Raw genomic sequence first — 60,948 nt, forward strand, 5'->3', positions numbered from 1 at the left:
GTATACATAAAATTGCTGTATCATGGAGGAACTTTTCTTATATCTATACACTTTTATATACATTGAAACAAATGTCATAAGGACCAAAAGTTAAGGTATCGAAGAGATTAGACAACAAATGCAGCACTGTAATACTGTTTATTAAGGGGGGGAAATAGCATGAATTATATAAGGTATTATAGTGTAGATATTTGATATTATAATTTGATAAGAATTAAAAGATAACATCAAGGATTATGTATATATTTAACAAAAATTGTTTCCCTCTTCATTTGTGGTAGAGTGTCAAAAGAAAAAAAAAGAAATAAATGCAATGCATCATTCCAATTGCACCAGAGATTGATTATTTGTTTTTTGTACAGTTGGTATGATCCTTGTATGTACAATATGTTCATACATTGAGGTCCAGGTTTTCATGTCGTGTTATAAGACAATTTGCCACAATGTCTTTCTTTTGGTTTTAGGCCTGGACAGGGCACAAGTTAAAGATTGTCCTCTTGTGTCAGTCGTGTTTCAACAGTCAATAAATCGGTAAATTATGACAATGCATCATATACAGTAATGTTGAATAATGGTGTTGGACTTTAATTGCCTGTCCTAACGACGTGCCCTCAGTTCAGAAAGCAATCGTGTAAAAATAGTAAGATAGCATTGAGCAGAGAAGTTTTAGAATAATAATTACTAGAAACTCTAAGGCTTTCCTGATAACGTTCGGCTTATACAATGGTTCTTGCCTATTTGTTTAGGTAGTTTGCTAGAACTAAGAAGAGTTGGCCGTGAACCTCGCCTGCCACTACCAAATTATAAAAAAATGCTGATTATTGTTAGTACACAGTGTTGTGGTGCTTCATTGTTGACTATGGAGTTACTATGGACATTACTGAAAGTATATTTGACCCACCTTTCAAAAATACACTAGCGAAAAGCATATATACTCAACTAATGCGTTACTTTTCAGACATGGAATTGAATGCATTGTCGTAAACATTTCACTTGAAAGGTTTGTCTTTAAAGTCTGTTCTGCAAAAATTAGAATTAAAATTTAAGACAGCTTGATTTACAGTGCAAGGTAGATTAGATAGTAAACACCTCCACACACCAACAAATTTCTTACCAATTGATATGTTCCAGAAATTGTTTCTGAAATAGCAGAGAATGTGGACTTTGATATTATTGTTATAACTTCCTTTCTCCATCTGTATTTTGTTTTTGTTGGTCTTATTGAAACCATTTAGGCCTACTGTAAAATTTCATGTCCCTGCTCAGGAAGTTTCTCAGGTTATCTTCTGGGGGGAACATGCCATACATCATATTTGATAACTGGATGGAATTTTAAAAATAGATGAATTTACAAAACTTTCATGTTTTCCAATGCATCATGGATAAACTGATCATGAATTTTGTCAATAGGAGGAAACGGCAGTGGCAAGTAGGATTTGATGAAGTCCGCATAACAGATCTGTGTGAAGGCTTAAGTTTTAAAAAGTCGGCAATGCAAGATCAGCTGATCAGTGGAAGTAAGGTAGCAGAATACAATTTCAACAGCCTCTACTTGGAGAAGCTTTAAATATATATATTGTTACGTTATGGAATCCAAGAGTTGTTTCCTCGTTGGGTATATATAAGTGCAAGGCACTATCACTGAATCACCGTAAACGTCCACACTTCACAGACTGAAGTCTCAAAGTAAACTCACTCAAGGCGGTAATACTTCAAAAGGCCCCTCAGGCTCAGTTCCATCATGTTTATATACACTAAAGGTTTCTAGAAAGTTCTATATGATTCTAGACTAGCAGGTACCTAGCTTGTTTACGTGTCTAGAAAATTCCGGAAACACCCAGGTAATTTCTAATAACCGCGCTTTCTAGATTTATAAACTTCCGGAAAGACACAGGTCATTCCAGTAACCGAGCTTTCTAGAAAAATCTGCCTAGCACTTTCTACACATATTGTGCCAAATAATTATAAAAATGTTTTTATGTAAACAATTAATATGATACAATGCATGTAAACACAGCACATCTGAATTTAGATTTATACACAACACTTAATACACACCCCTCCTTAAAGAAAAAAGAAAGTTTTTCTTTTTTGGAAAACTTTCTTTTGACCTGAACATTGTCTTTACCTTTGATATGCCGGATGTCAAGGTTGTACCCTTGGAGAGTTAAACTCCATCTCAGAATGCCCTGGTTTTTGTTTTTCATTTTGCCGATGGATGTCAATGGATTGTGGTCGGTGTAAACTAACACAGGAGAAGCAGCAGTTGACAAATAGACTTCAAATGGGTTCAGAGCCAAGATCAAAGCCAAACATTCTTTTTCAATAGTAGAATAGTTCTTTTGGTGTTTGTCAAATTTCTTTGAAAAGAAACATATAGTGTGATCAACTTGTGAATCATCTTCCTGCACGAGTACAGCACCAACCCCGACATCACTAGCATCTACATACAGTTTGAACTGTTTTCTGAAATCAAGTGCACGAAGAACTGGCGAATTTGACAGTATGGCTTTTATTTCTTCAAATGCACATTGGCATTGATCAGTCTTGTTGTTTTTCTTCAACAACCCATTAAAAGGTTCAGTGATAACAGAGAAATTTTGACAAAATTTGTGGTAATAGCCAGCCATACCAAGAAATCTCATCAGTTCTCTCCAGTTGCCGAAATAGGAAAATCTAAGATTGTTTCTACTTTGACCTTTACAGATCTTATTTGTCCCTGACCTACAGTGTGACCAAACAATTCAACAGCTGCATGGCAAAATTCACACTTTATCAAGTTAAGAGTCAGTTTCATAGTTGTGAGTCTGTTGAAGAAATCCCGAATGCGTTGAACATGTGTCGCTGTATATGATCACATCATCGATGTACCCATCACATCCATCCAGATTTCTAATGACATTGTTCAAAAGTTGCTGAAACGTTGCTGGGTCATTTTTCATGCCGAAAGCCATGACTTTGTACTGGAACAAGCCCTTTGGAGTAACAAATGCTGAAACTTCTTTCGTCTCTCTGTGAGTAGAACTTGCCAATACCCTTTCAGTAAGTAAAATTTACTGACATACTTTGCTTTGCCCACTTTATCGATACAGTCATCGATTCTGGGTATCGAGTAAGAGTCACTTTTGGTCAGCGAATTCACTTTTCTGAAGTCCGTACAAAATCTGAATGACTTGTCCGGTTTCGGTACCAGAATGCACGGAGAACTCCACTCACTGCTGCTTCGTTCAATAATGTCATTTTCTAACATGTATCTCAGTTCTTTCTCCATGTGTTCAGCTTTCAGTGGATTAACACGATATGGATGCTGCTTTGTAGGTTTTGCGTCTCCTACATCAACATCGTGATAGACAACATCAGTCCTTCACGGTACATCAGGAAACAAATGTCTATACCCCTGAAATCAACTTTCAGTTCGTTCCTCTCAGTGTCAGATAAGTGTCGTAGCTTTCCGTCCAGGTCGGAGAGCAAATCAGAATTACACATCTTAACACCTATCTCTTGTACACCATCACCTATTCCAACATCAGTATCTAAAGCTGTGCCTGCACAAGGTGCTGGTACAGAGTACAAAGTAGCAACAGGTTGAGAGTCTTTGCTCTCATTTCTATCAAAATACTCTTTGATCATATTTACATGACATAATTGAGTTTTCTTGCGCCTCCCTAGTGTTTGTACAACATGATTAACATTATTAATCTTTTTCTCAACAACATATGGCCTAAAATATCTTGCTTACAAAGGCTGACCAGGTATAGGCAGCAAGGTCAAAACTTTGTCACCAGGCTGAAAATTTCTTTCTCTAGCATCTTTATCATACCCCGTTTTCATCTTGGCTTGAGAGGCGGCCACATTTTCTTTATCAAGTTCACGAGCCCTGGTCAATCTTTGCTTAAACTAGTTTTAGGTAAAGGGCCTACACAATCTATGATAACTCTACTGAAGGGTTCCTCAAAAGCTGGTATGGACTTTAAATGCGCTACAGGTATTTTCTGATTAGGTTTCCCTACCATCTGGCATGTATGGCATGACCTACAATACTCAGCAACATCCTGCTTGAGTTTTGGCCAGAAGAAGTGGTGCAAGATCTTGTTGTAGGTCTTAGTCACACCTAAAATGTCCTGCCATAGGTAAACCATGAGCTAAACTCAACACCTCTTTCCTATAGACCTTAGGAACAAAAATCTTGGTTACAACCTTCCAGTCTTCCTCAGGGGCGACATCAGGAGGACGCCACTTCTGCATCAATACTCCAGATTTTCTAAAGTAACAAACTGGGACTTGATCAGTTTCTTCTTCAGTTGAAGCCTTATCACACAGCAGAGACAGCTCAGTATCTTTTCCCTGTTCTAATATAAGCTCTTTCCTAGACAAAGATGACGAACTATGGACATACCAGCCTCAACATCTGTAGCCATATCTTGAATTACAGAGCAACTCTGGTCATCACTTAACTCATGAGCAAGAAATGTATCACATAAGTCCACGGCTCCCGAGTCCTTCTTACTCATTGAACGAGTAACAGCACAAGAAGGATACTTAAAGACCACATCCTGGTCCACAGTCTCAGCATCTACCTTACAAGGAGTGTTGGACACTAAAGGATCTACCCTAACTTTCTCTCCAGCTTAGTCATTGCCTAAATTGAGCGACACGCCTTCTACAGGAAGTTCTGGTCTAACACCAATTGTCACAGGTCCAGTAACCAAGTCTGAGTTTAGATACACACAATGGAGAGGCACATTAATAAAACCTAACTCCACACCTTGAAGCAAAACACTAGATCTAGAAGAAGTCTTCTCAGACAAAGGTACTATGCCTTCAAACAACAAAGACTGAGAAGCTTCAGTATCAAGCAAAATCTTCACAGGTTGTGGACTAGCATCGTCACTCGTAAGCGACACAAAACCTTCAGAAATAAAGGGAGAGTACTCCTCCAGAACACTTTCAGACTGAACTTTTGACCTCAACACTGACCTTTGAACCTTCCAATATCTCACAGGGTATATGACAAGACTTTGACATTGCAAGAACTGACTGTTTCTTTCTTTCTTCTTTCCTTTGGAGAGAATAGCATTCAGACATTACATGTCCTACTTTCTTACAATAATTACAAATAGGACCAGAAGGAGACCCTGCACATGTCCTTTGACCCATTTTAGAGTCAGACTGATCTTTGTCAGTAACCTTTTGTTTATCAGAAGAAGGGACACAAAAGGTAGATTTCCTTGACTGACCTAATCTACCAGAGTTAAATGTACTCTGAGTACTTGGTTTAACAAATGAGCCTTTGTAAGTGAGAGAGTAATCATCAGCCATTACAGCTGCTTCGTTGAGTGTATCAACTTTCCTTTCATCTAAGTGAGTTTTGATATCAGAGTGGACACAAATGTTTGAATTCTTCTATCAACAATAATTGCCTAAGTTTGTCATAATCTTTGTTAATTTCTTTAGATTTACACCACCTAGCAAAAAGTTGTTCTTTGTCTCTCACAAAATTCTCCATGGGTCTGATCATCTTTCTTTTTGCTGTTTCAAAATTTCTGCCTATATGCCTCAGGAACTAATTTGTATGCCTTAAGAATAGCTTTCTTTACAATTTGGTCATTGGAAATTTGTTCTACAGATAAAGAGGAATAAATATCTCTGGCCTTGCCTATCAAAACACTTTGAAGTAAAAGTGTAAGTTTGTCTTCAGGCCATTTCAAGCTGTCAGCTATTTTCTCAAAATGTAAGAAATATTTATCAACTTCTTTTTCATGAAAAGGGGGTACTAACCTAACATTTTTGCAAACATCAAAAACTCTAATAGTTTCATTTCAATATTCTGTTTCACCTCTGTCATCCCTTTCTAATTCTCTCATCCAAATATTAGCCTGTAACCTTTCCCTTTCCATTTCCTTCAATTGCATCTCTATTTCTTTTTCTTTCATTTCTTTTTCTATTTCTTTCATTTTTTTTCTTTCATTTCTTTTAACCCGATTTCTTCAATTTTGAATTCTACAATCTTGTCTAAAGTTGCTTCTTCAAATGTTGGTTCATCAACGAAATGCTTAATAATGATATTCTTGATCTCTGCTTTTCTCATAAAACCTTTCACTCTTAAATTTTCCCTAATGTTAACAAATCTAGCTTACGAAATTCCAAAAAAATCTCTAAGGATGGCGCTTTAAGAAACTTTTCTATAGTTACAACAATATTGCCTAGCTGTTGGTTTCAAATTTAAATACAAAATAATTTGAATTTTGAATGAACCTTTTTTTTTTCTTTGTTTTTTATTGTGACTGCCTTTCAGACAAAATTTACCGATCCTGGCTTTCTCATTGGCTGAAATATCGTAAAGAGTTAGAGCCCCTAGCGGCAATTTTCTGCGTAAATAATGCTGCGATCTTTCAAATCGCTATTTTAAAAGCATCCACAATTAGTTTATTTTTTAATAGCAATACAATTACTATATATTTCAAAAAAAGTGCAGTGTGGTTGAACTATTGTTAAAATTTTGAACAATATATTTTACGGAATTTGCTCACGGACATCCCCGACCTCTGCTACTGAAGAAGATCAAGCTGAGTTGATTCTTATCGCCTGCTGTGAATATTCCTAGAAAACAACCATATTTACCGTTAGTAAGCAAATAAAATGTTTCTTGTATCTTCAAAGTTTATTTTAACTACATGACTTGATTAACTGTATGGCGGAGCTTATGAATCCTTCTCGACATGACGTAAGCATACAGAACACTGTACATGCGAGTTGGCGCCATGGTAAGAAGTTAGTCTGAGGGCTTGGTTTGAATTATCAACTAACAGAACTTATAAACAAACAAAACTTACAAACAGGACATCAATTTTGCTTTAATCCTTGTCGTTGTGGCAAGATCGTCTTAATATATAATATCACTTTACCTCATTAGACGTCACAAAATTGGACTGTTCGCCCCACGTGCACACCCGCCAATATGACACTTTTTCAGGTTTTTCACACCCACTGCCATGACACTTTTTTAAGTTTTTGAAGATAAAAAGTTTGTGCTTCGTAGGCAAGGTCCATTTGGTGCTCATGATTTATGAATAATATATTTTTAATACTGTATTGATCATGATGTTGACTTTTAGTTTTATTTGATGAAGGTTGATTGTGCTGATTTCTCAAGGTTTTTTAATGTGTATGAAAGTTACTTGAAATGAAAATATTCCTTCAAACAAAGTTCGTATAAAAAAACCCAAAAATATCAATGTTTATAATTATCAATTAACTAGAACGAAATGTTTCCATAACATATATGTTCATTTTGCATGTCATGGCGACATTATCTAATGCATTGGACATCAGAAATAGTAGTAGCTATAGTAAAAATATTGTAAATTTTGTATATATGGGAGTCTGGTTTAATCTCATAGAACTATGTCTTTATAGATGTAATTACTGGAAGACACTTCAAGGAAGATAGGCATGTAAATACATTTAATGTAATTACTTACACTTTTTTCTATCTGAAATGCTGTGTACACCTTATCTACTTTCCTCAACTACAAATATAATTATAATAAGCAAGGACTATTACTTTGCAATACATTTGAAATAAAGAAGTAGGTATAAAGTCATTTCGTTTTGTTCACATTATTGTCATCAAATTTGAAATAAGAATCAAAGAAGATATAAAATCGCTTAAAATTAAGAAAAATAGCCTCTGGTTCTCTTATTTTAGTAATTTTTGCATTCCAAAGTGTAGGAGTATGGGGAAAGTAATATAGCTTAGCGGTTATTTGTGAACATTTTTCAATACGTTTAGCCTCTCAGGACTTTCAGTACTTTGATTTTTTTTTTTAATTTAAATCTTCAAAGAGATAGCATAATTCGATCCCGGACGAACCCCCAATCTGTTACGTTACGGAATTAACGTACAGCGAACAAAAACCAACAGCTAGGTTAAAATTCAACACTTTATTAACAACAAATAAATGCTATGCAGTAAAGTTACAAATAGTGTGATGGTGTACAGAGCTAGCTACTAATTAATCAAAAGTCAGAACTTATCTTTCCGCGGAAGTCCTCCAAATCCAGAAGAATTCACAAAAGATTGTCCTCAAAAACCGTGTAACCGAAGAGTAATCCAAGAATTGTTTCCTAGTTGGGTATATATATAAGTGCAAGACCACAAGGCACTATCACTGAATCACCGTAAAAGTCCACACTTCACAGACTGAAGTCTCAAAGTAAACTCACTCGAGGCGTGAATACTTCAAAAGGCTCCTCAGGCTCAGTTCCATCATGTTTATATACACTAAAGGTTTCTAGAAAGTTCTTCTCTAGATTGTTTACATGCGTCTCTAGAAACTTCCGGAAACACCCAGATAATTCTAATATCCGCGCTTTCTAGATTCAGAAACTTCCGGAAACACACAGGTCATTCTAGTAACCAAACTTTCTCGAAAAATCTGCTTAGCACTTTCTACACATATTGTGCCAAACAATTATAAACAGGTTTTTATGTAAACAATCAATATAACACAATGCATGTAAACACAGCACATCTGAATTTAGATTAATACACAACATTTATACATGACAATATATATATACATCAGATACAGGTAAGAGTTTCATATGACTACGCTGGATTGCTTTGTAATAACGTTACTTACACTGTTGACTACGGAATCCAAGTAGTGCTGCTGTCGGTGTCGGAGCGCCGGGAGCAGACGACAAGTGAGCGTTCGCCACTTGCGGTTAAGCTGATTTCAGAAAAATGAAACTGCTCTATTTTAAGTGTGAACACTGCTAATGTAAATAATAGATCATGTACTCGAGTTAATATAAGAAGGACATCTTAAATCGGGTCTTCTTAATACCCTTGTATATATATATTCACCAATCAGAATGTAGAAAGTTTACGTGTTCTGAACCGGAAAATTAAAGAGATTTTGTCGGTCAAATTATTTTTAACCATTGAACGGGTCGGCAGTTCTCATTGCGTGCTGAGGTAAGTGTATTGTGGGAAATGAAGTTCTAGCCACACTTCCGTTTGAAGTTGATCGTATGGGAAAGTTGTTGGAGTTGAATAATCACACACACAATACATTAAAGCGCTCGTTAATATAGCCACAATGTTTTACGTTACAAGTTTGTTATTGTTATACAGATAGGCCCACTGTTTCATATACTTACAGTTTCGGGTCAAGTGATTATTTGAGTATTTTACTGAGGAGTGAGGGCTAATCTGGAAACTATTAAGTAATTTTTCGTCCTTCAAAAATAAATAAATAAATGAAAATACTAATAGAATCTTCCCCTACCCTGAGGGTGTGATAGAGAAATCTCCAACCCGAGGGGTGATTTTTGTTGTTGTCTGAACCGAGGGTTATACTACAAAAAAATCATACTGAGGGTTGGAGATTTCTCTGTCACATCCTCTGAGGGTAGGGGTTGATTATTTTTCTCCCACCCCATTATTTCCGCCACGACGTAAAAAATATCCCACGATCTGAATGGCACATGAATATCACCATTCACGTTTCCAAAATTCTACATTCTTCCGCGAGAGCAAAATGACTGACTACAAACGCAATATGAATAACCATTAGAAATATTTATTTTTTGGAAATTAAATATTTTAATTACCGACAGATACACGGAAATACTTGTATTGAACAACATTTAACTCCGTATCATTTATTAAGGTAGGGTAGGCTTGCCGCGATGTCATGGACAAAAAGGGGATTTCCCTGTTTATAATAACGTCAATTGTTTATGCGCGCGAAAAATTGCAATGGTGTGAGTGTCACGCGTGTGTTCATTCAGAATCAGAGTCATGGATGATCCTCCGGCGTTTAATTGTGTTCACTGGACAAGGATTGTTATAGTTAATGTTAACTGTGATGTTGCAGTCGCGCATTACGGAACCTGCAAACAAAGCATCCACTCGTCGGTTTGAGTCAGTTGTGATAGCCGACTGAGGTCACCGAGTGCAGTCATGTGGGATAGATTTATCCTCCATGGGTTTTCCACATGGGACATATCTATCCTACATGGGCAGAGGTGGGAGAAAGATATATCCTCAATGGGTGTTCCACATGGGACATGTTTATCCTACATGGGCAGAGGCGGGAGAAAGATTTATCCTCAATGGGTGTTCCACATGGGACATGTCTATCCTACATGGGCAGAGGCGGGAGTAAGATTTATCCTCAATGGGTGTTCCACATGGGACATATCTATCCTGCATGGGCAGAGATGGGAGACTCTCTTCTTTGGAAAGGCTGAGGAAGTCTAGGATATTCATTTTAAAATGACCTTTTCTGTGTCTACGAATAGTACGGAGAAAAACAACGAAATCCTGTCACGATTCCCAAAATACCTATTGCTCGTCTTCAGTACATGTTACACTATAATCAGTTCTTATGTGTTTGTATGTTGAAAAAATATCATCAAAATATCCGTGAATGGTATTTGGGTCGACTGTATCGTTAGCATGCAAATCCTCATATGACCGCGGCTGCTGTGAGGACGTAAAAACTCATATATCGGTCACCTAAATCATATTTGTGTATCGACTATACTACCATCTGGTAACAGTTCAATGTTTATATTTACATGTGTACCTAAGTTTTTTGCGATATGAACGAAAACAAAAAGGGGCGGGTCACAATCATATGATAAATTTGACTGACGTCATAAAGATGATAATTGGTTGACGCCATAGTATTTAGATGCCTAACGACAAGATGGCCGCTAAGGCAGCTCCGGACATAATCCATCTCCACGATAATTTCACACTTCGAGAAAAGGGAGGAATATGGAAACCGGATCGACACGAGAAAATCTCTTTGCAGTCTTACGGTTATGTGTTTGGTGAAACTATCGGCGAGGGACCCAGGTCAAAGGTTAAAAAGGCGATTCATCAGCGGATGAATAAAACCGTTGCGATCAAAATCATCAAGAAAAATCGCTACAAGAAAGAGACATTGGAAAAATTTGTCACCAGAGAGATTAGATTGAATCAGAATCTACAACATCCGGGATTGGTAAGGATGTTAATGTACTGATATAACTTGCAAAAATGCAAACATATGTTCCTCCTCCTCCTCTTCTTCTTCTTCTTCTTAAAACAACATATTCCGAGCAGTACAACGAAATGAATTAATTGCTCTGAGGATGTCGTGCGATGGTCATCCATATGTTGTTCAGTGGTGTATCGATCAGCTACTCACGTCTTGAAATAACCCTGACTGTTCACGAGACGCTAAACCCAGCGAACAAACAAAAATAGGTAAAAAAAATTGTAATTTCTTTTCACTTTATGCTTTCACTGTATTTATGATTTTACATTTTCAGCTTGACGTATATTCGGTATATAGTAGTAATGATTGTTACTACCTGGTCATGGAGTACGCCCCGAATGGAGATCTCCTTACATTCGTTAATAAACTTGGTCGTTTGTCCGAACCAGACGCCCGCCGGATCTTTAAGCAAATACTGGACACTGTCAACTATCTTCATACAAATGGCGTCTGTCATCGCGATATCAAATGCGAAAACATCCTTCTCGATCGATTTTATAATATCAAATTAACTGGTAAGTTTCCCGCCAACCCTATTATTCAAATACGCTTTCGAAGACTGATAAATCTAGTTACACATTTGTTGTAAAATGAACGAATCATAGATAAAAGCTCTATTGGAAAATATTCTCATGTTAAAAAAAAGAATATGATTAAAATTAGTATTTTATGAGCGGAGTAACTGTATACATGTACTATACATCAATCTTGTCATCGAATGTATCAACAATTGAAAATAAATCCATTTGTTAAGAGTTAACAATTCTCTTTTGTAGATTTTGGGTTTGCGCGCATGTTTCCACAAGACCACTTCGTAGGTACAAGTTGTGGTTCTTATGTGTATACTGCACCGGAAGTGCTCACAGCATCGTCGTATGATGCCGTCTTGGCTGACATATGGAGTATGGGTTAGTAGAAGTCCTGTTTACAGCAAATCAAAAATACACTTAATAGATAGTTCATTGACCCTATGCTACATATGATAAAGTTTGTTCTGTGTTTTATACTCAAGGGATGATAGCTCGTAAGCATATATATTTCCCTTTACACACAATAGTGAATTGAAGTCTCCATACTGTTTACTGAGACAAGGACCGCCCTGTGCCGTACTAGAGTGGTTGTATTCTTGAGCAAGGTACTTTAATTACTCCAATTGCTTCATATAACATTCTACGGGCCTCCCACGTGTTGTTCAGTGAGGTAGTCACCAGCTCGAAGTGAGGGAGAAGTCACTTAGAAGTTGGCGAAACTAACATTTTCTTTTACGCCAATATTGAACTAAAACTAAACTTCGCCTAAAAGTGGCGGAGTCCATTGTAATTATTTCCTTTCAAACACTGTATTAGCTATCTTCTTCACTTTCCACACCTTTTTCAACACTGCCCATTTACGTTGTAGGTGTTTGTCTGTATGCGATATTGTGTGGTCATCTGCCATTCCGGGACGATGATTTAGCAGTGATGCGCTTCGCCATGCAAGAAAGGCTCCAATTCCATAAATATGTCTCTAGAGGTAAGTATTCGGACGTACAGACATGCCGAGATGATCAGACAGATATGCAGTATTTCAAGTAGACTAGGTCACCTGTGTTATCATGTATGCATAGATGATTCTGTACATCATTAGAATAGGCTCGCTTCAGTCCGATTAAGAAAGGTGTCGTTGTAACGTAGTTTTGTAGTTGAATTACTCCTTTTTCTGGAGACTTATCTTATGTTGAAGAAGTAAAACCTTTGCAATTTTTCTGTTCAGCATCCTCCGATAAATCATAGGTCACATGTCATCCTTATGACGGAACAGTAAACTGCGCACGGATAGGTCCTTTTCGTTCATCGTATCATCACTTGATACATTGAATTCGCAAGTTGTAAGTGGCACATCAGGGGAATTTCAACATATCTCAAAAATAGACCGATCTACATTATGTTATTGCGTTGATGGAAAAAAATATCACTGTCTGAAGCACGGTACCCCATAGATTTTCCCTCGTTTTCACAGACTGTCGTGAACTACTGAGGGCGATGCTTTCTTACGTTCCAAGAGGGAGACCTTCCATCAACAAAATAATGAAGACTAATTGGATGTGTAAACCACTGAAAAATGTTGGCGAATCATCCATGTCGCACATGTCTGTGGCAGCCGGTATGTATGTATAAAACCATATATGAATCAAGCAGGCAGACACGGTGCCTTTTTTGTGTGTTTTAATTTTTCGATACAGATACTGACGGGGAAAAAGTAATTCCTTTTTATCCCGTAGTAACGGACGGCAAATTCTGGTTTTATGTTATTGTTATGTGATTGACACAGCCGTGGTGGTATGGCTAGATAAAACAAATTAATTAGATTGAACGGGTGAAATTGCATGCCATGTAGCTTACGTTATGTTAGATACATGTAATTCAGAGGCTAAATTTTGTGAGTTGGAAGACCGGGGATAATCCCGGATTCAACAGACAGTGTGAATTGTTCAGAATGCATTAGGTATGGTTTCGTTCCTCGTAATTTCCCCATAAGCAAACATATTTTAAATTAAAACATATATTTGATTCCTTTTCGTTGTTGTCCAGTCGACAATAACATCAGATGCAGTGATATTTGAAGAATATCATCGCTAATAATGCCATGACTTGCAATATTTTACGTATATGATTTGACTTTTTAATAATTTGTCAAACACTCTTTTGCCTATGATTCAGATTAACATCTGTATTATTAAATTTCGCTACCTGGCCCTATATGTGCTGAATGACTTTACCTTTAGCTATTCCTTTTTCAGTGACCGACATACATGAAAACAATATGGAGTACAATGTCTACGCTGAGCATGGGTTTTCATGTAATCTACATGACGATGTTTACAGAGGAACTCGGGTTACCGATGTTCTGCGTACCGTCGCGGAAAACCACAGGTACCGAACTAGAGAAACACATAATCTGCCTAATGTCCCACAGAATGCCCCTTTTCGGCTAAAATCAATATATATAATCCTAAAACCGAGTGATACAATCAGTTGCTTATGTTGGAAAACGTATATAGAATTCATCTAGATAATCGTAAAGTGAAACCAATAAAGATTCGAATAGCATATCACCATTATGACAAACCATATCGAAACAGTAACGCCTACAGAGTAAATTTCCAACTACATTGTAATTCATATAAAATGACTCTGTTATAGCCCTAGATATAGCATCTGTATTTACCATTTTGCTACGGAAATCACAAAGCTGATGTGATTCATTACAAGTAATTCAAGGGTTTGTTTTGTCAAATTCACATATACACATGACGTAGGCAGTTACATTCCGACGTCTAGAAATGATACTTATTAATTTTTGTCCAGTTCGGGGACCAGCTCGATTGACCTGACCAAAATAGATATTCCTAAAAATAAGGCGTCCACAACTGCTATGGTTACTGGAGTAGCAGGGCCAATCGGAAGAAAGCTGAGTCAGCAAATGGGATTAGGTGAATATATTTTAATGATATTGAACCACAAGATGGTCATTTGTCCGAACAAGTGGACCGAAATATACGTAATGGACCCTTCACTATTTTTTCTAGTTTTCATGATCCAGAAGTTCAACGATAATGATGTTGATTTTTGTTCATATAACCAAAAGTTTGCTATACATTATATAATATACCATTGGCAATCTGCCTTTATATCGATGGAGGAATTAAAAAAAGATAAATAAAAGATCAGAATACAAATTTCCGTCACGATACATTGTGAACGGTACCACATGTAAAAAATGGTGCGCGATTACACGAAAAAACATTTCTGATACCTTTTCTTTATTCGCGCAAATCGTGCAAACTATTTTTCTGCTATTATTGAATTCACAGGCGATTCAACCAAACGTTCACTAAAATCAAGTGGTAACGTGTGGTCTCCCCTAGGCAAGAAAGAAGGTAAAAGGAAAGAAGAAGGTCAAAGGAAATCTGCATTCGGCAAGGCCGCTAATGCGCTGGCGACATTCAGGCGAGCAGCGAGAGTTGTAACGGCAGTAAAACGGTTTCAACGAAAACCACTGAACACGATTCTGAACATGCCACAAGACCAAGCCATGGCGAAGATAATTCATACTCGTGAAAAATGTGCCTCATACGAAATCAAAGATCTACATTTTAGTCAAGCTGGCAAAGCGGCTACTTTGTCTGGGAGGAGAAGGAAGGAAATCGCCTTAGAAGCACGACAGTCGGAAATATTGCGGCAAAATGAATTTCGAGCAACAGAGGAGCGACGCGGGCTGTTTGGACACACATTGTCCATTCTGACTCCCGGTTCTGATGTTCAGATCCTTGAGTTTTAGACAAAAGAAAATAATTTTGTCTTTATCTTTACAACAACGCTATACATACTATTGGCTATTGTGTATTGCTCAAAACAAATAATTGTTATTGCCATTGATAGCAAAGCAAGTATATTTGTTTATCAGGATGTAAAATATACTTCGTCAATTTAGCTAATACACACTGAAAACAGATTAACATGTTCGACTGGTTATTATTATTCAAAAGTCAAAGCATAGAAAACTAGAGCTTCATATTAGTCAAATAACAGCGGTCTCAAATCATAGGTGACTCATATATTAGCCAGCTTTTCAGTTCAGCTTCAGATAGGTAAGCACGTTTGTAGTGCAAGATAATATGATTCGAGCTGTGTATACTTTGTATTGAATTCCTAACCATTTGTCAAGTAATTATGCGCCTGGATCGAAGATCAGGGGCATAGTGTTTTGTGCTCTTTGTTCGTCTGTTGTCAACTTTCACCTTGTCAATAACTATTGGACCGTAAGAAGTCTTTCATACTTGACATGCGTGTTCCTTGTGACAAGACCTTTCTGGTGGTACCAACAATTTTCACCTCAGAGGTCACCTCTGACCTCATTTGAACAAAAAATTAACATTGGCCACAACTATTACATCATAAGATCATATTTGGCATATGTGTTCGTTGTCACAAGACCTTGACCTTTGAATAGCATTTAAAGGTAAAAAAAAACAAAAAAACACACAATTATTACCACAACGAAGACATAAATGTTTCACAAAGTGTACATGCAATTAGCACATGCCTTACACAGTACATTTTTAATGTCTCACTTCCGAAGTTTGTGGCAACTGGGCAAAGTGTTTCATAGACACGTCTTTTTCATATGTATTGAATGTATTACCAACCCAAATGTTTTGTTGTTGGCATATTGTTAGGATTCAATTCAAGTTTTGATAAGGTTCTCCCATTTTTTCCATTTTTTCATAAATTTTAATCTGAAAGTGTTGCTTTTGCTCTTTGAATTATGTCTTTGTACAGAATAATGACTTTGTATAGTTTTAACTAAAGTATTGATGTATAAAGAACTCTGTAGATATCTTGTTTTGTAAATGTAATGTTTAATCATCAAAATTATTTCAATATCAACTGGAAGATTAAGGCTATTCTAGCTAGTTATTTCAAAGAGAAAGGACTGCTTTTTAACCTCATAATACTAACCATAATGGTGACAGTACACTGATCAAAAAGATGTAACTTCGGAGAAGGAAAGAAATCGTTTGTTAAGGGAGGGGGAATGACAGACGAGCCCATATGATTGTGTTGGGAGAGTGACAGGACGAACCCATATCAATGTTAAGGGGAGTGACACGACAAACTCATCTGAATGTGTGGGGAGTGACAGGACAACACATATAAATGTGTGAGGGAGTGACAGGACCAACCCATATGAATGTGTGGGATAGTGACAGGACAAACTCATATGAATGAGTGAGGGAGTGACAGGGCAATATCATATGAATAAGTGAGGGAGTGACAGGACAAAAATATATGAATGTGTGGGGGAGAGAAAGGACAAACTCATATGAATGTATGGGGGAAGGGACAGAACAAACTCATATGAATGGGGGGAGTGACAGGGCAAACTCAAGTGACAGGACAAACTCATATGAATGTGTGGAGGAATAAGAGAGCAAACTCATATGAATGTGTGAGGGAGTGAAAGGGCAAACTCATATGAATGTGTGGGGGAGTGACAGGACAAATTCATATGAATGCGTGGGGGAGTGACAGGACAAACTCATATAAATGTGTGGGGCAGTGACAGAGAGCAAACTCATATGAATGTGTGAGGGAGTGAAAGGGCAAACTCATATGAATGTGTGGGGGAGTGACAGGACAAACTCATATGAATGTGTGAGGGAGTGACAAGACCAACCCATATGAATGTGGTGGAGTGACAGGACAAACTCATATGAATATGTGGGGTATTGACAGGACAAATTCATATGAATGTGTGAGGGAGTGACAGTAAAAACTCATATGAATAATGGAGGAGTAACAGGGCAAATTCATGAATGTGTGGGGGCGTGACAGTAAAAACTCATGTGAATAATGGGGGAATATCAGGGCAAACTCATATGAATGTGTGAGGGAGTGACAGGGCAAAAATATATGAATGTGTGGGGGAGTGACAGGGCAATATCATATGAATATGTGAGGGAGTGACAGGACAAAAATATATGAATGTGTGGGGGAGAGAAAGGACAAACTCATATGAATGTATGGGGGAAGGGACAGAACAAACTAATATGAATGGGGCGAGTGACAGGGCAAACTTAAGTGACAGGACAAACTCATATGAATGTGTGGGAGAAGGGACAGGACAAACTCATATGAATGTGTGAGGGAGTGAAAGGGCAAACTCATATGAATGTGTGGGGGAGTGACAGGACAAACTCATATGAGGTGTGGGAGAAGGGACAGGACAAACTCATATGAATGTGTGAGGGAGTGAAAGGGCAAACTCATATGAATATGTGGAGGAGTGAGAGGGCAAACTCAAATTAATATGTGGGGGAGTAACTGGACAAACTCATATGAATGTGTGGGGGAGTGATAGGACCAATTCATATGAATGCTCGGGGCAGTGACAGGGCAAACTCAATTAACAGTACCAACTCATATGAATATGTGGGGGAGTGACAGGACAAACTCATATGAGTGTGTTGGGGAAGGGACAGGACAAACTCATATGAATGTTAGGGGTTAACAGGACAAACTCATCAGAATATGTGAGGAGTGACAGGGCAAACTCATATGAATATGTGGGGGAGTGACAGGACAATCTCATATGATTTTGTTGGGGAAGAGACAGGACAAACTCATATGAATGTGTTTGGGAGTGACAGGACAAACTCACATGATTGTGTGGAGGAGTGACATTGAAAACTCATATGAATGTGTGGGGGAGTGACAGGGCAAACTCGAGTGACAGTATCAACTCATATGAATATGTGGGGGAGTAACAAGACAAACTCATATGATTGCTTTGGGGAAGGGACAAGACAAACTCATATGAATGTGTGGAGGAATAAGAGAGCAAACTCATATGAATGTGTGAGGGAGTGAAAGGGCAAACTCATATGAATGTGTGGGGGAGTGACAGGACAAATTCATATGAATGCGTGGGGGAGTGACAGGACAAACTCATATAAATGTGTGGGGCAGTGACAGGGCAAACTCAAGTGACAGAACCAACTCATATGAATGTGTGAGGGAGTGAAAGGGCAAACTCATATGAATGTGTGAGGGAGTGACAAGACCAACCCATATGAATGTGGTGGAGTGACAGGACAAACTCATATGAATATGTGGGGTATTGACAGGACAAATTCATATGAATGTGTGAGGGAGTGACAGTAAAAACTCATATGAATAATGGAGGAGTAACAGGGCAAATTCAAGAATGTGTGGGGGCGTGACAGTAAAAACTCATGTGAATAATGGGGGAATATCAGGGCAAACTCATATGAATGTGTGAGGGAGTGACAGGGCAAAAATATATGAATGTGTGGGGGAGTGACAGGGCAATATCATATGAATATGTGAGGGAGTGACAGGACAAAAATATATGAATGTGTGGGGGAGAGAAAGGACAAACTCATATGAATGTATGGGGGAAGGGACAGAACAAACTAATATGAATGGGGCGAGTGACAGGGCAAACTTAAGTGACAGGACAAACTCATATGAATGTGTGGGAGAAGGGACAGGACAAACTCATATGAATGTGTGAGGGAGTGAAAGGGCAAACTCATATGAATGTGTGGGGGAGTGACAGGACAAACTCATATGAGGTGTGGGAGAAGGGACAGGACAAACTCATATGAATGTGTGAGGGAGTGAAAGGGCAAACTCATATGAATATGTGGAGGAGTGAGAGGGCAAACTCAAATTAATATGTGGGGGAGTAACTGGACAAACTCATATGAATGTGTGGGGGAGTGATAGGACCAATTCATATGAATGCTCGGGGCAGTGACAGGGCAAACTCAAGTGACAGGACAAACTCAAGTGACAGGACAAACTCAAGTGACAGGACAAACTAATAAGAATGTGTGGGGGAAGAGACAGGACAAACTCATATGATTGTGTGGGGGAGTGACAATGAAAACTCAAGTGACAGAATCAACTCATATGAATGTTTTGGGGAGTAACAAGACAAAATCATATGATTGTTTTGGGGATGGGACAAGACAAACGCATATGAATGTGTGGGGTAGTGACAGGGCAAACTCATTTTTATGTGGGGAAGTGACAGGACAAACTCATATGAATGTGTGAGGCAGTGACATTGCAATTTCAAGTGACAGAACCAAGTCATATGAGTGTGTTGGGGAAGGGACAGGAAAAACTCATATGAATGTTAGAGGGAATAACAGGGTAAACTCATATGAATGTTAGGGGTTGACATGACAAACTCATTAGAATATGTGTGGAATGACTGGGCAAACTAATATGAATATTAGGGGGAGTGACATGACATACACAGATGAATGTGTTTCGGAGTGACAGGACAAACTCACATGAATGTGTGGGGAAGTGATAGGACAAACTCATATGAATATGTGAGGCAGTGACATTGAAATTTCAAGTGACAGGACCAAGTCATATGAGTGTTTTGGGGAAGGGACAAGACAAACTCATATGAATGTTAGAGGGAATAACAGAGTAAACTCATATCAATGTGTTCGGGAAGGGACAGGACAAACTCATATGAATGTTTGAAGGAGATTGACAGTTCAAACTCATATGAATGTTGGGGAAGTGACAGGACAAACTCATATGAATGTGTGGGGGAGTGACAGGGCAATTTCAAGTGACAGGACCAAGTCATATGAATGTGAGGGAGAGTGGCAGGACAAACTCAATTAACAGTACCAACTCATATGAATATGTGGGGGAGTGACAGGACAAACTCATATGAGTGTGTTGGGGAAGGGACAGGACAAACTCATATGAATGTTAGGGGTTAACAGGACAAACTCATCAGAATATGTGAGGAGTGACAGGGCAAACTCATATGAATATGTGGGGGAGTGACAGGACAATCTCATATGATTTTGTTGGGGAAGAGACAGGACAAACTCATATGAATGTGTTTGGGAGTGACAGGACAAACTCACATGATTGTGTGGAGGAGTGACATTGAAAACTCATATGAATGTGTGGGGGAGAGAAAGGACAAACTCATATGAATGTATGGGGGAAGGGACAGAACAAACTAATATGAATATGGGGAAGTGACAGGACAAACTCATATGAATGTGTGAGGGGAATGACAAAACAAACTCATATGAATGTGTTTGGGAGTGACAGGACAATCTCACATGAATGTGTGGGGGAGTGACAGGGCAAGCTCATATGAATGTGTTGGGGAAGGGACAGGACAAACTCATATCAATTTGTGAGGGAGTGACAGTTCAAATCCATATGAATGTGTGGGAAATGACAGGACAAACTCAAATGAATATGTGGGGAGTGACATGACATACACAGATGAATGTGTTTGGGAGTGACAGGACAAACGCACATGAATGTGTGGGGGATTGACAGGGCAAACTCAAGTGACAGGATCAACTGATATGAATGTGTTGGGGAGTAACAAGACAAACTCATATGATTGTTTTTGGGAAAGGACAGGACAAACTCATATGAATGTGTGAGGGAGTGACAGTTCGAACTGATATGAATATGTGGGGGAATGATAGGACAAACTGATATGATTGTGTTGGGGAAGGGACTGGACAAACTCATATGAATGTGTGGGGAGTGACAGGGCAAACTCATATGAATATTTGGGGGAGTGACATGACATACATGGATAAATGTGTTTGGGAGTGACAGGACCAAGTCATATGAATGTGTGGGGGAGTGACAGGACAAACTCATATGAATGTTAGAGGGAATAACAGGGTAAACTCATATCAATGTGTTCGGGAAGGGACAGAACAAACTCATATGAATGTTAGGGGTTGATAGGACAAACTCATCAGAATATATGGGGAGTGACATGACATACACAGATGAATGTGTTTGGGAGTGACAGGACAAACGCACATGAATGTGTGGGGGATTGACAGGGCAAACTCATATGAACAAACTCATATGAATTTAGAAGGGGAATGACAGGACAACTCATATGATTGTGTTCACATGACAAACTCATATGAATGTGAAGGGAATTGACAGGACAAACTCATATGAATGTGTGGGGGATTGACAGGACAAACTCATATGAATGTGTGGGGAGTGACAGTGACAAACTCATATGAATGTTTTGGGAGTGACAGGAAAAACTCATATGAATGTTAGGGGTTGACAGGACAAACTCAAATGAATGTTGGGGAAGTGACAGGACAAACTCATATGAGTGTGATGGGAAAGGGACAGGAAAACTCATATGAATGTGTGGGGAGTGACAGGACAAACTCATATGACAGGACAAACTCATATATGAGTGACAGGACAAACTCATATGAATGGGAGTGACAGGACAAACTCATATGATGTGTTGGGGAAGTGACAGGACAAACTCATATGAATGTGTGAGGGGAGTGACAGGACAAACTCATATGAATGTGTGGGGAGTGACAGGACAAACTCATATGACAGGACAAACTCATATGAATGTGTGGGGGAGTGACAGGACAAACTCATATGAATGTGAATGGGGAATGACAGGACAAACTCATATGAATTGTGTTGGGGAATGACAGGACAAACTCATATGAATATGGGGAAGTGACAGGACAAACTCATATGAATGTGTGAGGGGAATGACAGGACAAACTCATATGAATATGGGGAAGGGACAGGACAAACTCATATGAATGTGTGAGGGGAATGACAGGACCAACTCATATGAATGTGTGAGGGAGTGACAGTTCAAACTTAAATGAATGTGTGAGGCATTGACAGGACAAACTCATATGAATGTGTTGGGAAGTGACAGGACAAACTCATATGAATGTGAGGGGAGTGACAGGACAAACTCATATGAATGTATGGGTGAGTGACAGGACAAACTCATATGAATGTGTGGGTGACAGGGGGAGTGACAGGACAAACTCATATGAATGTGTGGGGAGTGACAGGACAAACTCATCAATGAATGTGTGTGTGGGGGAGTGACAGGACAAACTCATATGAATGTGTGGGGGAGTGACAGGACAAACTCATAGTGAATGATATGAATGTGTTGGGGAGTAACAAGACAAACTCATATGATTGTTTTTGGGAAAGGACAGGACAAACTCATATGTATGTGTGGGGGAGTGATAGGACAAACTCATATGAATGTGTGGGGAGTATGAATATTTGGGGGACAAGACAAACTCATATAAATGTGTTTGGGAGTGACAGGACCAACTGGTATGAATGTGTTGGGGAGTGACCGGACAAACTCATATGAATATTAGGGGTTGACAGGACAAACTCATATGAATGTGTGAGGGAGTGACAGTTCAAACTCATATGAATGTGTGTGGCATTCACAGGAAAAACTATTATGAATGTGGGGGAGTGACAGGACAAACTCATATGAATGTGTGGGGAGTGACAGGACAAACTCATATGAATGTGTGGGAAGGGACAAACTCATATGGACAAAATCATATGAAATATGAAAGGGGAGTGACAGGACAAACTCATATGAATTGTGTTGGGGAAGGGACAGGACATACTCATATGAATGTGAGAGGGAATAACAGGGTAAACTCATTAAAGTGTTTGGAAAGGGACAGGACAAACTCATATGAATGTGGGGGGAGTGACAGGATAAAATCATGTGAAAGGGTGAAGGAGTGACAGTACAAAATCATATGAATGTTGGGGAGTGACAGGACAAACTCATATGAATGTTAAAGGGTTGACAGGACAAACTCATATGAATGTGTGAGGGAGTGACAGTTCAAACTCATATGAATGTGTGGGGAATGATAGGACAAACTCATATGATTGTGTTGGGGATGGAACAGGACAAACTCATATGAATGTGTGAGGGGAATGAAAGGACAAACTCATATGAATGTATGGGTTAGTTGCAAGGCAAACTCATACGAATATGGGGAAGGGACAGGACAAACTCATATGAATGTTTGAGGGGAATGACAGGACAAACTCATATGAATCTGTGAGGGAGTGACAGTTCAAACTCATATGAATGTGTAAGGGAGTGATAGGACAAAATCATATGAAATAGAAGGGGAATGACACGAACAACTCATATAATTGTGTTGGAGAAGAGACAGGACATACTCATATGAATGTGAGAGGAATGACAAAACAAACTCATATGAATGTGTGAGGGGAATGACAGGACAAACTCATATGAATATGGGGAAGGGACAGGACAAACTCATATGAATGTGTGAGGGGAATGACAAAACAAACTCATATGAATGTGTGGGCAGTGACAGGACAAACTCATATGAAATGAAGGGGAATGACAGAATAAACTCATATAATTTGTGTGGGAGTGACAGGACAAACTCATATGAATGTGAGGGGAGTGACAAAACAAACTCATATGAATGTGTGAGGGGAATGACAGGACAAACTCATATGAATATGGGGAAGGGACAGGACAAACTCATATGAATGTGTGAGGGGAATGACAAAACAAACTCATATGAATGTGTGAGGGAGTGACAGTTCAAACTTAAATGAATGTGTGAGGCATTGACAGGACAAACTCATATGAATGTGGGGGAGTGACAGGATAAAATCATATGAAAGGGTGAAGGAGTGACAGTACAAAATCATATGAATGTGTGGGGTAGTGACAGGGCAAACTCATATGAATGTGGGGGAGTGACAGGACATACACAGATTAATGTGTGGGGGAGTGACAGGACAAACTCATATGATTGTGTTGGGGAAGAGACAGGACAAACTCAAATGATTGTGTGGGGGTGTGACAGTGAAAACTCATATGAATGTGTTTGGGAGTAACAAGACAAACTCATATGAGTGTGTTGGGGAAGGGACAGGAAAAACTCATATGAATGTAGGGGAGTGACAGGACCAACTCATATGAATGTGTTTGGGAGTGAAAGGACAAATTCATATGAATGTTAGGGGTTGACGGGACAAACTCATATGAATGTGTGAGGGAGTGACAGTTCAAACTCATATGAATGTGTGAGGGAATGACAGGACAAACTCATATGAATTTGTGAGGCAGTGACATTGCAATTTCAAGTGACAGGACCAACTCGTTTGAATGTGCTGGGGAGTGACAGGACAAACTCATTTGAATGTGTGGGGTAGTGGCAGGGCAAAGTCATATGAATATGGGGAAGGTACAGGACAAACTCATATGAATCTGTGAGGGAGTGACAGTTCAAACTTATATGAATGTGTGAGGCATTGACAGGACAAACTCTTATGAATGTGGGGGAGTGACAGGATAAAATCATATGAAAGGGTGAAGGAGTGACAGTACAAATCATATGAATGTGTGGGGGATTGACAGGACAAAGTCATTAAAATATGTGGGGAGTGACGGGGCAGACTCATATTAATATGGGGGAGTGACAGAACAAATTCATACCAATTTGTGGGGGGAGTGACAGAACAAACTCATAGGAATGTGTGGGGGGGATTGACAGGACAAAGTCATCAAAATATGTGGGGAGTGACGGGGCAAACTCATATTAATGTGGGGGAGTGACAGAACAAATTCATACCAATTTGTGGGGGAGTGACAGAACAAACTCATAGGAATGTGTGAGGGAGTGACAGTTCAAACTCATATGAATATGTGAGGGAGTGACAGTTCAAACTCATATGAATGTGTGAGGGAGTGACAGGACAAAATCATATGAAGTAGAAGGGGAATGAAACGAACAACTCATATAATTGTGTTGGGGAAGGGACAGGACAAACTCATATGAATGTGAGGGGAATGACAGGACAATTTTAAGAGAATGTGTGAGGCATTGACAAGACAAACTCATATGAATGTGGTGGAGTGACAGGATAAAATTATATGAAAGGGTGAAGGAGTGACAGTACAAAATCATATGAATGTTGGGGGAGTGACAGGACAAACTCATATGAATGTGTAGGGTAGTGACAGGGCAAACTCATATGAATATGGGGGAGTGACAGGACAAACTCATATGAATGTGTAGGGTAGTGACTGGGCAAACTCGTATTAATGTGGGGGAGTGACAGAATAAATTCATACCAATTTGTGTGGGAGTGACAGACCAAACTCATAGGAATGTGTGGGGGAGTGACAGGGCAAACTCAGATGAATATGAGGGGGAGTGAGAGGACATACACAGATTAATGTGTGGGGGAATGACAGGACAAACTCATATGAATGTGTGAGGTAGTGACAGTTCAAACTCATATGAATGTGTGGGGTAGTGGCAGGGCAAACTCATATGAATATGTGGGGGAATGACAGGGCAAACTCATATGATTGTGTTGGGGAAGGGACAGGAAAAACTCATATGAATGTGAGGGGAATGACAGGACAAACTTAAATGAATGTGTGAGGCATTGACAGGACAAACTCATATGAATGTGGGGGAGTGACAGGACAAACACATATGAATGTGTGAGGTAGTGACAGTTCAAACTCATATGAATGTGTGGGGGAATGATAGGACAAACTCATATGAATGTTGGGGGAGTGACAGGACAAACTCATATGAATGTGTGGGGTAGTGGCAGGGCAAACTCATATGTATATGTGGGGGAATGACAGGGCAAACTCATATGATTGTGTTGGGGAAGGGACAGGAAAAACTCATATGAATGTGTGAGGTAGTGACAGTTCAAACTCATATGAATGTGTGGGGTATTGGCAGGGCCAACACATATGAATATGGGGAAGGGACAGGACAAACTCATATGAATGTGTGGGGTAGTGGCAGGGCAAACTCATATGAATATGGGGAAGGGACAGGACAAACTCATATGAATCTGTGAGGGAGTGACAGTACAAAATCATATGAATGTGTGGGGGATTGATAGGAAAAAGTCATCAAAATATGTGGGGAGTGACGGGACAAACTCATATTAATGTGGGGGAGTGACAGAACAAATTCATACCAATTTGTGGGGGAGTGACAGAACAAACTCATATGAATGTGTGAGGGAGTGACAGTTCAAAATCATATGAATATGTGAGGGACTGATAGGATAAAATCATATGAAATAGAAGGGGAATGACAGGAACAACTCATATAATTGTGTTGGGGAAGGGACAGGACATACTCATATGAATGTGAGAGGAATGACAGGACAAACTTAAATGAATGTTGGGGGAGTGACACTTCAAACTCATATGAATGTGTGGGGTAGTGGCAGGGCAAACTCATATGAATCTGTGGGGGAGTGACAGGACAAACACATATGAATGTGGGGGAGTGACAGGACAAACTTAAATGAATGTGTGAGGCATTGACAGGACAAACTCATATGAATGTGGGGGAGTGACAGGACAAACACATATGAATGTGTGAGGTAGTGACAGTTCAAACTCATATGAATGTATGGGGGAATGATAGAACAAACTCATATGAATGTTGGAGGAGTGACAGGACAAACTCATATGAATGTGTTGGGTAGTGACTGGGCAAACTCATATTAATGTGGGGGAGTGACAGAACAAATTCATACCAATTTTTGGGGGAGTGACAGAACAAACTCATAGGAATGTGTGGGGGATTGACAGGACAAACTCATCAGAATATGTGGGGTGTGACAGGGCAAACTCATATGAATATGAAAGGGAGTGACAGGACATACACAGATTAATGTGTGAGGGAGTGACTGGACAAACTAATATGATTGTGTTGTGGAAGAGACAGGACAAACTCATAAGATTGTGTGAGGGAGTGACAGGGCAAACTCATATGAATATGAAAGGGAGTGACAGGACATACACAGATTAATGTGTGAGGGAGTGACTGGAAAAACTAATATGATTGTGTTGTGGAAGAGACAGGACAAACTCATAAGACTGTATGAGGGAGTGACAGTTCAAACTTATATGAATGTGTGAGGGAATGACACGAACAACTCATATAATTGTGCTGGGGAAGGGACAGGACATACTCATATGAATGTGGGAGGAATGACAGGACAAACTTAAATGAATGTGTGGGGGAATGATAGTATAAAATCATATCAAAGGGTGAAGGAGTGACTGCACAAAATCATATGAATGTTGGGGGAGTGACAGGACAAACTCATATGAATATGGGGGAGTGACAGTTCAAACTCATATGAATGTTGGGGGAGTGACAGGAAAAACTCATATGAATGTGTGGGGTAGTTACAGGGCAAACTCATATGAATATGGGGGAGTGACAGGACAAACTCATATGAATGTGGTGGGTAGTGACTGGGCAAACTCATCAGAATATGTGGGGAGTGACAGGGCAAATTCATACCAATTTTTGGGGGAGTGACAGAACAAACTCATAGGAATGTGTGGGGGATTGACAGGACAAACTCATCAGAATATGTGGGGAGTGACAGGGCAAACTCATATGAATATGAAAGGGAGTGACAGGACATACACAGATTAATGTGTGAGGGAGTGACTGGACAAACTAATATGATTGTGTTGTGGAAGAGACAGGACAAACTCATAAGATTGTATGAGGGAGTGACAGTTCAAACTTATATGAATGTGTGAGGGAATGACACGAACAACTCATATAATTGTGCTGGGGAAGGGACAGGACATACTCATATGAATGTGAGAGGAATGACAGGACAAACTTAAATGAATGTGTGGGGGAATGATAGTATAAAATCATATCAAAGGGTGAAGGAGTGATTGTACAAAATCATATGAATGTTGGGGGAGTGACAGGACAATCTCATATGGATATGGGGGAGTGACAGTTCAAACTCATATGAATGTGCTGGGGAGTGACAGGACAAACTCATATGAATGTGCTGGGGAGTGACAGGACAAACTCATATGAATGTGTGGGGTAGTGGCAGGGCAAACTCATATGAATATGGGGAAGGGACAGGACACACTCATATGAATCTGTGAGGGAGTGACAGTTCAAACTTAAATGAATGTGTGAGGCATTCACAGGAAAAACTCTTATGAATGTGGGGGAGTGACAGGATAAAATCATATGAAAGGGTGAAGGAGTGACAGTACAAAATCATATGAATGTGTGGGGTAGTGACAGGGCAAACTCATATTAATGTGGGGGAGTGACAGAACAAATTCATACCAATTTGTGGGGGAGTGACAGAACAAACTCATAGGAATGTGTGGGGGATTGACAGGACAAACTCATCAGAATATGTGGGGTGTGACAGGGCAAACTCATATGAATATGAAAGGGAGTGACAGGACATACACAGATTAATGTGTGAGGGAGTGACTGGACAAACTAATATGATTGTGTTGTGGAAGAGACAGGACAAACTCATAAGATTGTGTGAGGGAGTGACAGGGCAAACTCATATGAATATGAAAGGGAGTGACAGGACATACACAGATTAATGTGTGAGGGAGTGACTGGAAAAACTAATATGATTGTGTTGTGGAAGAGACAGGACAAACTCATAAGACTGTATGAGGGAGTGACAGTTCAAACTTATATGAATGTGTGAGGGAATGACACGAACAACTCATATAATTGTGCTGGGGAAGGGACAGGACATACTCATATGAATGTGGGAGGAATGACAGGACAAACTTAAATGAATGTGTGGGGGAATGATAGTATAAAATCATATCAAAGGGTGAAGGAGTGACTGCACAAAATCATATGAATGTTGGGGGAATGACAGGACAAACTCATATGAATATGGGGGAGTGACAGTTCAAACTCATATGAATGTTGGGGGAGTGACAGGAAAAACTCATATGAATGTGTGGGGTAGTTACAGGGCAAACTCATATGAATATGGGGGAGTGACAGGACAAACTCATATGAATGTGGTGGGTAGTGACTGGGCAAACTCATCAGAATATGTGGGGAGTGACAGGGCAAATTCATACCAATTTTTGGGGGAGTGACAGAACAAACTCATAGGAATGTGTGGGGGATTGACAGGACAAACTCATCAGAATATGTGGGGAGTGACAGGGCAAACTCATATGAATATGAAAGGGAGTGACAGGACATACACAGATTAATGTGTGAGGGAGTGACTGGACAAACTAATATGATTGTGTTGTGGAAGAGACCGGACAAACTCATAAGATTGTATGAGGGAGTGACAGTTCAAACTTATATGAATGTGTGAGGGAATGACACGAACAACTCATATAATTGTGCTGGGGAAGGGACAGGACATACTCATATGAATGTGAGAGGAATGACAGGACAAACTTAAATGAATGTGTGGGGGAATGATAGCATAAAATCATATCAAAGGGTGAAGGAGTGATTGTACAAAATCATATGAATGTTGGGGGAGTGACAGGACAAACTCATATGGATATGGGGGAGTGACAGTTCAAACTCATATGAATGTGCTGGGGAGTGACAGGACAAACTCATATGAATGTGCTGGGGAGTGACAGGACAAACTCATATGAATGTGCTGGGGAGTGACAGGACAAACTCATATGAATGTGTGGGGTAGTGGCAGGGCAAACTCATATGAATATGGGGAAGGGACAGGACAAACTCATATGAATCTGTGAGGGAGTGACAGTTCAAACTTAAATGAATGTGTGAGGCATTCACAGGAAAAACTCTTATGAATGTGGGGGAGTGACAGGATAAAATCATATGAAAGGGTGAAGGAGTGACAGTACAAAATCATATGAATGTGTGGGGTAGTGACAGGGCAAACTCATATTAATGTGGGGGAGTGACAGAACAAATTCATACCAATTTGTGGGGGAGTGACAGAACAAACTCATAGGAATGTGTGGGGGATTGACAGGACAAACTCATCAAAATATGTGGGTAGTGACGGGGCAAACTCATATGAATATGAGGGGGAGTGACAGGACATACACAGATTTATGTGTGGGTGAGTGACAGTGAAAATTCATATGAATGTGTGGGGGAGTGACAGAGCAAATTCAAGTGACAGGATCAACTCATATGAATGTGTTTGGGAGTAACAAGACAAACTCATATGAGTGTGTTGGAGAAGGGACAGGAAAAACTCATATGAATGTAGGGGAGTGACAGGACCATCTCGTATGAATGTGTTGGGGATTGACAGGACAAACTCATATGAATGTTAGGGGTTGACAGGACAAACTCATATGAATGTGTGAGGGAGTGACAGGACAAACTCATTTGAATGCGGGGTGAGTGACAGGATAAAATCATATGAAAGGGTGAAGGAGTGACAGTACAAAATCATATGAATGTTGGGGGAGTGACAGGACAAACTCATATGAATATGGGGGAGTGACAGGACAAACTCATATGAATGTTAAAGGGTTGACAGGGCAAACTTATATGAATGTGTGAGGAAGTGACAGTTCAAACTCATATGAATGTGTGGGGGGAATGATAGGACAAACTCATATGATTGTGTTGGGGAAGGGACAGGACAAACTCATATGAATGTGAGGGGAATGACAGGACAATTTTAAATGAATGTGTGAGGGATTGACAGGACAAACTCATATGAATGTGGGGGGAGTGACAGGATAAAATCATGTGAAAGGGTGAAGGAGTGACAGTAAAAAATCATATGAATGTTGGGGGAGTGACAGGACTAACTCATATGAATGTGTGGGGTAGTGACAGGGCAAACTCATATGAATATGGGGGAGTGACAGGACAAACTCATATGATTGTGTTGGGGAAGAGACAGGACAAACTCATATGATTGTGTGAGGGAGTGACAGTGAAAACTCATATGAATGTGTGGGGGAGTGACAGGGCAAACTCAAGTAACAGGATCAACTCATATGAATGTGTTTGGGAGTAACAAGACAAACTCATATGATTGTTTTGGGGAAGGGACAAGACAAACTCATATGAATGTGGGGGAGTGACAGGACAAACACATATGAATGTGTGAGGTAGTGACAGTTCAAACTCATATGAATGTGTGGGGGAATGATAGGACAAACTCATATGATTGTGTTGGGGAAGGGACAGGAAAAACTCATGAATTTGTGAGGCAGTGACATTGCAATTTCAAGTGACAGGACCAACTCGTATGAATGTGTTTGGGAGAGACAGGACAAACTCATATGATTGTGTTGGGGAAGAGACAGGACAAACTCACATGATTGTGTGGGGGTGTGACAGTGAAAACTCATATGAATGTGTCGGGGAGTGACAGGGCAAACTCAAGTGACAGGATCACCTGATATGAATGTGTTTGGGAGTAACAAGACAAACTCATATGAGCGTGTTGGGGAAGGGACAGGAAAAACTCATATGAATGTAGGGGAGTGAAAGGACCAACTCGTATGAATGTGTTTGGGAGTGACAGGACAAACTCATATGAATGTTAGGGGTTGACGGGACAAACTCATATGAATGTGTGAGGGAGTGACAGTTCAAACTCATATGAATGTGTGAGGGAATGACAGGACAAACTCATATGAATGTGTGAGGCAGTGACAGTTCAAACTCATATGAATCTGTGAGGGAATGACAGAACAAAATCATATGAAATAGAAGGGGAATGATAGGACAAACTCATATGATTGTGTTGGGGAAGGGACAGGACAAACTCATATGAAAGTGAGGGGAATGACAGGATAAAATCATGTGAAAGGGTGAAGGAATGACAGGAAAAAATCATATGAATATGGGGGAGTGACAGGACAAACTCATACCAATTTGTGGGGGAGTGACAGAACAAACTCATAGGAATGTGTGGGGGATTGACAGGACAAACTCATCAGAATATGTGGGGAGTGACAGGGCAAACTCATATGAATATGAAGGGGAGTGACAGGACATACACAGATTAATGTGTGGGGGAGTGACAGTGAAAACTCAAGTAACAGGATCAACTCATATGAATGTGTTTGGGAGTAACAAGACAAACTCATATGATTGTTTTGGGGAAGGGACAAAACAAAATCACATGAATGTGTGCGGTAGTGACAGGGCAAACTCATATTAATGTGGGGGAGTGACAGGACAAACACATATGAATGTGTGAGGTAGTGACAGTTCAAACTCATATGATTGTGTTCGGGAAGGGACAGGAAAAACTCATATGAATTTGTGAGGCAGTGACATTGCAATTTCAAGTGACAGGACCAAGTCATATGAGTGTGTTGGGGAAGGGACAGGAAAAACTCAAGTGACAGGACCAACTCGTATGAATGTGCTGGGGAGTGACAGGACAAACTCATATGAATGTCAGGGGTTGACAGGAGAAACTAATATGAATGTGTGAAGGATTTACAGTTCAAACTCATATGAATGTTGGGGGAGTGACAGGGCAATTTGAAGTGACAGGACCAAGTCATATGAATGTGTGGGGGAGTGGCAGGACAAACTTAAGTAACAGGACCAACTCATATGAATATGTGGGGGAGTGACAGGACAAACTCATATGAGTGTGTTGGGGAAGGGACAGGGAAAACTCATATGAATGTTAGAGGGAGTAACAGGGTAAACTCATATGAATGTGTTCGGGAAGGGACAGGACAAACTCATTTGAATGTTAGGGGTTGACAGGACAAACTCATCAGAATATGTGGGGAGTGACAGGGCAAACTCATGTATGAGGGGAGTGACATGACATACACAGATGAATGTGTTTGGGAGTGACAGGACAAACACACATGATTGTGTGGGGGAGTGACAGGACAAACTCATATAAATGTGTAGGGGAGTGACAGGGGAAACTCAAGTGACAGGATCAACTCATATGAATGTGTTGGGGAGTAACTGGACAACCTCAAATGATTGTTTTGGGGAAGGGATAGGACAAACTCATATGTATGTGTGGCGGAGTGACAGGACCAACCCATATGAATGTGTGGGGGAGTGACAGGACAAACTCATATGTATGTGTGACGGAGTGACAGGACCAACACATATGAATGTGTGGGGGAGGGAAAGACGAATTTCATGAATAGTTTGATTTCAATTGGAAATAATTTAAAGTAGATTTGAATTATTAGCAGTATGCTGGCAGTATTATGTCGCAAGTGTATTGGGCTGACCCATAGTGCTTAATTTGCTAGGCCAAAATGTATACAAAAAAACATCTTCTCAATGGCCAAACACAGAATCAAATACTTTCTATTGATGTTAGAGCCTTATGATGCTTTCCCTGGGGAGGGAGTATGGTTAAAATTTAAAAAAAAAAAAACTTTTGATGTCATCTTACCCAAATGACCTATTGCTATCGTGCATCATTAGGTGCTGGTAATCATTTCTTAAATCCAGATCTTTCTTTCTTAATGCTTGAATGCATTTCTGATCTTCATAAAGTTGAGTCTATCCCTAGGGACCTGGGGGCTTCAAAACGGTATTCCTTTTTAATGCTTGAATGGATTGCAACCAAATGATCTAAAACTCCAAAATGGCACTGGCAGCTGTTTCTTTAATTATGTCAGTTTTGAAATAAAGTATGCAGCCTTAGACTTGCAGATATTTGTGTAAAAAGAGTGAGCAGGCAAAGTTCTTGATCTTAATGATGGTCAATCAGCTGACACAGCATGCTTCTTCAGTGTTGAAAATCTTCTCAAAAGGTTTGATTCCTGAAAAGGCACTGACACGAATAGGATTTTCATGGTCTTTCTTCTTTGCGTGAAATTTGAAAATGTCCTCCATTTCTTTTTCAGATGTACAATTTAAACAGTTGCTTAAGGACTGGCAATGAACAAAGGCTGTTTTAACAGCTTTATGAGGGCGGGCTAAATACAGTCTTCATAAAAAACAACAAATACCTTTTTAGAGTTCACAATTTTATAACTGTCAAAATTGATCTTGTGAAATTTTACGTACATATAATTTCATTCATTGTCTCTAAGTTTTAATCCAGTGATACATTAAGCAAAATCAGATTTTCTATTCACTTCAAATCTAATACATGACTGCTGCTTAAAAACTTGGAACTCAAATGTTCAGTTCTGAATAAATGTTATCTGTCTAATTACATGGTGATCTATTTTTTTTGAAAGATGCTGACCTCTTCAAGAAAAATGTCCATATAGGCCGCTTTCGTGTAACCCCATTGAAACGGTTCAGGTGGGATGGAATTATTTCATCATAAACAAATGCACCTGTACATATTGGAAATGGTATTTAAAGATCATAATGCACAATTTCCTAATTTCCTGCCAGACACAATACAATGATCCAATAATAAAATATGTTTCATTTTAACCCGTAAAGAATATTCTGAAAACTAATGATATTAAGCCATAAGTACGGCTAGACCCCTCTATCTGCACATGGTTACTATTATACAGTCCAGCCTTGATCCTGATCTGTACCTCTTGCAAGTTTAGCTTGTCCAACCATTTCAAAAGCTTACAAGAAAGCGACCATAGAAATTAATGTAAAGGGGACAATTTTGTTCTCAACTGAAATGTTCTATTTCATTTGTATTGTGTCAGATCTGATCAATCCAATAAATATTCAGATGATGTACACAACTCTGTAATGCTATTGATACACCACAACCCTGTCAAAGTTTATCCTCAAAACCAACGCTCTGCACAAATCTGTACAAAAGTACTGCAGTATGTATCAGACAAAAAGGGACATTCTCTTCAGAGTTGCTACAATAGAAGTTTATGCAATGTAAATCACAGCAGAATTCAGTCCAAGAAGAAAAAAGACTTAAATAATTATATTTACACAAACAAAATCAATTTCAGAACAATAACAGCTTCACTAGAATTATCGAGAAATACATAAACTCATTTACTCATCACACTACCAACTGCAGTTTCTTTTCACCGTTGAAATAAAAATCCATTGTCATCATTTATGGCTATTCAATGACAATAAATATCTTTCACATATGGCAACATTTCCGTTTTTCTATTATGTCGTCAATGTTGGTACACAGCACTACTGTTAACGCAGGGCATCGCCGTAGAGACACCAATTGTTAATACTATGTTGTCAATATTTTGGTATAAAAACAGCACTTATGACAATGGTGGGGATAAAGTTTACTCCACATTTTATTTCAAATCTGCCATCCTGTTGAGAGCACTGCCTGCTTTGAACCATGCGATTTGTCCCTCATTCATTGACTGATTCAGCTGTATTGTTTCCGCTGATCCATCAGAATGTTGAATTTGGCATTTTACTTGCTGTAAGAAATGAAAATAAACTTAATATAGTTGTGGTTCATCATCAACTGAAAACTGGAAACTGGAAAAAGCGTTATATATTATTGTCCTTAAGCAGGAGAATTTTACTAAAATACATCCATATGCAGAAGACAGATTTATATTCTAAATAAGGAGACAATTGAAATATCTTTGAAAGACATATAAACGAGAGAAATGGCAAACTTTCTTCTGACTTTCTAATTTGCTGGTTGCTAGTGACAAGCCAACAGCAGTCAGCATGTAATATTCAAGGTGTTTTGTCGGTCTCTCTAAATCAGTGCCCTTTTTTCAACTGGCATATGCTATCAATGCTTGTGCACCTACAATATACAATCAAGTCACTAGACTGCTGTGTTACCAGCAAACAGCAAGACTCTGCCAGTCAGAATCATGTTCCTCCTATGAGAGCACCTCCATGTAATCTTCACTAAGTAGAAAGGGTATAACAGTCTTTGAGATGTTTCCCAAGGTAATATGGGCAAGCCAAAGTATTATTATTCTCCTCTATACAATAGTCATCATGACTACCTACCTGTCCTGGTGCCAGATCTTTGAGTCCAAGAAGAGAAATTTTGTCATCTGGTTTAATTTTATCATAATCTGCTGGATCTGCGAAAGTTAGAGGAAGCATACCTTGCTTCTTCAGGTTGGTTTCTGTCATAAAAAGGAATTGATTTTGAATTCTTTCGGTACATACAAGGATGAGTACGCAAGACCTAGTCCTTCGAGAAGAACTATAAGCCACAAAACTGTTTTCACTTTTGTAAATATTCTATCAGGAAAAATATTTTGTATTCTCAAACATTAGTATAATTTACATTAGAATGAAGGCCACATATAAACAAAGCATCAATACATCCTTCAGGAACTAGTGAAAAGGTCAGACATCGAACACAATGTTGGCTAGTCAAAATATATATACAAAATATATATTACCGTGTATACGGGCAAAGCTCCTGACAATAATTGCACGACCACCAAGATGGCGCGGTTCAAGAGCTGCATGTTCTCTGCTACTGCCTTCACCATAGTTCTCATCTCCTACCACCACCCATGGGAGACCTTTTGACTGAAATGTGAAAAAGAAAAATTCACCACAAATTACTGTATACTCTTAAGAGAGGATGACCATGACTCAACAAGAAATCCCACAGGGATCTTTGCGCCCACCATTGTTTGATCTTTATTTGCACTTTGAAAGTTGGATGTTATCCCTTCCCTTCTCTACTCTGTTTGTGCTCTTCATGAAGAGACATTTGAACATTTCTTTGCAGAAATCGCAAGAAATAGCCATAACAAACTTTCAACGTCAAAATCCAAGATGGCCACCTTTTGGCGAATTTGTTCTCCTGATCAGTCCAAAGTTACATGGGCATAACAAGAGACCATGGAGACTCTACATGTGAAATTTGAGAAAGATCTATCCAGCACTTCTCAAGAAAAAGCGATAACAAAAACTGTTTACGGACAGACCACTGAGAAAGAGTGATTTGAATACAGTACAACAATAGTAGACTTTTTAAAATTTGTATATGCATAGATGGGTACTATAGTACAACAAATGCACTTTATATTTCTAAATTGCTTGAAATGTTCCCAATCACAACAATTTTTCATTCCATAACTTATAAATTTTAAATTCTGTCATTTTCAAATGATTTAGGAAGAATACAAATTTAAAGTATTTCTTTTTATTGAACTATGAGACAAAAATTTAGGTACCTTTCATTTTAAAAGTTAAGTGCAAAGTGGAAAAAAAAGAATCATTCGAAGATTATAAGCAGTTTTCCAATTTTCTTTGACATGTGAATATTTTGAAAAATTTTCCCATTACGTTATGTAGAAAGACTTATTACAAAATATCTTTATATATTCATAAAATAGGACATTCCCTAAATTTGCCCATGCATACTGACCTTATAATATCTAGCGGTGTCAGGCACACTGCCATATTCTCCAGTAACCCAGTTTTTCACGCTGTTAATTTCACCATTCTCTACATTTGTAGCACTGTGATAAATAATTCAGAAATCTTTCATCTCAAACAACAAATATCTTCAGAACAGACCCAATATGCCTACCAGGAGTGGAAAACACTAAAATACAATAAGCTGTAAAATGATCCTGGTCTATCCATGTTTTACATACAAAAGTCTGCAGGAGATTTTGTATCGTTATTTTGAAATTAACATGAATCTTTCCAAGAACTATATCTTTTACCTTTTCATGGACTTTTGTGTTGGATTATCAAAAGATGATATGCATGTTATCAACAATAGTAATGATAGCCCCCCTCTAATATACATTATTCTGTATACTATCTGTAATTCAACAGTAAATGTGAAGGCCTCCATACTACAATTATATGAATCTGTCATGATGCCTTACCCAATCAGCAAGTTGTTGGAGATATTGTCCAAATGACCTCTGTACTTAAGCCACTGACCGGCAGCACTGATATGGTCAGTTGTACATTTTCCTTTCACCTGAAATTGATTACATAGAAAGTACCATCACTAAATCATTTTGGAAAGTAAAACACATGGATTACCATTAATACACACCGTTAGAAGTGCTATCACTTAACAGATCACAATAATGCCTAAGAGAAAGAAACAGAGAAGAATAACCTCTACTTCATGAAAAAAAATTCACAAGCACTTTTGTGCTTTTATCAATAAGCATGGCAAGCTGTTGTCAGATGTACATTAAGGATAAACTTAATGTTTGTATACTTTTAATGTACTTGATATTTACACAACTACACAAATAAGCGCAGTGCTGAATTGACACATAAAAAAATAATTGACTTATAAATGACATACTAAAAGAACCGGCAATAAATGAAAACACACCAATGCCAAATACTTGCAGGATGGAGAGCTTCACTAAAATACTATAAAGTTAGTAACATCTGAAGGTGATTTAATTTCACTATATTTGCAGATATTGAAGAGAATTTGAAAGTAAATACCTGGGAATTTTTAAATCTCAGAAAACACCTGTTATGTCTGTATAGTTTGATATGAATTGATAGACAAACATGAAATTAAGTAATCCAAACTAGACTATAACACAATATATTCCTAATGAAATTAAACAACAATAGAAAAGATAACTGCAAAAATGAGTATGTTCACTGTCAATTTACAAATGATGGAAATCTCAATAAGGGGAAGTTTAATCTGTGTGATTTTTCCTGGACAGACCTATAAAAACCTCTTGATATACGTCTCAGTTACCTTAATAAGGATGGGCATATCAGTGAAATCTTGACCATTCCACTTATCAAAGGGAGACAACAACTGGAGGCGATTGCTATTTGGATCAACATCCACCTTGAGACTTGAGCCATCAGCAGGTGGAGGCTGGAATGTATCCATGCCTGGATCAAAACCTTTAGAAGGCAGTTCATCACCATAAGGGCTTTCCAACTTGAACTTTGACCCTAGAAAACAACACCCAAACTCACATGTATTGTCTTGACAAGACTAGTTTGTCCTCATTTGTTTTTTTTCTTTTATAAAAATAGTCCATTATCAGGAATAAAACTTCTTAGACAATGCAACATACTCACAACAAATCTCAGGAAACTTAGAAGCTACTTTTCAAAATTTTGATATACTGACTAAATATAATGACTTGAGGCAACTGAACCACAAATATATAAACAGTTATACAAATTGACACCTGTTGAGGCATTTTTTTTTCTTTTCTTTTCATAAGTTCTTAACTAAATAGTGATTTTACCTATCATTGGTTACATTTTACAAAAATGTATATAAAAAAAAAAAAAAAAACCGAGCTGGCTATACATGGTTTGTTAATTTGTAGACCAAACAGCAGTTTGATTTCTTGGGGTTTTTTTTTTGAGAGGATGTATTACTGCTTTCAGTATTAATACTGGTCACAGCTCACAGTGACTAATCAACAGAAATGTAGTTATTCAGTTTGACATAACTGGTACAAGTTCAAAAATATCTTTGTGTGTTTAGTGGAATTATTTCTACAGAATATTCAGCCTCTATTTCAAATCCTGTAACTATTCCCTGGTGCAGGAATTATAGAGGTTATGACAATTAAGAGTAACTAAAAACTATTATAAATAAGCTATCAATAGAAGATTAATCCCATATGCTTACCATCAGCTGCTGTTAGGCTGTCTGTTTCTGGGTTAAAGCTGAGTTCTCCAGCAATGGCCAATGCTGTTACTAACTCTGGGGAGGTAACAAATGCATGTGTAGCGGGATTGGCATCATTACGACCTGTGAAGTTTCTGTTGTAAGATGTTACAATGGTATTTTTCTCGCCCTTCTTCACATCCTGTCTGTCCCATTGTCCGATACAAGGCCCACAAGCATTGGCTAATACAACACCTCCAATCTCACTCAGTATACCAGCCTATAGAGAGAAAGTACGATAATATCTCAAAATATCCAACCAAAGATAATATGCTCATTAAGTTTGAATTGGAGCTGAAAGTAATACATTAAGTACATATATATACTATTACAGGGCTTATTACATGAACACTATTGCTCCTATGTAAACCAGAACATGACAAAGTGTAGAACCTGATGTTCGGTGAATATGAAATAATTTGTTGAAAGGTTCTGAAAATATGACACTGAATCAGAACAGGAAAAGACGTGATGGGATCTAATGACAGACATGGGTGACACCCGGCATAAAAAATGATGGTGACATGACAACATATCATACATTCAACTTTGCCTCTCTGTTAATAAGATCTAGATACGATATATCTGTGAGAAGTAATTGGTCTCAGCAGATAGCCAGGAAAGGTTTCTTAAGAGATTCATTATGATAGAACTATCACCAGTACCTTTTACATCTTACAACACTAACTTGTTTACCCTTCCAACAACACCTACCTGTCCATCTCGCTCAATGGTTGCCCTGATCTGTTCTGACCCTGGTGTGATAGTGAAGGCACTCTTAGCCTTGAGACCTTTGTCTAAAGCTTGTTTGGCAATGCTGGCTGCCCGACTCATGTCCTCATAACTACTGTTAGTACAACTGCCAATCAAACCTATAAAAACAAGGGATACAAATACATGAAAAACAAAACTTGGTTTGAGAATATGAAATCAACATAATTAGTGCATGTCTGACAAAAAAAACCTTCAACATCTATTGAAGTTTCAACAAATATGCCTACAAATGCTATATCATGCTCCTGTTGTCAGGTCATATCCCAACAGACATACTTGAAAAATACATTCGATCATGGATAGATATTTTCTTAAAACATTCCAAAATCAGTGATCATGTCTTGCCAGCTAGATATCGTAACCTGGCTTTAGAGGTATATATAAATTAAAGTGAAGGTAAAGGTAATGCTTGAGACTGGGAGAAGAATAATCCTTTATCTAAATACATTGTATGGCAAATGTTTTTTGTAAATGCAATCCAGAAACATAACCCAGTGTGTGTGTGTGTGTGTGTGTGTAAGTGCATGTGCGTGAGTGTGTATATAGTAGACTTGTACATTATGTTGTATTGGAGTAGATCATGGGCTTTGTTTCACTGTCATATTTAGGAAACTAAAATGAATATAAAAATATTTGATTATACAAGAGATACTCATATAGATTTATGTGATAAATAAAAGCTAAAGAGACAATAGAACATACAAACCAACAGATCTACATTGAATGTTTCATTTCTTCCTCTATTAAATCAAAATTTAAAACAAAAAGTGACCTCAAGTCCTACCTATACTAAAATCCTGACTAAAACCATCAAAATCTATTTTCATATCATGTGATCTGGCTTTTGAATAACTTAAAAATGAGGAGTCGACACTCACCAACTTTAATATCATTGGGCCAGTCATTCTGCTGGGCAATTTCTCCGAGCTTTGATATTGGGTGGGCCAAATCAGGGGTAAATGGACCATTGACATGTGGTTCCAACTGTAATACATATTACATAGGTTTCGATGACACATGTTCTGTGGTAATATTGTAACTATGAATAATCTAAATAGACCAAATTGTCTTTATGATGTTCTGGAAAGAGTATGTATGAAAAATACCAACAAAATAATTAAAATGGAATTTAATGAACCATAACTAAAAATATATGAAAAACAAAAAAGATGTAGTTTATAGCTTCAAACTAAGAGAAAGCCATATAAATTAATAGCATGTAGCCATATAAATTCATAGCATGTAGCCATAAAATACAAATTCAGAGCATATAGCCATATAAATTCAAAGCATGTATCAATACAAATTCATAGCATGTAGCCATATAATACAAATTCATAGCATGTAGCCATATAATACAAATTCATAGCATGTAGCCATATAATATAAATTCATAGCATGTATCAATACAAATTCATAGCATGTAGCCATATAATACAAATTCACAGCATGTAGCCATATAATACAAATTTATAGCATGTAGCCATATAATACAAATTCATAGCATGTAGCCATATAAATTCAGAGCATGTGTCAATACAAATTCATAGCATGTAGCCAGATGACTATCCTTTTTATTGCTTTCATTAAATTGAAACATTATCAGCAACTTAATAGAATTTGTTTCCAATGGTAATACTGTTGGCAGAATATACAGACACAGCTCAAGAGTAAATTGCTCGACACTGACAAAATGTAAATCTTACAAGTACATGTATATATGTGAAAATCAGTCCACATCTAAAGAACTCTGATATGGTGGATGAGAGGGAGTTTCTGAAATAAGGGCTGGAGGGTTAACTAGGAAATATTGTTCTGATGTGTGTTAAGAAAAAGCTTTCGTTGTCATTCAACATTTTTGGAGCAAACATCTTTCTGTAGTACTTTTTTAAAATTCTGAATATTGTTACTGAGTGTCATGTCTATACATCAAAGGTATTTTCATTCACAAAAATGTTTCACAACTTAAACTGTGAGTAAAGTCTATGAAGCATATGTAGCAGTAGAATATGTAGTAACCTCCAGGAATAAGTGGGGCCACAAAATCAGTTTGGATATGTGTTTTTCTTTTGTATATCAATGACAGATCTTAAATAAAACCTACTGGACTAAACATTCAGCTGTGACATAGTTCCTAATGAACAAGGCATAGAAATATTTGTCTGAATGCAAAAAATTCCTGGTCATCCTAATAGTTTTCAAATGTTTGACAAAGAAGAACAGTTTAAAAATCTCTTCAGTCTTGATGATATATTTATTTTCTTTCCATAACCCCTCCCCTCATCCCCCTCCCACAACCACACTTTTTTCCCCTTTTCTTTTTAATAATTTGAATCCTGATAGGAATTTACCGTATCCAGGTTGATTTCAATGACTTGGTCATACTGAGCATTTGGGTCTGCTGAGAGGAGTCCTTTGTAGTTATTTGCCAGGTCAGCAATATCTATGTACACAAATATAAATGGATAAAATAATTTCCTTTTGATACATTTAATAAGACAGATTCTCCATAAGATCAACGTAAAAACCAGGAGTTCTACTTCATTTAAATTCTATCTATAGTACACCATGCATTTGGCTAAACATCACTTTCCTTTATGAAATGTTTACCTAATGAAGGTCATAATTATTCAAAAATGAAATCATATGATTTCCTAGCTAAAGCTTACCAAGAACTCCACCTATTTTAATCAATTCATAGAACTTCATGCACTAGTGGATTCAGTCACATTCTATGATTACGTTTGTAGCTTCTTTGCAAGTTTAACATTCAATTCATTTCACACCATCTTTTTTTTCCAGATGCTTACCTCCCCTGTTTGTAGCTCTCAAGTAATCCTGCATGCGATGATTGTATGGGAACATTGATGTGGTGGCTCCAATTTCTGCACCCATGTTACAAATTGTTCCCATGCCTGAACGAAATACAATTTTCATTGATATCATGGAAAAGAATTTATGATAGAATAGTAGTTCTCCTTAGCAGCTCAAGTCTGTAAGGAACCACTAGGAACAGAACATTTTACATGGTAAGTCATATTTTTTGCCTACATAACAGAACAAGATAACACTGCTACTCCAATACAATATGAACATTACTTTTACAATCATTCCTAAAGGAAGTTTCTGAATGTAAATATTTGTTTGCCATTGACAATTTTTTTTTATTTCTCATCCACAATTACAACAATTAAATCCTATCTCTGAAATTTGCGTCTTCAGAGATGTTTGCCCCCAAATCAGATCTTTAAAAATATCCTAAAATTTTATCTGATAAGACATGACATATGTACTAATGGACACGACAAATTGGTTGTACAACACTGTTACAAATCTTCAAGAGTTCAACCATATATTAAAACATATGAATACTGCAGAAGGTAAGAGTATAATTACATAGAACCAACCAAGTCATTTTTGTGTACAAACCTGTACAAGAAATAGAATCAACACCAGGCCCAAAGTATTCTACAATGGCTCCAGTGCCTCCCTTGACTGTCAGGACTCCAGCGACCTTGAGAATGACATCCTTGGGTGAAGTCCATCCATTTAATTTTCCAGTCAGCTTCACACCTATCACCTGTAATGATAATCAATCTATGGTAAATCATACAAGATTCATTTGTTTCCATGGTTTTCTGAGATAAACAAACCACCATTGATAGCGAGCATCAAATCACATGGCACACACCTAAGCTTTTCAATTGAGGTTGCTTCGGACACCAATAAAACTTACTCTTTTTTGTTAGAAGTCATTTACCTTTGGACATTTAAGTTCCCATGGTAACCCAGCCATGACATCTACCGCATCTGCTCCACCAACTCCAATGCATGCTCCACCAAGGCCACCTGAATGGACAGAGATATATCCTGAACATATCACCAGTAAGTGTAGGACCACAGATATATATCCTGAACATATCCTCATTAAGTGGAGTACCACTTAGATATATCCTTAATATATCTCCTGTTAGTTCCACAGAGATATATCCTGAACATATCACCAGTAAGTGTAGGACCACAGAGATGTGTCCTGAATATATCACCAGTTAGGGTCACAGAGATATATCCTGAACATATCACCAGTTAGTGTAGGACCACAGAGATATATCCTGAATATATCACCAGTTAGTGTAGAATCACAGAGATATATCCTGAACATATCACCAGTAAGTGTAGGACCACAGAGATATATCCTGAACATGTCATCACTTAGGGTCACAGAGATATATCCTGAACATATCATCAGTAAGTATAGGACCACAGAGATATATCCTGAATATATCACCAGTTAGTGTAGGATCACAGAGATATATCCTGAACATATCACCAGTAAGTGTAGGACCACAGAGATATATCCTGAATATATCACAAGTAAGTATAGGACCACAGAGATATATCCTGAACATACCACCAGTAAGTGTAGGCTCACAGAGATATATCCTGAACATATCACTAGTAAGTATAGGACCACAGAGATATATCCTGAACATGTCATCACTTAGGGTCACAGAGATATATCCTGAACATATCATCAGTAAGTATAGGACCACAGAGATATATCCTTAATATATCACCAGTAAGTGTAAGACCACAGAGATATATCCTGAACATATCACCAGTAAGTATAGGACCACAGAAAACCACAGAGATATATCCTGAACATATCACCAGTTAGTGTAGGACCACAGAGATATATCCTGAACATATCACCAGTAAGTGTAGGACCACAGAGATATATCCTGAACATATCACCAGTAAGTGTAGGACCACAGAGATATATCCTGAACATATCACCAGTAAGTGTAGGACCACAGAGATATATCCTGAGAATATATCACGAGATATATCCTGAACATATCACCAGTAAGTGTAGGCTCACATAGATATATCCTGAACATATCACCAGTTAGGCTCACAGAGATATATCCTGAACATATCACCAGTAACTGTAGGACCAGAGAGACATATCCTGAACATATCACCAGTAAGTGTAGGCTTACAGAGATATATCCTGACATTTCACAAGTAAGTGTAGGCTTACAGAGATATATCCTGAACATATCACCAGTAAGTGTAAGGCTTACAGAGATATATCCCCAGAACATGTCACAGAGATATATCCTGAGTGTAGTGTAGCCCACAGAGATATATCCTGAACATATCACCAGTAAGTGTAGGACCACAGAGATATATCCTGAACATATCACCAGTAACTGTAGGACCACAGAGATATATCCTGAACATATCACCAGTAAGTGTAGGACCACAGAGATATATCCTGAAAATATCACCAGTAAGTGTAGGCTCACAGAGATATATCCTGAACATATCACCAGTAACTGTAGGACCACAGAGATATATCCTGAACATATCATCAGTAAGTATAGGACCACAGAGATATATCCTGAACATATCATCAGTAAGTATAGGACCACAGAGATATATCCTGAATATATCACCAGTTAGGGTCACAGAGATATATCCTGAATGTATCACCAGTAAGTGTAGGACCACAGAGATATATCCTGAACATATCACCAGTAAGTGTAAGGCTTACAGAGATATATCCTGAACATATCACCAGTAAGTGCAGGACCACAGAGATATATCCTGAACATATCATCAGTAAGTGTAGCTCACAGAGATATATCCTGAATATATCACCAGTTAGGGTCACAGAGATATATCCTGAACATATCACCAGTTAGTGTAGGACCACAGAGATATATCCTGAACATATCACCAGTAAGTGTAGGACCACAGAGATATATCCTGAATATATCACCAGTACGTGTAGGCTCACAGAGTTATATCCTGAACATATCACCAGTTAGTGTAGGACCACAGAGATATATCCTGAACATATCACCAGTAAGTGTAGGACCACAGAGATATATCCTGAACATATCACCAGTAAGTGTAGGACCACAGAGATATATCCTGAACATATCACCAGTAAGTGTAGGACCACAGAGATATATCCTGAACATATCACCAGTTAGGCTCACAGAGATATATCCTGAACATATAGGATATACCACAGATAGATATATCCTGTCACAGAGATATATCCTGAACATATCACTAGTAAGTATAGGACCACAGAGATATATCCTGAACATACCACCAGAAGGTATAGGACCACAGAGATATATCCTGAACATATCACTAGTAAATTTAGAACAAACAGAGATATATCCTTAATATATCACCAGTAAGTGTAGAACAACAAAGATATATCCTGAACATATCACCAGTTAGTGTAGAACCACAGAGATATATCCTGAACATATCACCAGTAAGTGTAGGACCACAGAGATATATCCTGAACATATCACCAGTAAGTGTAGGACCACAGAGATATATCCTGAACATATCACCAGTAAGTGTAGGACCACAGAGATATATCCTGAACATATCACCAGTAAGTGTAGGACCACAGAGATATATCCTGAACATATCACCAGTAAGTAGGACCACAGAGATATATAGAACATACCACAGAGATATATCCTGAACATATCACCAGTAGGACCACAGAGATATAGTAGGACCACAGAGATATATCCTGAACATATCACCAGTAAGTGTAGGACCACAGATTTTATATCCTGAACATATCACCAGTAAGTGTAGGACCAGAGATAAATACTGAACATATCACCAGTAAGTATAGGCTCAGAGAGATATATCCTGAACATATCACCAGTAAGTGTAGGACCACAGAGATATATCCTGAACATATCACCAGTAAGTGTAGGACCACAGAGATATATCCTGAACATATCACCAGTTAGTGTAGGACCACAGAGATATATCCTGAACATATCACCAGTTAGTGTAGAACCACAGAGATATATCCTGAACATATCACCAGTAAGTGTAGGACCACAGAGATATATCCTGAACATATCACCAGTTAGTGTAGGACCACAGAGATATATCCTGAACATATCACCAGTAAGTGTAGGACCACAGAGATATATCCTGAACATATCACCAGTAAGTGTAGGACCACAGAGATATATCCTGAACATATCACCAGTAAGTGTAGGACCACAGAGATATATCCTGAACATATCACCAGTAAGTGTAGGACCACAGAGATATATCCTGAACATATCACCAGTAAGTGTAGGACCACAGAGATATATCCTGAACATATCATCAGTAAGTGTAGGACCACAGAGATATATCCTGAATATATCACCAGTTAGGGTCACAGAGATATATCCTGAACATATCACCAGTTAGTGTAGAACCACAGAGATATATCCTGAATATATCACCAGTTAGTGTAGAACCACAGAGATATATCCTGAACATATCACCAGTAAGTGTAGGACCACAGAGATATATCCTGAACATATCACCAGTTAGTGTAGAACCACAGAGATATATCCTGAACATATCTAGTAAGTGTAGGCTCACAAAGATATATCCTGAACATATCACCAGTAAGTGTAGGACCACAGAGATATATCCTGAACATATCACCAGTAAGTGTAGGACCACAGAGATATATCCTGAACATATCACCAGTAAGTGTAGGCTCACATAGATATATCCTGAACATATCACCAGTAAGTGTAGGCTCACAGAGATATATCCTGAACATATCACCAGTTAGTGTAGAACCACAGAGATATATCCTGAACATATCACCAGTAAGTGTAGGACCACAGAGATATATCCTGAACATATCACCAGTAAGTGTAGGACCACAGAGATATATCCTGAACATATCACCAGTAAGTATAGGACCACAGAGATATATCCTGAACATATCACCAGAAAGAGTAGGACCAGAGAGATATATACCGAACATATTACCAGTAAGTATAGGCTCACAGAGATATATCCTGAACATATCACCAGTAACTGTAGAACCACATAGATATATCCTGAACATGTCATCAGTTAGGGTCACAGAGATATATCCTGAACATATCACCAGTAAGTATAGGACCACAGAGATATATCCTGAACATATCACCAGTAAGTGTAGGACCACAGAGATATATCCTGAACATATCACCAGTAAGTGTAGGACCACAGAGATATATCCTGAACATATCACCAGTAAGTGTAGGACCACAGAGATATGTCCTGAATATATCACCAGTTAGGGTCACAGAGATATATCCTGAACATATCACTAGTAAATTTAGAGATTCTTTTACAGAGAATATGAAATCACCAGTTTAATAAGATTTGCGAACATATCAGTACGTATATAATCATGTCATAAACAGATATAGAACAAATCACCAGTAAAATTTAGGACATAACAGAGATATATCCTGAACATATCAGTTAGTGGACTGATAATCTGAAAACTTTACACAGAAAAAGATATATCTAATGTGTAAATGTAACATATCATGAACATGATTAACTATTTTCAGTTACAACCAGACAGATGGATGGACAGACACATGCATGGACAAACCAATCACTGGAATATACCAACAATTTCATAAAAATGACCCACCTCCATTTGGTGTGTGACTATCAGTCCCAATTAACAGCAGACCAGGAAAGGCATAGTTTTCCAGCACAATCTGAGTGAAATAATAAGATTTGCAAACAATCATGTCATATCTATTGAAACACAAACAAATATATCAGGCTGAACAATACCACATGGACCATAGTAACAGAGACAAAAAATTGGATTATCCTGTAACATATACATGGAAAAACCAGCCCACACCTTGAAACTGCAGAATTCTTTAGGTCTAACCAGTAGTGGACATCTGTCTGGGGCAGGGAGCTGCAAAACATACAGCCCTTCCACTGGTCAGTACCAACATCATCGTAACTTACACTGGTCAGTACCAACATCATCATAACTTACACTGGTCAGTTCCAACATCATCATTACTTACACTGGTCAGTACCAACATCATCGAAACTTACACTGGTCAGTACCAACATCATCGTAACTTACACTGGTCAGTACCAACATCATCGTAACTAACACTGGTCAGTACCAACATCATCATAACTTACACTGGTCAGTGCCAACATCATCATAACTTACACTGGTCAGTGCAAACATCTCTAGGCATCAATAGATACATTCCATTGTTGGTTCTTTTTAATTCAAAACTATATATCAAACATAAGATTTAATGAATTGAACTTTTCACTACCTAATCAATGGTTTTCAAAATGACACAACTACCCTTCATAAATATAAAAATTTATCCTGCTACTGGCAAAGCCATTGTTGGAATATGCCTCCACATTTAGCTTTGCTGTATTTGGCAGACAGAAAATAGAGTTGTATTTTAGCACATGCATGAACTTGATGGAATGAGCTGATGAATTTACATTAAAGTTCTGTTTAATGACACAATAACAGTTGAAATAAGTGACTTTATATGTTGAAATGAACAAGTTTATTTACAAAAATTCCTAAAATCCCTGTTATATCCATTGAAGTTTGGAACAGTATTTCTGCCCAGAACAATTATTTTAACGTACACCATCAGGCAAAATTCAGCATGTCAATGTCTGGTAAACAAAAAATGAAAAAAAAAAAAGTTGAAGTTTTGCTGATTTGCAGTCAATGTTACAGGATAAATAGAATACATGGTCAGTCTCCTAAAATATATGCTGCATTTTGGCTCAGGACAGAAAGACAAAAGTGGCTCGCCACACATCACATATTATGTACACATCATTACTGTTGGTTTAAATATGTTTGATGGATATAATCAGTCTTGTAAAATTTTCTTAAAAAATCTTATCAAACCATTACGAAAATATAATTGAAGGTTCAAAGTAAAATAAAAATATGAAAATTGGCTGATAAAACATTCACCGCCTAATATCCAAGTTGTTTTGAACATAACCACTTAAGCTGAAGATTATGTATGTTTGCCAAGACTACATACTAATGTGTATATATAAACTTTATGTTCAAAAATGTATATTTATTTAATTGTATCCTAATCTCTCACTTCCAGTATGTTTATATAACTTCAGGAATTATTATTTGCAGAATGAGTGTATTCACCTTCATTCCCCAATCTTTGATTATGTAAACTATGATATCACAAACACTGCTATGGTCTTTCATGTGTATTAGCTAGGCAGAAGCATCAACACTACTATAAAAATTGTATGATTTTGAATTGTTCGGATGATCGCATACCTAGCATGCCGAATCAAGTCACTTAAAAATTCTGCTGATATCTTCCGACGGATGTTGTCTAGACATCTCTACCTTCATCCAAGACCATGATACAATCAGTGCTTCTAAAGATACAACACATATAGGCATAATTGAAACCACAAAAAATATGTAGGTCAGTGATCCAGTTTGAATGTAGATTCCTAGCCATTGCAGTTGCTTGTAAAAGCAAACAACAAAAGGAAAATTACAAACAATATTTAGCATCTGTGTATAGCATAATACATATATATGGCAACTTCAGCCAGCCCACATCTTGAAACTGCAGAATTCTTTAGGTATGACCAGCGATAGACATCTGTCTGGGGCAGGGAACTGCAAAAGAGACAGCCCTTCCACTGGTCAGTACCAACATTATCATAACTTACATGATGATTCCTAATGACAGTGTATCATGTCTTAATATATGTGGATTATGTGGCTATAATTGAACCACAAGAAGGTAAAGGCACTGAGACCAATCCATACTGCTATTTTAGTGAAACTTATTGATTTTTGATAAACAAGAGACAACAGTGAAATTTTGGAGGCCGCCTTGTATAATCTTGTACGACGAGCATGACCTCTAGTATTTCATCCCTGACTATGACCAGTACTGACCTCTAGTATTTCATCCCTGACTATGACCAGTACTGACCTCTAGTATTTCATCCCTGACTATGACCAGTACTGACCTCTAGTATTTCATCCCTGACTATGACCAGTACTGACCTCTAGTATTTCATCCCTGACTATGGCCAGTACTGACCCTTCACGCTTCAATATTTTACCTGATGGATGATTCCACTTCCAGGTTTCCAAAAGCCCACACCATACTTGGCCCCAGCAGAAGAAAGGAAGTTGTAGACTTCCTTATTGATATCCTGAAGCAAAGAAGAACAAAATTAAATATCACATATAAGTAATTGTATCACATAAAATTTCTAAGTTATGCCATGGTGACAATACAAACATTTCTGTATGTTACAATTTATTGTAATAGAACACTGTATATAATACAAAGAACACAAAATTCAGTCGACATTTTACAGATTAAAATTTGATTTGGGCTGTGTGGTAATAGAAAGAGTGTTAATAAAGTATGTGACACTTTACGTTCCTAAAACAAAAATATTTTAGTGTTATGAGTGTGGATGATACCTTGAAACAAGAGGCCCATGGACCTTAACATTCATCTGACAAAAAGCAAGGCAAACTCTAACAACAGTGAGTCTGCTGTTAAAACAGTGGGCTTTATTCATTTGAATAAACTTGGTAGCCCTTCCTTCCAGCATCTTACAGGCCCAATATCAACACTCATGGACTTTTGCTTATTGAGAAGAAGTCGTTTGTATATTTTAACATATTTGACCCCTGTGACCTTGAAAGTTGGTCAAGGTCATTCATTTGAACAAACTTGAGAGCCCTTCATCCCAGCATGCTACAAACCCAATATCAGCACTCATGGACTTTTGCTTATTGAGAAGAAGTCGTTTATATATTTTAACATATTTGACCCCTGTGACCTTGAAAGTAGGTCAAGGTCATTAATTTGTACAAACTTTGTAGGGATCCATGCCAGCATGCTATGGGCCATGTATTAGCCCCCTAGGCCTTCTAGTATTTGAGAAGAAGTTTTTTGAATGAAAAGTTCAGGTCAGATGACCTAAAAAATTCCTATTTCAGCAAATTTTCCATACAACTTTAATATGACTACAGTTTCTGTACATAAGGCATTTATCAGGACGACTTCAATACCTTTGCTCGAGATAAGTCTTTGTCACCTCCCTGTTGAGCCTCGATCAGATGGTCACAGTGAATGGTCGAGGGCACAGCAACCTTGGGCAAACCACTAGATATAAACTGTAACATGGCCATCTGTGAATGAAAAGGGATTTTATGATTATCTACACCTACAAATCCCTACTCTGTCATTTCTGTTATATTCGCAATAGCAACTGCTCTTCCAAACTTTGCCTTTTGTTTTCAGGCCTATTTGTGAGGTCATTGAATTACATTTATGATACATAAGTACAGAAACTATGCTCAATACTATGTAACTACATTTAGTTTGGGTAAAATGTACACACTGACTGGACTCAGTCTTTACCTGTGCTGTGGCGTCCTGCATAGCAACTCGGTCTGGACGCAGCTTCAGATAGCTTTCACCTCTCTCGATCACCTAAAGATGAAACAAAAGAGCTAAAACAAAATCCTAAAAATACCCATATGTAACTAACTTTGAAAAATGAGTGCAAAAAATAATCAAAAGAAAGATTTAAAATGTGACTCTCAGTTGCCAAAGTTGAAGAATAAGATCAGATGTTCTGGAAGTGTTAGCATCTTCTGCTTCATGAATAACATCTGCCTTCTAAGTATAAGTTGGTAATTTTAAGTAATATTGTGTGTCTCAGACCTTTATCAAACAGTTTGTGATTTCTTTTTCTCATCATGTGATCCTTATTAATAATTTTACTCTTGGAATATTCAGTCAACATATCCAGTTAAGAACAAGAAAGTGAAAATGAGTCATTAAGAGTGTTAAAAAAATATAAAACATGTTATAAATATTAGTGCCCTAACACAATTTACCTCATTTTTTGGATCATCCAAATGACTGTAGAGAACTTTTTCTGAAAGGGTGAGAGGACGGCCAAGTCTGATATAAAAACAAAACATGAATGAAAAATATATTGTTCATTTATATGGTATGTTCAACTCTGTTGAAAGGTAACTTAAAAGCACATGGTTTTTTACATAGCTGAGTGAATGATAATCTTCCTCTTCAAAATACTGACCTTGTTTTCACTGTATTCATGTTGAACTCCATTTTATCATAATCAATGAATTTGTCTTGTTCAAACTTGCTCATTGCAACCTACAGTCATGAAAAGCATGTGATTTATGTATACAAAAGATATGATTTAAAATATAGTTTCAACATAGTTATTGAGATAATGATAATGAATGCTTAGCTGCAAGACATACAATCAAATGACAAAAATCTAGATATTGCACAGAAATCGTTAGTTTCTGTCACAGATTTCTTCCTCACAATTGCTGCTGATTATGTAACAAACGAATGTCAAAGATAGTTTTTTGAAAAATTCTTTAATGTTTTTTTTAAAGCAATCAACTGTCCATATTGCACAGGAAAGCTAAAAAGGATAAACAATAAAATATAAAACTCATTAATGACAGGAGAAACGTGAAATTTTGTATTACAGTTATTACTGTGTGTATTATTAGAAGTGTTGAGAAGGACCATACCTGAGATACTGCTTGTGAGGTATGAAGAAATCGTGCTTGTCCAAAACGGCCAAAGGCCTGAAAAAGACAATTTCGATGTCAGTCGTTTCTCTTTACAACGCATGCACAGAAGAAATTGCAGACGTGTACGGTAATCACAACATAGCAAACATGTTTCCCTATTTTTTTCCAAATTTTCTTTATTTTACTGTTTCCCCAAAAATATTTTCACCTATATACATAAGTTCCATTAGCTATTTCACATGAGAGATAAGTCTCATGTTTAGAAATCACAAAGATGGTCCTTGTCAAGATATTTTTAGAAATCTTATCTTTCATATGTTGTAATTGTTCTTCATTATTTCGTGGTTATTTCTGAATGACATAGTCTATGAAAATTAATACCAGAAAGTTCGACAATATACTTGTGTATAATTTTTAAGCTGAATTGAATTCGATTTCGTTCTGACCTAGTTTCGATCCAAATTATTTCAATTACGATCCTAACAAAAGGTAAACGCAGTACCAAATCTGAGGTCAACTGCAACAGACATTCAAAATAACTTCATCCGGAGTTCAAAAGAGGTTGCGGTGACTTTTCCTTGAAACAACTATAATGCAGTTAAAATTACAAGAAAGAAATTTATTGAACTGTAATTTTGCCTTCGTATGGTTACCTTCTTGGAGGTCTGCCTGAGCAAATATGCCATTCTGAAGAGGGTACACCGCTGTCCTGTGAGTAAATGAAGGACACACTGGAGAGTTCTGAAGAAGGGCGGTTACTCTTACACGACTCTATTTTTCTTTCTATTTTATGCTACATAAATCAATGCTAACATAAAATCATAATGTAACATAACTTCATGAACTGACACAGAGAAAATTAATGGAATAACGTCTCATTTATTAGTATACAGTGTACATAATGAATATTGGCTCACCAGTTACATTGTATAATGACATACGTTTGGAGATTGATATATGATACTGCTTTAATTCACATTGAATTTGTCAAAAAATATTGTTTTGTTAAAGATATGGTTATACTATGAAGGAGATTCATGTGTCAGTTTCAACTAAAAAATGACACAACTGATTTTTATCTAAAAAAATATAAACAGCATATATTTTGTAACGAAGAAATGTTAAATTTACTGATAAGAGGAATACATTTAGAATTTTTTGTATAAAAAACAATATATTGATATTTTTCTGAAATACTACGATATAATGTATAGTAAAAAAAATCGTTCACCTGAAGCAATAAATTCGCGTGTGCGACGTGGTATGCTCTCAATATCTGCATATGTTAGACCTTGAACTGCTTTTCAGTTCATGGGCTTATAAATGCCAACTGCACAAAGGCAAATACCAACACGCTTAATGATGAGCTTGCATTAATTAAAACTCGAGTAAACTTCTGGGCCCTATGTATCACTGGGGACTCCACTCGTTACACATCTTAAAACATTGCTCTATATTTCACATGACAAATTAACCCAAACTATAACTTCGATTTCTTAGTCCGTTCGTGGACTTTGATCTCTATATCTACGTCCATGGGCAGTCTGCATATGATTGTAACGTAGGACAAGAGTCAGATTAAGATGTTTCGGCAAGAAAGCAAGAACTCAAAATATTGTATAGAAAACAATCACAATTTATTACATACAAGTATATAATCACACTAAAGCACATCCACACTCACTCTCACTTCCTCTAACAAGCACACAAAGTTCCAAAAAGGCGTCCAACACAGCACGGCACAACACGGTCACAGAATACGTCCAAGTCCTTTACACAACAAGAAACAAGGTAGCAGCTGAACCGCAGCCCAGCTGAGGCTCCCGTGAAGAAGAGTTTCACACGGGTGTCTGTCAGGGGGACTTCCAAGCCTTCCCCACCACATACAACATCAGAGACGTAGTGTATGCTCTACCACCTAGATAGTGTGCTCCAAACTATCCCCGACAGTTGAGGACATGTCTCCCTACGACGGAGATTCTCTACGGCGATGAAAATGCCATCGGTGCCTTGACCCGACTGTACCGACCAACAATATTCCTGTGGCTGACCTGGGTCTATGACCGGCCCCGTTGCCGAAGCTGTGGTTCCTCAGGTCCAGATAGGCGTATTTGTAGACTCTCACTCCGGCATGGAAAGCTTAAACAACAAACAATACACACAAACATTCACTCCGATAACCATCACAAAAATGACAACATATCGTCCATACAAAGTACACTACATAAGTTAGATACCTAATTATTCATTCGATATGGGAATAAATACACAATATTTGCTTTAATTCTCAAAGAATTAAAAAAATCGTTCACCTGAAGCAATAAATTCGCGTGTGCGACGTGGTATGCTCTCAATATCTGCATATGTTAGACCTTGAACTGCTTTTCAGTTCATGGGCTTATAAATGCCAACTGCACAAAGGCAAATACCAACACGCTTAATGATGAGCTTGCATTAATTAAAACTCGAGTAAACTTCTGGGCCCTATGTATCACTGGGGACTCCACTCGTTACACATCTTAAAACATTGCTCTATATTTCACATGACAAATTAACCCAAACTATAACTTCGATTTCTTAGTCCGTTCGTGGACTTTGATCTCTATATCTACGTCCATGGGCAGTCTGCATATGATTGTAACGTAGGACAAGAGTCAGATTAAGATGTTTCGGCAAGAAAGCAAGAACTCAAAATATTGTATAGAAAACAATCACAATTTATTACATACAAGTATATAATCACACTAAAGCACATCCACACTCACTCTCACTTCCTCTAACAAGCACACAAAGTTCCAAAAAGGCGTCCAACACAGCACGGCACAACACGGTCACAGAATACGTCCAAGTCCTTTACACAACAAGAAACAAGGTAGCAGCTGAACCGCAGCCCAGCTGAGGCTCCCGTGAAGAAGAGTTTCACACGGGTGTCTGTCAGGGGGACTTCCAAGCCTTCCCCACCACATACAACATCAGAGACGTAGTGTATGCTCTACCACCTAGATAGTGTGCTCCAAACTATCCCCGACAGTTGAGGACATGTCTCCCTACGACGGAGATTCTCTACGGCGATGAAAATGCCATCGGTGCCTTGACCCGACTGTACCGACCAACAATATTCCTGTGGCTGACCTGGGTCTATGACCGGCCCCGTTGCCGAAGCTGTGGTTCCTCAGGTCCAGATAGGCGTATTTGTAGACTCTCACTCCGGCATGGAAAGCTTAAACAACAAACAATACACACAAACATTCACTCCGATAACCATCACAAAAATGACAACATATCGTCCATACAAAGTACACTACATAAGTTAGATACCTAATTATTCATTCGATATGGGAATAAATACACAATATTTGCTTTAATTCTCAAAGAATTAAAAAAATCGTTCACCTGAAGCAATAAATTCGCGTGTGCGACGTGGTATGCTCTCAATATCTGCATATGTTAGACCTTGAACTGCTTTTCAGTTCATGGGCTTATAAATGCCAACTGCACAAAGGCAAATACCAACACGCTTAATGATGAGCTTGCATTAATTAAAACTCGAGTAAACTTCTGGGCCCTATGTATCACTGGGGACTCCACTCGTTACACATCTTAAAACATTGCTCTATATTTCACATGACAAATTAACCCAAACTATAACTTCGATTTCTTAGTCCGTTCGTGGACTTTGATCTCTATATCTACGTCCATGGGCAGTCTGCATATGATTGTAACGTAGGACAAGAGTCAGATTAAGATGTTTCGGCAAGAAAGCAAGAACTCAAAATATTGTATAGAAAACAATCACAATTTATTACATACAAGTATATAATCACACTAAAGCACATCCACACTCACTCTCACTTCCTCTAACAAGCACACAAAGTTCCAAAAAGGCGTCCAACACAGCACGGCACAACACGGTCACAGAATACGTCCAAGTCCTTTACACAACAAGAAACAAGGTAGCAGCTGAACCGCAGCCCAGCTGAGGCTCCCGTGAAGAAGAGTTTCACACGGGTGTCTGTCAGGGGGACTTCCAAGCCTTCCCCACCACATACAACATCAGAGACGTAGTGTATGCTCTACCACCTAGATAGTGTGCTCCAAACTATCCCCGACAGTTGAGGACATGTCTCCCTACGACGGAGATTCTCTACGGCGATGAAAATGCCATCGGTGCCTTGACCCGACTGTACCGACCAACAATATTCCTGTGGCTGACCTGGGTCTATGACCGGCCCCGTTGCCGAAGCTGTGGTTCCTCAGGTCCAGATAGGCGTATTTGTAGACTCTCACTCCGGCATGGAAAGCTTAAACAACAAACAATACACACAAACATTCACTCCGATAACCATCACAAAAATGACAACATATCGTCCATACAAAGTACACTACATAAGTTAGATACCTAATTATTCATTCGATATGGGAATAAATACACAATATTTGCTTTAATTCTCAAAGAATTAAAAAAATCGTTCACCTGAAGCAATAAATTCGCGTGTGCGACGTGGTATGCTCTCAATATCTGCATATGTTAGACCTTGAACTGCTTTTCAGTTCATGGGCTTATAAATGCCAACTGCACAAAGGCAAATACCAACACGCTTAATGATGAGCTTGCATTAATTAAAACTCGAGTAAACTTCTGGGCCCTATGTATCACTGGGGACTCCACTCGTTACACATCTTAAAACATTGCTCTATATTTCACATGACAAATTAACCCAAACTATAACTTCGATTTCTTAGTCCGTTCGTGGACTTTGATCTCTATATCTACGTCCATGGGCAGTCTGCATATGATTGTAACGTAGGACAAGAGTCAGATTAAGATGTTTCGGCAAGAAAGCAAGAACTCAAAATATTGTATAGAAAACAATCACAATTTATTACATACAAGTATATAATCACACTAAAGCACATCCACACTCACTCTCACTTCCTCTAACAAGCACACAAAGTTCCAAAAAGGCGTCCAACACAGCACGGCACAACACGGTCACAGAATACGTCCAAGTCCTATACACAACAAGAAACAAGGTAGCAGCTGAACCGCAGCCCAGCTGAGGCTCCCGTGAAGAAGAGTTTCACACGGGTGTCTGTCAGGGGGACTTCCAAGCCTTCCCCACCACATACAACATCAGAGACGTAGTGTATGCTCTACCACCTAGATAGTGTGCTCCAAACTATCCCCGACAGTTGAGGACATGTCTCCCTACGACGGAGATTCTCTACGGCGATGAAAATGCCATCGGTGCCTTGACGCGACTGTACCGACCAACAATCTTCCTGTGGCTGACCTGGGTCTATGACCGGCCCCGTTGCCGAAGCTGTGGTTCCTCAGGTCCAGATAGGCGTATTTGTAGACTCTCACTCCGGCATGGAAAGCTTAAACAACAAACAATACACACAAACATTCACTCCGATAACCATCACAAAAATGACAACATATCGTCCATACAAAGTACACTACATAAGTTAGATACCTAATTATTCATTCGATATGGGAATAAATACACAATATTTGCTTTAATTCTCAAGCAAAGTTGTGCGGCGGTCCATACTTACGCTATAATTTTGACAAACAACGTAACGCATATGGCGACTAAAGGCTTCCATACTTTTTTAAAACCGGCGATACTCAGTGGACTATCGTTCACCTGTACAGGGACATTAATACAAAAGTTATCATTTAAGCCCTACTATATACTACAAATGACATATGATAAACATAATATTAAGACTTAAGCGATCAAAACATGTAAATATTAATATATCAACAAAACATACACGTTTACAACTCTAATCAATTGCTACGCTTGACTGGACCGCACGCTAAGATATATATATTAGAAATACATTTTTCCCGGAAAATATTATAAGACACTCTAATAGACAATTAGTAAAGAGATATAACAATATCAGTTACTCACCACAGTCTGTATTCCGTGCCTGTATCCATGAGAATCGGAAAAATTGACTACAGGTAAACACTACACAGCCATTAATATCGGCATACCTTACCTGTAGTGACGCTCGCCAAATTCCGCACGTGCACTTCCGTTTTAGCCGTACTTACAATTGTGCCATACGGACTTATGTATAAGAACAGACGAATCATAGACAAAATATATACAAATAATTACATACGAACGTGACAATGATATCAATTCGAAGTACATCATTCTGATTGAATTGCAATATGGTCGATTTTGCTTTTATGACCCCTTATTTTTTTAGATCTCCGCACACAGCGCTCGCCCACTCTGAAATGTACAAGCGATCATTAAACCAGAATGATCAACTGAAATTTCATATTCAGACACATGTATATGCCTACGTCCCACTTCAAATCAAGTATGAGACAAGGGCATTTTTATAAGCATTGATGAAAATTTCGGGCTGTGCCCCTAAGGCTTATGTTGAAAAGTATTACCAGCGAGTAATTTCATTAATAAAATTATCACTTTTACTGCCTAAAGATTTACGTACTTGATTCACAACAGTTACGGTACCCTAGATTTCTATATATCGTTGATTTGTAGTATTGCTGTCAAGTACGCAAGAACTGGCCCCGAAGGGAGGGGCATCGTTTTATTCATACGTAACACAATCTATTCAGTTTGTCAAATCTATTGATGGTTTTACCATAACAGTACTAAGCCTTATATCTTGTTTAAACTTTTGAGGATTTATTCACCGATAGCAGTAAATGAATCCATGATCATTTATCGAACCCAAATCTGGTGAGTGTTGAGAATATATAAGGATATCTATAAGAAAAAATACAGAAAATCTTGGAAATGAACCCAGAGCCGGACACAAGTCTATATATTTCTGTAAACATAACTGTGCGCCCTCGAACCCAAAATGCTGGAACAGAGACTACTTTTTA

The 60,948-nt window shown here is 38.1% G+C and overlaps 2 protein-coding genes across 2 annotated transcripts; one reads left to right on the forward strand and one right to left on the reverse strand.

The window, feature by feature from the left end:
• Nucleotides 1-10,724: 10,724 nt before the first annotated feature.
• LOC132550588 (uncharacterized) lies at nucleotides 10,725-15,380 on the forward strand. The gene is made up of 8 exons (XM_060214678.1): nucleotides 10,725-11,024; nucleotides 11,335-11,575; nucleotides 11,837-11,968; nucleotides 12,459-12,572; nucleotides 13,059-13,202; nucleotides 13,840-13,972; nucleotides 14,408-14,532; nucleotides 14,914-15,380. The coding sequence occupies exons 1-8, from the start codon at nucleotides 10,725-10,727 to the stop codon at nucleotides 15,378-15,380; spliced, it is 1,656 nt and encodes a 551-aa protein (XP_060070661.1).
• Nucleotides 15,381-34,245: 18,865 nt separating this feature from the next.
• Nucleotides 34,246-54,780, reverse strand: LOC132550593 (aconitate hydratase, mitochondrial-like). Its single transcript, XM_060214684.1, has 21 exons — nucleotides 54,713-54,780; nucleotides 54,057-54,113; nucleotides 53,585-53,664; nucleotides 53,379-53,445; nucleotides 52,897-52,968; nucleotides 52,545-52,664; nucleotides 51,578-51,670; nucleotides 49,098-49,167; nucleotides 44,361-44,449; nucleotides 44,030-44,180; nucleotides 43,411-43,515; nucleotides 42,952-43,043; nucleotides 41,479-41,584; nucleotides 40,541-40,698; nucleotides 39,788-40,046; nucleotides 38,888-39,093; nucleotides 38,034-38,131; nucleotides 37,562-37,655; nucleotides 36,582-36,714; nucleotides 36,178-36,299; nucleotides 34,246-35,624 (listed from the first exon to the last, which is right to left on the reverse strand). The coding sequence occupies exons 1-21, from the start codon at nucleotides 54,743-54,745 to the stop codon at nucleotides 35,493-35,495; spliced, it is 2,337 nt and encodes a 778-aa protein (XP_060070667.1). The 5' UTR covers nucleotides 54,746-54,780; the 3' UTR covers nucleotides 34,246-35,492.
• Nucleotides 54,781-60,948: the final 6,168 nt, after the last annotated feature.

The sequence above is a fragment of the Ylistrum balloti genome, unplaced genomic scaffold (assembly GCF_031769215.1).
Source record: "Ylistrum balloti isolate Yb309-2 unplaced genomic scaffold, AGI_CSIRO_Ybal_v1 Utg370130, whole genome shotgun sequence".
NCBI lineage: Eukaryota > Metazoa > Mollusca > Bivalvia > Pectinida > Pectinidae > Ylistrum > Ylistrum balloti.

Bases quoted from the DNA above. Each gene is read 5' to 3' on its own strand.
- LOC132550588 (XM_060214678.1), top strand. From the start codon at position 10,725: ATGGCCGCTAAGGCAGCTCCGGACATAATCCATCTCCACGATAATTTC. The intron at 11,576-11,836 runs GTAAGTTTCCCG...TCTCTTTTGTAG, and splicing joins TTATAATATCAAATTAACTG to ATTTTGGGTTTGCGCGCATG. The intron at 13,973-14,407 runs GTACCGAACTAG...ATTTTTGTCCAG, and splicing joins ACCGTCGCGGAAAACCACAG to TTCGGGGACCAGCTCGATTG.
- LOC132550593 (XM_060214684.1), bottom strand. From the start codon at position 54,745: ATGGCATATTTGCTCAGGCAGACCTCCAAGAAG. The intron at 53,665-54,056 runs GTATGGTCCTTC...TCATGACTGTAG, and splicing joins CCTCACAAGCAGTATCTCAG to GTTGCAATGAGCAAGTTTGA. The intron at 37,656-38,033 runs GTAAGGCATCAT...TATTTATCACAG, and splicing joins TCCAACAACTTGCTGATTGG to TGCTACAAATGTAGAGAATG.